This window comes from Haemaphysalis longicornis, unplaced genomic scaffold, assembly GCF_048455015.1.
Source record: "Haemaphysalis longicornis isolate Haplotype H1 unplaced genomic scaffold, Haemaphysalis longicornis Haplotype H1 scaffold_4, whole genome shotgun sequence".
In the NCBI taxonomy this organism is placed as follows: domain Eukaryota; kingdom Metazoa; phylum Arthropoda; class Arachnida; order Ixodida; family Ixodidae; genus Haemaphysalis; species Haemaphysalis longicornis.
This window is the reverse complement of record NW_027526361.1, coordinates 168080786-168141733: the sequence shown is the minus strand read 5'-3', so window position 1 is coordinate 168141733 and position 60948 is coordinate 168080786. Positions and strand designations below refer to the sequence as shown.

Below are 60948 nucleotides of genomic sequence, written 5' to 3'. Positions count from 1 at the left end.
TCTCGGCGCAAACTGATCTGCGCAGTCACTGCAGTCCGCATAAGTCAGTGGACCACTATATTTTTACCTGTGAACGATTCTCAAGCCCCAGACATCCGCTTTGAAGGTGCCTCTTGTTAGATGCCTTATCACTGCCGGCCCTTTCATCATGCGGGGCTTCAGAAACTGGGTTCTGCGGCCGGAAAGTTTGCTCTGCCCTCCTGTACTTCATTGAAAATTGAAATAGATTTGCCATGGAATTTGATTCATTTACTGTCGCAGCTCATAGAATTTCTTCCACCGTATACATTTCTGCAACGTTTTATTTTTTATTTTACCATTTTTATATTCCTTTTTTGCTTCCTCAACCAAGCCACAGAAAACCACTTTCAAATCTGTTTGAATTGTTTTCCTCGACCACGATTATTAGACAAGAATTTTTTCCCTCCAACCACTGATGTTTGGCCGATCCCCTGATTGGGCCGGCGGTTTTAGTAGAGGAACATCCACAAAAACTAGTAAGGTGTGTGCATAGTTCGTGGCTTTGTTGGGTGCTGTGATGGCCGAAATGATGTAAATCTATCGCTTCACAGTCAACCATTCTTACAATATTTTTTCTTCCGCCAAGCAGCAATTCAAACGGGTGTAAAATTGTAGTGGTGTAATTAGTAATTTGTCTCAATCGATGACAGTAATTGTACCGTTCAAGTTATTGACACAGAAAACTACGTAAGACTTGTAACAGGCCGTACAAACTAACAGTCAATTATATGCTACCTACCTTTTGGTTTGATGAGCGAGCAAAGGTTTCTTTTGCTGGATGTTTCCAGTATGTTTATGCAGATAGATACACACGTTAGTGACGCGTGCTGTATTTAGGCGTGGCAGAAATGATGTTGCAGAGGAATAACGCACAAATGCCACAGTTCGTTTTATTGACTAGCGAAGGTGTCACCGCTGGTGTCCGGGAAGCCTCCTGGTCAACATTTTTGCCAAGGCGGCCAGCTCCCTGTTCTGTATGCCTGCAAAAAATGTGCCCACATCAGTTCCCAAAATTCAGTCACGTCCAAAATTTACGTACCTCGTCTTTAGTTCACGAGTAGCCTTTCCTGTGGGCTCCTTCGGTGGTTTGTAAAAGCCTCTCCGTGTCTCCGAAGGGAATTGTTGCTCTGTCCATCATCGGCCCCAAATCTTCGGGAAGCCGAATCCATATCCGAAAGGATGGTGTCCGTAGTGACCCAACCCGTAACCACCCAGGCCGTAGCCTCCCAGTCCATACCTTCCGTAGCCGAGGCCATAGTATGGAAATGGGTAACCGTATCCGTGTCCGTAGCCGTATCCGCGATGATAGCTGCACGTTGCTGACGCCAAAAGGAGCACCAGGCAAAGTAACTGCAAAAACAGAACAATAAGGCGCCAAGTGACACATTCGGAAACCTTTCCAGCAAGTGCAATTTTAGAGAGCAGAACTTTAGGCGAAATGTATATTTCTTTTTTCGTTCCGTATAAAACCTATTTAACATGCAAGCTTGAACTAGGAGAAAGGAAACAATTTAAGCTCTCATTTATTGGGCCTATAACGGCCTATTTCTGATGTTTGTGCCCATGTCGGTTTTGTAGCGGTTGAAATGTCTTTTTTTGTGCGTTATACCTGTCTTTTTTATTGTTCGGGCCCATGTTCCGCCAAAGCTTGTCTGACTTAAGAAGCCCGAAACTTGGCCTTTGTCTCAATCGGCCAGAGTTAGGGGAAATCCCCAAGGTGGAGTAAGTTTCTGCGAAGGAAAGTGACATCCACCTGAATGCAGCCATACGGCTACAAAGGAAAGCTATACAGCTTCCTCAGAAACTTCGCACTTGAAGAAAAATTCGTCCTGGTCCTGGATTCGAATCCGGGACGACTGCGTAACCGGAGCAGTCGCTCTACCAACTGAGCTAACCAGGAGGCTAGTCATTTGTAACGCGAGAGCGAATTTATCAACAACTCCAAGTAAAGGACAGGTGTTACTCGACCAGATTTAGGGTAAATCCCCAAGGTGGAGTAAGTTTCTGCGAAGTAAAGTTTGACATCCACCTGAATGCATCCATACGGCTACAAAGGAAAGCTATACAGCTTTCTCAAAAACTTCGCAGTTGAAGAAAAATTCGTCATGGTCCAGGGTTCTAGCCCGGGACCACCGCTTCACAGGAGCAGTCGCTCTACCAACAGAGCTAATCAGGTCGCTAGTCGTTTGTAGCGCGAGAGCGAATTGATCAGCAACTCGAGAGCGAATTGATCAACAACGCCACTTGCGAGCAGATTCCGCGCGCCGAGACAGAGAAACCGTGTTCTAGCCGCCGCCGCCACGCCATCCGGACGTAACGTTATCACGAGCAACAAGGACGCCAGAGGCCCGAGCGCGGCGACACCGCAGCCAACATCACCACCTGGTGGGTTTGACGTCACCCGAGTCCGCACGACCTCTTTCATTCTGTTTTTCTGTCGCACTGTGCCCGCAGAATGCTGGCGAGAACTTTTGCCCGCACCCCCTATCTATTTCTAACGCAATAAAAAAACGAGCAAAAGCGTGAATGAACGCGACACATATGCGAACGTGCAACTCATGGTGCAAGGCACCTCCTCGGCGAAAAGCAGTTGGGCATCTATCTGACACGCAAAAGTTTCAAAATGGCGCCACCAACACGTACACAGCCAGCCGCCGATCACGTGGAGGACACCGCTGGCCGGAAAGCGGCAGCACGTGTATTACGGGAAAAGAACGAGAGATGGGAGGTTCTTTCAGCACTTTTGAAGTAGCCTATTCAAGCAGTATCACCTGCCCTACCGGATAACATTCAACGTCTACTCTTTGGCTATAAGGGTCAGTTGCCAAGAATCTTGCGTGCTGTGTAATGTTGTTAATTGGCACTACGTAGATCACAGTTAATGAATGGTGTTATTCCCAGCAGCAACGGTGGCCGTCCACTGATGCGGAACCGGATGACTCAGCTTGTTTATCTGGAATTATTGCAGTTTACTGAACTATCCACGGGGTTCGTCCGTGTTGTGGAGAGCTTATAAGGTCATTCTGTCATGTCACCGAATCGATAACTACAGTCAAGAAATAGTTCTTCGAAGTGCGTTCGCGTTGTCAGGGACCAATTGTGCATCTTTTATCGAAATTCGTTGTTAAACCCTTGGGAACTCGGCTAAGGGTGGAAAAGTTCAACAAAAACGTCGGTTGTATTGTAACAGCTTTGCAGTCGACAAGCGCGTCGCAGCCCAGACTATTCTATTCCACGGTACCCTTGAATGTGACATGGTACATTCATGTGCTTGTTTCGCCTCCTTACAGGAAGCATTCAGCCACTGGAAAAGTGGGCGCAGTTCTGACGCGCAATTGTTATCTCCTGTTGGAGTGGAATCGGCAATGGGGCTAGTTGGTGTTTGTGCTCGTTAAGTAGCGGTGGAAACGGGACGAAAGTTGAGTAGACACACGACGGCGCTAACTCGCAACTGGGTTTTATTGGGCATAAACACAAACTTATATTCAGAACAAACACGTGCCCAGAAAAACCCCTCGATAGTGCGGTTCGATAACCACGGGAATACGATATTCAGTCATATATCTAAGTTACAACCCACAACAACCGCAGTTAAGCATTTGATATGAAAAGAAATTCCTTTTCATAGAGCGAAACAGACACATGGCTGACACAATTGTCTTCTTTTTTTCTTTCATATCATATATTTCCATTACCCCTCTTGCCAACTGGTGATTGTGCAGCCACAAAATGCAGGTGTTATCAAACCGCGAAAAATGGCGCTTGGCTCTTATCGGTGTGGGTCGCGCAATGCTGAGTAATGCGCGCATATCGATTTCTCTGGAGAGACCTCCGGTGCTCCATGAGTCGTACATTGATGCACCCGCCCGACTGACCAATGTAAACGTCATTGCATGAAAATGGCCATGAGTAACCAGTGCCTGAGCTTCACGGGACGAACACAGAAGTATGTTTAACATTGCACCAGCTGCCAAACTGCTGTCCAGACAACTTGCTTTCCACAAATTTACAAAGCTTGCCAAGCTTATTCGGAGCTGAGAAAAGCACTGTAACAGCGTTTCGTGCGGCAAAATTCTTCAGGGCATGCGATAAACTGCATATATGGCATCACAGAAGTTTTAGTCCTCCCCACCAGAAAACTATCTTTCCCAGACTCCGCTATCGAAATACCCACTTTTATTGCCGTCTGGGCGCTCCTGCGCACTAGGTGTCTACAGAACCTGCCGCGTTAAGCCTGTTGATCTGCGCCTCGAAAGCGTCCGAAACTTCATGCAGACAGTACTTAAAAACAGCTGACCGCTACATCGAAAAGCAATTCCACTTTTTAACAGTTTGGAGTGCCCTGAACTGAACTTTAGAAGAAGTTTCGAAGACCTAGGACAATATGTGCAGCAGACATGTCCTGGTTCCAAAATCCAAGGCAAGTCCACCAATTGTAGCTGACCTTTCTTCGGAAGCTCACACGTGAAATTACGTTCAATGCCGTACTCTTTGGACAATTTCAACTGAGAAACCACTCGGCGTGATACATTACAGCAATCCACAAAGACAAGAAAATCGCCAAAGTATCTCACTATTTTGATCGCTAACCCACACAGGTTCTGCTGAATGTGCCTGTCGATTACCCTGAAAAGAATATTCCAAAGGATAGGAGCCACCTTAGAACCAATACATATCCCAGTTTTTTGTCAAATGTTGGAGCTCGTTCGGACCTCATTTTGGACGTCCAGGACAGTCTCCCGACGGACCGGTTGCTGACAGACCCACTCCCAAGCTTAATCCTGCCTTGGACGACAATTCCCAGATTTTCTGTGCTAAGAACTGCGAAAAGACCTGCGTGGCAAACATTCTGACATTCCAGATGAAATCAAATAATCGCGTGTTCCGACATCCAATCATGCTCCGCCAAGCTCAGTGGAAGCTGAGTGTTTTTTTTCCATACACAAATATCGATTGAAAGGAAAAGAGGCAAACACTACGGTGCAAGACATTGAGATTTGGCTGGTAAATTTCACGTAAATCCGTTAAAATACTGCTACTTGCTGGCCGCATTTTCCCCAAAAGAAAAGAAAATTACTTTGCCGCAGCGCAAAATTTGCCCGCTATTTTCAATTTACGCCAAAAATATCCCTAGAAACACCACCCTAAAGTAAATATAAACTGAGCCTCTAATTTCCCAAACGATTGAATTTCGTGTCTATATACAGGGTGGTGCGGCGATAATTGGAACATCTCAAAAATGTTTCCTCAACGAACCGCCGTTCTGTTCGCGCTGAAACTTCACACGAAGGTCGCATTTCGCGTTCTATTTTGTTTGACACCGGGAACCACGACGGTACGTACCATTTTATTTTGAAAATAAATAAAAACAATTTTCGCCTATGGGAAAATGGCGGCCGATTTACACGTGCGAGTCAGCGCAAGTTGATCTTGGAACAACGGCGCCACCTGGGGTATTGAGAGCGAAACGCACGTTTGGGAATCACAATAAGAACGAGCTAAATGGTGTAGCAGACAATCTGAAAATGCATCTAGGAAAGATCCAAACGAGCTAGCCGACGGTCACAAAACCCACACTCAGATTTTCTGGTAGTCTCCTACACCATCTAGCTCGTTCCTATCGTGAATCCCAGACGTGCGTTTCTTTCTGAATACCCCCGGTGGCGCCGTCGTTCCAAGATCAACTTGCGCAGGCTGCCACGTCCAAATAGGCCGCCATTTTCTCATAGGCGAAAACCGTTTTTATTTTTTTTTCAGAATAAACAGGTAATTACTGTCGTTGTTCCTGATGTCAAGCAAAATAGACAATAAAATGGGACCTTCGTGTGAAGTTTGAGCGCGAACACAGCGGCGGTTCATTCAGGAAAAAGTTTAAAATGTCCCAGTTATCACCGCACCACCCTGTATGCCTAAGTGATACTTTTTAGTGCCTTTCACAGGCTCCTAAAACATTCATTTTTCATGCCTTAAAGGCCAACTGCACTTAAATTTCACCTCGACAAAGTTCCTTTTTTTATTGTGCAGTAAGTACCACCAAATCAGCTGGGACACGAGTGGTAGCCCCGTGAAACGCCTCGTTAATCAGTCAGACGCGTTTCAAAAAGCTACCCGCCGCGGTGGCTCAGTGGCTAAGGCGTTGCGCTGCTGAGCACGAGGTCGCGGGTTCGATTCCCGGCCGCGGCGGCCGCTTTTCTGATGGAGGCGAAAAGCAAAAACGCCCGTGCGTACGAGATTTCGGCGCACGATAAAGATTTCCAGGCGGTCAAAATTAATCCGGAGCCCTCCACTACGGCGCGCCTCATCGCCTGTGTTGCGTCGGCGCGTTAAACCCCACAATCAATCAATCAGTTTCAAAAAGCTCCGCCTCAGAGCACGCTGCACCTGCAGGCACATAACGTAAACAGCCATGACGCGCCTGTGACGCTCCAAATGACGGGTCTTCTTCCTCTGGCCAGCCACGCAGCTGGAGAACTGGTCGAGCTCTGCTGCGCACGCTTCACCCATTTGCCGCCCCGTGCGCGCGTAGAGCTTGCGTGCAGGCTTGCTCCCGTGCTGCTGACCGTCCGGGCGAACGCTTGCCGGCTGCAACGTCATTTTAATGGGCCCGCCCTCCTTGATTTCGGTTTCAAAATCGCCAATTTTTGCTGACCACTTGCGGAGTCCACGCGCGTATTTCAGCTGTTGTATCTTGCATCTTGCTTTCTTTTTGAGCAGTCTTACGGTAATAGTGTTTTCAAGAGGTGAAAAGTTTCAGTGCTGTTGACCTTTCAGTTCCGTCTCTAGTAGTGTGTGTACTTTTTTCTGTAATAATTCTACTAAAAAGACAATGCACATGCATATGCAAATTAGTGGTCGATTCGTGTTGGAAGTACTGCACAGTTTTATTGTTGGAAACTGGGTTGTTCTCGTGCCTAGTGCCGTTAGGTGGGTCCCCCTCATGGTAATCCCAAAGCATTGGGCTGCACTACGAAGAAAATAAATACAAAATCATGGGTGCACACCGGAAACGCGACCTGAACAAAAATGAGTGCCGACGGAGCTGAGGAAGGGAGCCGGGGCTCCCTAGATTCTAGCGGAAAATACGCTTTTCCCCGCCGGTGCCCATTGAATCTTAATTTTATGAGAACAAGAAACATCCGAAGATACCCACCACAGAACACCGAAAAAGGCTTAGCAAGGCATATTACTCGGGAATCTTGTAGGCAGAAGAATAAAAAAAATTCGCAGCTTTTGCGAAAAAGGTTTGTACGTGAAGAGTTATCAAAGCTAATTTCACAGAATATAACGAAAAATCATCAATGAACACACGACTTCAGAGAAAGCACTACTCGAAAACTTAACCACGATGTTAACATCGTCCGAGCTTTCAATGTCCGCTGCTTTTTCTCTGCTTTGACGGAAAAATGTCTAGAGCTGCCACATTACTAGTAGATGGATTTCTCAACCACCCGGTAACCAGCTCCAGCTCCGGTAATCAGAAGTAATAGTTTACAGCTTTACAACAATGCAATAGCTTTGACAAATCATTCACAATGCTTTTTGCGGAAGATTCCAGCGTGCGCTAATATCCTCAAAGCAGAATTATTAAAATCTGATATTTGATATTTCGCTTACACATAACTTAATTAAATTGTGAATGAACGAACTGGTGTACAAGGCTCCTGTAGTTCTGATCTAAGTCAAGTTTTCATTACCAGCGAGTTTGACCAACGGCATGTCGCATTAGAGTCAGGACGCCGGTGTGTGCAAACACGTGTCCATGTGTACGAGATTTCGGCGCACGTTAAAGATCCTCAGGTGGTCAAAATTACACACTACAGAACGCCTCATCGCCTGAGTTGCGTCGGTGCGTTAAACCCTTCAATCAATCAATCAATCAATCAATCAATCAATCAATCAATCAATCAATCAATCAATCAATCAATCAATCAATCAACCAATCAACCAATCAATCAATCAATCAATCAATCAATCAATCAATCAATCAATCAAATAAATCAGAGTAAGGTATTTCCGATCACAAAGTTAGTATGTGTTACTATGCCCCTTCGGGGGTTAAGTCACTAAGATGACTGCACGTCGCAATGTTTTAAATACACCTCCAAAGTCAATGACACTCATTAAGGAGATGTGCTACTACTGCCTTGACAAGTTCACGCCTACAAAGCACAAAAAACGTAAGCGAACACCCTTGATAAATTGTAAAATTATGCTCCTTAGGAGCGAACTCAAATAATTAATAACAACAATAAGCCTCAAAGTCCATTTACTTGGGGGCTTGAAACTGAAGCTTCTGCGGAAGCTTGGACTGATCGTTGACGATTCAGCCTAAAGAACGGCACACCTACTTGGGGACAGGTAACGTATATAGCACTGCGCAGCGCTGCGCAGTGTTTTCCCGCCCGCGTTAGAGCGGGCAAGCAAGATCCTGATCTAGCTCTTTCGGATAATATGCATCCTGATATAGATCGTAAGAAACGTTGCATCGCGGCGCACATGAGGTCCGCTCGAAGCGAAGCGAAACGGTAACCTTCGCAACCCATGTTCGCAACGCATGGAGGAAGTCGCAACGGACCTGTCGAATGGTCCTTCCCTCTCCCGGCATAAGTACAAACCGGGCGCCGCGGTAGTCAGAGTTCTCTCCGACAGAGAGCAGCTTCTGTCTCGGCACGCAAGAAAAATGCTAGCGTGGCGAGAGAATGGGCGAGAGTGAACTAGAAGTTTTAGAGTGGCCCGAGCGGCGGCCTCTCCCATTGCTGCGCCGGGTCGACTTTCGCACACAAAATAAAACCTGTATAGCGGCGGCGCTGCTGTCGTCGACAACTGAACAGCCGGCGCTCCCCGGCACCAGCTCCAAGTTTGCGCGAGGCAAAATTTGCGTTGCTCGCGGCGGTGTTTTGCGCTTGAGAAGCTGATTTATTTTTGATTATGAAGTTTAACTTGCCGGCGCTACACAGGCGATGAGGCAAGCGGTACTGGGGGGCTTCGGATTAATTTTAACCACCTGGGGATCTTTAACGTGCGCCGAAATCTCGAAGACACGCGCGTTTTTCGCTTTTATACTCCATCACAAAAGCGGCCGCGCCGCCGCCGGGAATCGAACCTGCACCTTTGGTCAGCTGATTTAGAAAGTAGACGCAGAAACGTTATGATTCCGCTTGAACGATACTTTCTAATTTTTATGCGTTTTCTGAAAACGTTAATTGTTGATATACAGTAACCTCTCGTTAACTCAAAGTCGTAAAATTAGCTGTTAATTTTGAGATAAGCGCAGAGTTTCGAGTTAAGTCAAACGCAGAAAATTATTAGCCAGGTCCCTGAAATAACAGCTAGTGGTGCTGACAAAAGCACTTTTGCACAGGGGAGATTTAGTAATGAAGGCAAAATAATTAGCAGGAAAAAGAAACTTTTATTATTGCAGAAGAAAGAACTGTGTTGCGCTCGGCTGTTTCGCGTTCGCATCTGCACCCCAGAAAAGCGTACCCGAGCTTCTCAATGCATCGCATGCATTGGTGGTCGCCACCGCTACATTCTACCTTGTTACAAAGCAGACGCAGCATGTATGTTATTTCTGCCGTTGTACGCACGCACCTCTCGAGGCTCCCCCTCGTCCGCATGATCAGCTGCGTCGTCTACAGCAATGATGTACGCGCCAGACAGCATTCCGGTAACGGGGACGAGTTATCCGCGTAAACTTGCACTTCACGACCGCGTTCGGCGGGAGTAATCACTCGAACGGGGACCTAATCAGCTGCCAGCAGCGGACTTTGCCTTGTGTCCTCTCTGCCAGTATTTCGAGACATCCGTGGTCCTCCGAAAACACGTTTCGAGATAAAGCGGGCAAATGCTTAGCGCCTATGGGAGGTAAACACACTGAGAGAGAAAGTTTCGAGAAGATATTTTGAGATAGCAGAGTTCGAGTTAACGAGGGAATAATTGGACGGACAGGCACCAGGAATGTTTTTCCCTTCCCCTTCTTGACTCTGCGCATGAAGCAAAAGCGGCGGGCGCACATTCTATATAGGCTGCAAAAAGTTTATTGTTTTTTTACGTTCTCATTTGGAACAAAAATACCAAGAGCCTTCTTCTGGCCTACCCTTGCCGTTGATGCTTGTACGGTCGTTAGTGGGCTTTCTTAATTATTTTATTAACCTGCTATGTCGCATATTGCAGGCACTTGGTAAGGGAGTGTGTACTGAAAACGAAGTGCCAAGTCTGCATGACCAATCCTGCATGCCAGGGGAAGATGCCGCTGTGTTTAGTACCTCTTGTATTGGGGGGGGTCTGTTGAATCCTTTCGTGCATTTTCGAAAATTTATTAGCGATCTCTGGGACGTTTTTACCAGTTGCTTCAGCAACAAGGAGCTCCACCATGACAGCGTTATGGATGTGCCGCAGCCCATATTCACAGCAAACACCTTAACGGCGTTGGTTGCGACCAGCACGTGAGACCTCGACCACAAATTTGGTTGGGTTCTGTATACATTGTGACACGGATTCATTTCTGTATAAAAGGTTTAATTAAGTTCCGTGATTACATGCGAAGGTGGGAGCAACACCTTAAACTTAGCCGTCACTAATGATCGAGGGCGAGTTATGAAAATGCGTTGGCCAAAAATGTCAATTTAAACCTCTATGTTAGCGTTATTCCTAAACCTTTACCTGTGTAGACTTTGTGCATGATTTCCCGCGTTACATTTCATTTTCTGGGCTATCGAAAATGAAAACAAAATGTGTATTTTTGTTCCAGTTCCGTTTATTTGAACCTCCATGTTAGCGTTGTTGAACCTATAGAGGTTCAAGAACGCTGTTGTCATTGTTGTTGTCAAGAACGCTGTTGTCACGCGCCATCTGGGAGTTCATTGTTGTCGCGGTCAATAAATTTTCTTAATCTATGTTTTGCATTTGTTTTATGTGCGTGTAATTGCACCATCAGCGTACCTGGGAATTAAATTTGTGTTAATTTGATTCAACTCCTTTCTTGACCTAATCAGGCGAAACGTGGTGCGATTAAGAGAACGTTGCGGGAATAGTTCTATGAAAGACGCTCATGGGACAACTGAGCTAACCGCTGGGCTAACCCCTTTTACTTGAAAGGATACCTCGTTTGCGCGTGTCATTTTCTGATCGGCAACCACGGTGACCCGTAATTATCCCAAGCGGGTCACTGCCTAAATACTGCTATAATAACAACTCACGCAATAAAAAACAAACGCAACTTATGATATTAACCCACATAACGGCAGTCCGAGCATAAATTGCAAGACAATAAATAAAAACCAAAACATCCCCCACGTGAGGGGCACGATCAAATGCAGAGCATTTCCGCGGGGGGCGTGCCTGCAAGTCTTATGGATTACGTATTGGTTGTTGTTGTTGTAATTGTTGTCTTCCAGCGTAGACATTGTCGATGAAGTCGATGGTGAAACGTGCCGTGAACCCCCTGCCGCGGCTATTACGCAACGTGGAGAGGCTACGACGCAACGTGGCGCGGCTATGACGCAACACAATCCAACACAATCCACTTTAATCCAACCCAATCCAAATCCAAGCCAAGCCAAGCCAAGCCAAGCCAATCCAATCCAATCCAATCCAATCCAATGCCCTTCGCGAGAGAGTGTTATAGCGCCGAAATCGTGCCACCACATGAACGCGAACCGAACGCGGCGAGAGAGGGTGTTGCGAGCGGAGAGAAGGCGAGGAGGACGCGGGGGAGAGGGCGCACCTGTGGCCGACGGTTGAATGAGTCAAGGATAAAGGCGCGTGCGTAACCTTCCATTCTGTGTCGGCTCCGTGGAGCAGTCGGTAAAGTGCCGTGTACCTTGCGTTCCGCCCGCAGAGTCGTGGGATCGAAACCTGGCGCCGGTAGGTATTATTTCCTTATATAGTGTAGGGTGCGGACTACGTAGTGATGCGGACTAGGACGCCAACGCAGGTGACATCGTGAGTTACTAAAATGCTCTGCATTTAAAAAATAATCTGAGAAGCTATCATCCCAGTCTCCATATATTTTTTTATGTCCCTTGCGTCCACCAACTATGTCCATCAAGCAGCACAATAAGGACACAATCATAAAGCAATCATGAACTGGATCATACCAGGTAATTTCACGCAAAATACTTTTTAATGGGAAATTGAAAAAGCGAAAATGTCGCTGCAATTACTTTATTTACAATCCGCTACGAATGCTGGAAAGGAAAATCCGTAATTTTCCTTATTGTTGTCGAGCGGGAAAGGCAAAACTAACGCAAAATGAGCTGCAGCGTTTATTTTTCATTTCGTTACCCACAGTCCACTGTACCTGTAGTATATTTAACCAATTGGACTACCCGCAGAACAAATTTCAAGCGCTCCCCGCGTAAAGCAGCAGCGTTTCCTGGCCCGCGCGCGGCCATGCGCGCGGCCAGCCGCCGCTTTCGCTTTCAGTTGTCGTTTACTACAGCGCCGCCGCTATTTTCTGCGCGAAAGGAGCACTTCTCCTGGCGGCCGGTCGGGCCACTCTAAAACTCTAGCGTGGCGCTCGGCGTGGCCATATTCTCGGCTGCCATTCGCATTAGCTAGCGTGGAGGGATTCAGGTACGGGCAGTGTTGCCAACTGCAGGGTTTTCGCCCTACATGTCGGGTGTTTTTGGAATTTTTCTCTCGTCGTGGGGCCGTAGGGCCGTTCAGCCATTTTTCCGGCAGGCGTAGGGCGATTTTGTGTTTTCGAGTTGGTCTTTCAATTCCAGGCCAAATAAAGCTTGGCGAATTATGACCGCAAGGTTACTGTGTCATAAAACCACGACTTCTCCATCTCTCTCTCTCGCTCTCTCTGTGTGAATAAAGCCGCGAATATATAAATTACTCCTTCATGTCCTGTTAATGCCAAGTTTGGGTGCTGGATTGCGTTTCGCTGCTGGATCCGCGGACACAGAGTGATGAAGAAAAGCAGACTTGTCAGGGAACAACAGAGAGCGACGGCCATGCATGCAGAGGGCAAAGACGTTCATGTAGGAATGAACGCCCATTATCCGCGGCATCGAGGAAAGCTCTCCTCCATAGTGACTGACAATTGGCACAGAGTCCATACAACCTTATTGTAGGCTCCTTACATGTATGATAAAAGGACACTAAATTAACACTCGACCTCCTCGGTATAATATTATGAAGCGCTATTACTGTTTGTTGTATTCAGTGACCTTCCACACTGTGAAGAATGATAAGCAGCGAAGCTGGGCGCAGCCCGGCCAAAGTGTGGACGCAACAAAGCACGTTTGTTTGTCGGTTGCAATTGAGCGTATACCTCCAAGTCGTCTGGCTGGATGGAACTTGGAAGGACTCTAGTTTTATTGCAGCGGACAAACACGAATGGGTCGGTATTCCTCCCAGGGAAATTTCCCAATATTCAGAACTTCATTCTGAACTACGTAATCAATAAACTTAAAGTAAACTCAAAGTACTGTAACAGCAGGCTTGAATAATTTTTCGGTGCTAATTTTGTGCAACCAAAGAGAGAGAGAGAGAGAGAGAGAGAGAGAGAGAGAGAGAAATAATTTTAGCGAGCTTAAGGCTGCTTTAGGGAGGCACTGTGACTGCCGGTTTGTGGCCGGCTGCAACGTTTCCAACACGGGTGACCAGAAGTATCTGAACCTCTAAACTTTGCGATGCCCAGCCCTCCCAAGTTCCCACTGCTGTTTATTACTATGAAGGGAAAGGATTCTGGGCAGACCCATAGAATGTATCAGCGTGGCTAGGTCTCCACTGTGTGGACAAGAGTAACAGCTATTTTTTGTAACCATTCTGTCACAATGCTTCTGAATCACTGTTAGTGTGCTAAGCCTGACTGCACGTGCAAGCCTCTTCCCTCCACCAACCCCCCCCCCCCCCCCAACTCATGTGCGCATAAAGGGGCGACCGGTGATGTGCGCGTGCTTAGACGGCAAAGACACCGGCCAAAATGGCGCGCTCCTGAAGTCCTTCAAGCTACACGGGTCTGGATGGCAAAGAGAGAGAGAGAGAAAGCAAACCTTTTATTGAGTATTTATATGCGTGTGGATGGCTTCTTAGTCCAGAAGTCCAAGCGTTGTCTTTGCACGTTCCGCCCTCTCTGTCAGCATGACCTGGTCGGCAAAGTGTGCGCAGGACAGCGCTGTCTCCCACGGCTCGCTGATGGAGCTAGGGAAAGGGGTGGCAAGTCCGGGTTTTGGCTGCATTCCCAGACTACGTGGTATTGGGAGCCTGAATTTCCACAAAACTTGCATTAGGGTGGATGCTGATTGGGGAACTGCGTATGGAGCCGGACTGGCTGATGGAACGTGTTTGTTGGAAGTAAGCGAAGTGTCGAGTTTTGTTTTTTAATTAATTGCTGGTATAGGGGTGGATAGACTCTCCGTTCTAGCCGGTCATGCTGGGTAATGTTACGGTAAGTCACAACAGGGGTGGGGTCAGGTTCTCCTTCCAGGGCCTGGTGGGCGAGTGCGCAGACAGTCGCGCGGGCGAATTCGTTGCCCGTGAGGGAGGAGTGTGCTGGTGCCCAGACTATCGTGACGTGTCGTTTCGGGGGATTTGTACTCAGGAGGCGATATGCTGCGGGAGTCACCGATCCCAAAGTATATTTTCTGCAGGCCTTCTGCGAGTCAGAAACTATCGTCGTTGCCTTGGTCTGGGTTATGGCAAGCGCTATGGCAACTTCTGCTTCTTGAGGGGTAGTTTTCGGGATGGTTGCACTGGTGAGGCATTTGTCTCCCGAGGTTACTACTGCCAGCATTACTCCCTTATGGTAACTGCTTGCTGCGTCGGTGTAAACCGTAAACCGTCTTTGCCGTAAATTCTCTCTAGAGTTTCGGCACTGGCCTGTCTTATGCCCGCATGATGTTTCGGGTGCATATTGCGGGGGATTGGCTGAGGTGTATGCGCTGCCTCATATCTGGCGCAAGAATTCGGGGTTGTAGCTTCTCTGAGGCGTCCGATGAAGATTCGCCAAGTGCTTTCTGCCTGGAGGTGTGAATTGGAGTCCTAATGTTTTGCGGGAGAGGTGTCTTTCGATTAATTCTGATGCGGTGTTGTGAAAGCCTAATTTGAGTAGTCGAGCAGTCGAACCGCGTATGGGGATTCCCAGTGCTTTTTGTATAATGACGTTGAGCTCCTCCTCCTCAGTTTTGGTCAGAGTTGCGTACGGGGCCACGTAGATAATGCGCGACCGAATGAAGGCCTCGACCAAGCTGGTGGTGTCCTCCTCTTTCATTCCTCTTTGTCTGTCACCCGGCGTAACATCTGGGTGACCTGTTCGGTGGTAGTCTTTAGTTTCTAAATCAGTTCGTTGTTCTGTGTGTCCGCCTGGATATCAAGTCCAAGTATTCGTATCGCCTTTGTAGGCCTGATGGAATGGCCTTCCAAGTGTGGCTTGGATGTCGTCTTTGTCTTTGTGCTTCGTCTGCGTACAACCAGAAGTTCCGATGTTTGCGGAGCGCACGTTAGTCAGCCCTCTGGTATACTGATTGACGGTATCAGTTGCCTGTTGGAGTGTGTCTTGGAGGCTGCCAATCGAATCTGTGTCTGTCCAGATAGTAATATCGTCGGCGTAAACACGATGCTTTATGTTAGGTATCTTCTCCAGTCGTTTCGCAGCTCTATCAGCGCTATATTGAAAATCATGGGGGATAGAACAGACCCATGAGGTGTTCCCCTGTCCCCAAGAGTAATTGGATCGGAGGAGATATCCCCTATCTTTATGAGAGCTTGGCAGTTGTAGAGGAAATCGGCAATGTAGTTTTTAATTATTTATTTATAAATACTGCAGGCAGCATCGCTGCCCAAGCAGGAGAGGGTTACAAAAGGTGATTATACAATACATGTTCAAATGCATCAACACTTGCACATTCCATTATCGATAGGGGCAAACAGTTCCATTGGTCTATGGTGTTAGGAAAAAAAAGACTGTTGAAATATTCTGAAATATTTTGAAAGCCTGTTCTGGCCAGGTTATTGAGGATTGCCTTGTGCGCCACGTTATCAAATGCCCCCTTAAGGTCGAGGATCAGTATGGCCCGGGGGCGTATAGGCGTTTCCTAGTCAGCACAGCCATTCGACGCATGGCGCCATCTAGGGACATGTTTGAAGCTATGTCTACGTGCATGTGGCCCTCATATTAATCGCTCAGAACCGCTTGTTCTCGTAGTGTATTGGTTCCGTGCCTGCGAAGCAAAAATCCTAACCTGGATCCAAATCCCGTTGCCGCTTTTTCTTTTCTTTTTCAAGGGTTTGTCATATTTGAATATTAACACTGGTTATCGGGCATATATACTATTTATGTCAGCTTTATGCATTACAAATGGGATTTAGTACATTTTCGTTGCCTTTTGGTCAGTTTCAGCTACTGCTTCTTGTGCGTTCTTGCGGGTTTCCACCTTTTAGGTCGGCTTCGTCTATTTCTGTTGGATATTTTTCTACGCTGTGGTTTGCAACCATTGCAGGTTTGTTTTGGCTGCTATTTATTTCAGTTCGGGTGGCAGTATGCTTAAGGTACGTTTATGCTGTAATACAACCCCCATAAGCAGCTCAGGTGACGGCTGGCTGTACTGACTAGGAAACGCATATACGTGGCCCGGGGCGAGTGTCTCGTGGCAGGAAAGAGTATGTCCTCCTTGATTTGAATCAGGATGTCTTGGGTGCTCAGGTATTTTCTGAATCAAAACATCGAGCTGGGAATTTGCTGCGTTTCATCGAGGTATTGCTGAAGTCTTAGAAAAATTACCCTCTCCATGACTTTCCCTACGCAGGATGTTAACGAAATCGGCCGAAAATTATCTCTATGTGGTGATTTCCGTGGTTTCGGAATCAGTCGCACCTCTGCTGTCTCCCAGGAGATGGGAAGCTTGCCTGTGCGCCAGAAGACGTTGAAATGCTCTGTGAGGTCTTCTACAGCCCTGTCATCCAAGTTAGCCAACGCTTTGTTGGGGATTTGATCTTGTTCAGGTGAGCTCGAGCATTTGCAGGCTGCAATGGCGGCTCGGACCTCGCAGACTTCAATGTCTCTGTCTAGCACGAGATTGGTTGGACCTTCATAAGGGGGAGAAGCACCACCTTTTCGCGGACGTAGGTATTTGTTCTTCAAGTCTTGAACGAGGTCATCCGTGGTTCCCTGGTACAAGTGCATAATGCGTGCTCGGCTTCTACTGGCCTCTCCCTTGTTCTTGAGGGTGTCGATAAGGTGTCGCAGCAGGTGCCACGATTTGCGAGTAGACAGTGTTCCCTGGAGGCCATTGCACAACGTAAGCCAATTCTCCTTGCACAGGCGGACCGCGTACCCCGTCGCCTGCTTACTTAGTTGCGCTATACGTTTCTTCAGCCGGCGGTTATGCCTCTGCTTCTTCCGGCATCTGGTCAGGCTGTGTCTGGCTTCCTATATATGCAGGAGTTTGGAATCGACGTGCGGTGTTTGGTATGTTGTGGCTATTGTTTTCGTGTTGGCCTTTACATCTAGTATAACACTCTCCACCCACTGGTCGTAAGACTGTCCCTTCGAATGGTCACGATCTTTCCTTTCGTTTCTAAATTTGTCCCAATCAGTTAACTTGGCTGTACCGATGTATGGCCTGTAGCTCAAGCTTTTGAAGACGACTTGTATGATATCATGAGAGGATCTGAAATTCTACATGGTGTTGCTCCAAGTGATGTCGATCGAGCCTCGGAGAAGGGATGAGTCTGGGCTCGTGTCTCCAGAAACGCTGTTCCCTGTGCGAGTTGGGTTGTGCGGATCATTTAGGAGCGTGAGGTTGTGCGATTCTATAACGTTGAGTAGATCTTCCCCCTCTTACTGTTGTATGTGTATCCCCAAAGTTTGTGCGCTGCATTAAGGTTTTCCAAAACGGGGAGAAGAGAGCTACCAGTGAGTTGGAGGGCTTCGCGCACAGCATCTTCTATACCTGGTCGTTTTTTCGAGGGTCGGCCTTAGACGTTGAAAATCAAGATGCTCTCTTTGCATTTTGCTGTCCGAGGAATGAGTTCCAGTAGAGTGTGCTCACATTCCTTTTGTGGGGTAAGGTGCTGCATGGCGGCTATGTTACTCTTGACCAATGTTGCCGTAGATCATCTAGACGTATCCGTGTAAGTAACGTATCCTGGGAGCATGGTTGGACCATTCGTCTCTTGGACTGCAATGGCATCATGTGCGAGTGAGAGTGTGCAGACACGGTTCAAAACGTAACCTTAGTACCCCTTCAAGACTAGCTCTGCAAGCGTAAAATTTCCGTTCTACTACAATTTGTCGCGCACGCTAGATATGAAAACCTAAACATATATAGCTCTACTGTAAAGGTACTGAAAAACAACAAAATACAGTATTAAGAAAAATTTAAATTAAACAGAAATAAAAATTACAAATAAATTGACACATATGTTGCAAAATAGTCATTTTTCAGCGTAGGGCGAGGCGTCGGGCCACCAACAATATTATGTAGGGCGTTGTAAGGCTTTCCCATGCACGTTGTGGGGAGTTGCGGCGAAAAATTGGTTGGAAACACTGAGCACGGGTGGTAGGCCGTGGGTAAACGTTTAATTAAACTTTGGTTTTGCATTCGCTTCACCCGCCAGCTCCGCACGACGCGCGGCGTGCGTTTTATGTCATCCGCTACACTCGGCCTGTGAACTAGGGCCGCACGGCGCATACATAACTAGCGGTCGGCATCGAGCAGGTAGAGGAGGATAAACTTAAGAGCATCGCAATGTGGTGTGGGGCCCTCAGCCCAGGACGCCATTGGAGACCTTTGCCGCCACGGCCCTTTCCACCAGCCTAACCATGGAATGGAGACCGGAGCTGGACAGCTGCTTCTCTCACGGCTCACGGGAAGGGTGCGCGATTCTTTGAATTTTGGGTTTGCAGATGAAACAAATCCGGGCGCCAGCAGAAGCAAAGGTTTTCGTGCTTCGAAAGGCTTTTCGGCTGATACAGTTGTTGCGCTGCTGGGATATAAAGGGTAGGCGCCAAGATAACTCACGGAGAAAAGCTTAAGCAGAAGCCGAGAATCCTCTGGTCTGGGGTCTTAGCTTTTGTGCAGTATGCAACACGTCCACAATGCGAAAACTGCAAATAGCGGCAGCTTCACAAGGAGCCGAGAAGGACATTGGCGGTGAAATGTTTGAGTGGCGCCCTCTGGCTCTGACGTAAGCTTAGGGACTCGCACCGCTGTCGTCTGCTACTCCGCTTGTAAGGAGCAGCAGCGCCTGTGCCCGGGATCGCCTGCTTTGATGTTTGAAGTAATTAAAAAGTGTATTTCCAGTAATCCAATTATTTTTGCCAGCTTCTGGCAACTCTGAATAATTTCAAGCTGTATGGCGCACAAGGTTTGACACGAGAGGAGATAGAGAACAACTTTCTTCAGAGCATCGGTCAGACGATCGTCTGTAACGCGTCTTTTCTAGCTTACTTGCGAGGTTCACTGCTCAGAACTCCTCGACAAATATTCAAAATGCGTAGGCTTCGCTAAATTACTTTTGAGATGATCTTATGAAGACTCAGCGGTCTAATGCTACGCACTAAGCAGCGGCCCCCTACACGCCGATCGCAAGGCAGGAATCAAAGCGGCTGTTTCTTCATTCTTTAATTGTTGTTGGCTTGTATCAAATGAATTTTTTTTCAGTGCGCAGCGCTTAAGTTTTTCTACACCACCACAAACATCTTATTAGCAAGTTTGGGGAGGTTTTGATGGCTCACAAAATTTGTGTGAATATTTTCTTCAGTCTGTACGCATAGATACCGTTCTTCACAAATTGGGTTTCGTTACGGCTGCGTACAAGAAGGTGCATATCCGCAGCGTGCGTCGTTTAATCACATGCAAATACAATGAGAAAGTTTTTGCTACGCCACCCCGAAACAGCGCAGAGAGCGTTGTCTAGAGCACTCTAAGGCGGCTTGTGTGCCCAGAATTTCAATCCTAAGCATCGTTATTATATACGACCTGACTCTCAACTCAAACAGTTATGCCATGATTACGGTGTTGAAGGCGTCATCTACCCGCTCACAAACGCAATAAATAGTATACGTGCCGCTTTCCAGCTTAACAAGAATCGAAACCAATGAGTACGTCCCAGCAGCTCTTTATTGTTTTCCTACCCTTCCAGGCGCAAAGCACAAATCCTGCCCTACTGTGGATGGTGTGCTGTAATTGAAGAAAATTACTCTTACTCAAGCTTGTCCTGCAGTGAGGGCCCCGCCCAATAACGCGCTGGATTTTACTGTTAAAAACAGTTTTCTCCTCCTCCTCTTGAGTGCAGTTTTACTATACGAATATCTTAACATTAGAAAGATATAGCTGTGGGAAATGTACCGAAATATACCTCCAAGTCTGAACAAACATAGTGTTACTGTATTTTTACCGTAAACGTGAGTAGTTTTCCTCAATAAGCCTCCAGTCTGATTATAGAAGTCTGCTATAAAGCCAGCACGAGCCTATACACACATAGGTTATTTTAAACTCAACCTACCGTTTTCGCAGCCCATAATGCATGTCGGCATATTTCATGCATTGACAACATAAAGTGATATGATACAACACTTTCGAGCTTTCGGTAAGGTTAAGAAAACTGTTTTTACATACGACTAAATGACTTCTGCCAAAGCCGAGATCCCCGAAGGGATGGAATTTGTTTTGGTTTTGAATTTTAGCTGTTGTCGGTTATTAGTATCTGGCTGTTCTCTTTGTTCCAAAGATTGCGTAATAAAGAAGCAGACGCCTAGCTGTGACTCTTCGCGCTCCGCACAGGACCGGCTTCGCAAGGAATGGGGTGACGCCGGCAATGTTTCTTCCGCCGTGGTACCCAAAACTATACTTCAAATCACACCTTGAACTAGTGTATGTGATTTTAAGTCTATTAATATGATAAAAAGGTACGCACATGCTAATTGTGGTACGAACAAGCATCAGACGTCAACTGAGCGCAAAGAAACAGCAGGGAGAGCGAGCCCGAGTGAAGCATACGACAAATGCGAGAATGCGTAAGCCGACGTCACGGAGGCGCGCTTCGCAGCGCCGCCCGTGGTCGCGCTCACTGCCAATAGAGAGAAGGGGTTAGAGATAGTGGGAGAGGCCGTTGCCGCAGGAAACATCGAATCCATGGTCGAATCATCGCTTTTTCTACGGAATCGTTACTGAGAAAATCGAGGCTCGCTCAGAGCGTGGGGAAATTCTAGTTCTGATGCCGTGGGGCGGCAGCGTAAACTGCCGAGCTGTTCATCTTACAGGCCGCATTCGGGGCGCAGCTCCAGGGATTCTTTTTGCGGCGAAGCCTTTAGGGTCAAGAGCTGTTGGCGTCGCCTGTCCTCGCCGCCATAATTGTCGTCTCATGTAGTCACGGTACTAAAACACTGGGAAACTCGTTTACGCCACGTGCTAGAACGTAACCCGTACTAAAGAAAACAGCGGGAAAATCGCTTACGCGTCGCGCTAGAGCGCTTCGTAACGCGTACTAAAAATACACCGGGGCACTAGTTTACGTCTCGCGCTGGAGAGTTAGTTCGTTAGTTGAAGCTTTTATTTGAAGAGAAGGTCATAGCCAATGAGGGGGTGGTTGGTATTGGGATGGGAAGGGGGATAAATAGATTATGATCAGTTTCAGTTCTTAGCTCCCGCTTCACAGTTCACACCTAGTTCACACTCAGTCACATTTCACACTTAATTCACATTTCAAACATATTCACACTTCACAAGTTTTCAGTCAGGGTGACGGACTAGGCGTCGCCCTGCTCGACGACCAGCTCCAGACCACTCTTAAAGGCGCAGCTAGCAAGCTCTGAAAGAAGCTCACCGCGGTCTATGTTGTCTGGTATATCAGAGAAGATAAACGGGGTGTGACGTGATATATGCTGCGTTCGATGTTTCTGGAAGTATGCGCATGACCAAATAGGATGGTGTAAATCAAATTTGATGCCCATATTGCAATAAGGGCAATGTTCCTGTCCTTCTGGTCTGCGGGTCTATTTCTGAATTATATGTGGAGTATACGCAGCGTCAGCACAAAACTTATTTATGAATACTTCAGCCGCTCTTGGTTCGTTGCCAACTTTGAAGAGGTAACCTGTCGGGGAGGCCATCCGGTGTTCCTGTTGTCTTGCCTTCTTATGTCGGAGCAGGAGAACAGCCGGGAGCGTGGAACGAGGAGTTCGGTTGAGAGGAACGAGCGATGCTCTCCTGCGCTGCCTTGTGGGCAACCCGATTTCCTGTGTTCGTGTCCTCATGGCTTGGCGTCCAGTCAATACGGCCTTGTACATCCTGTCCTCTGAGGAGTTCCCTTTGCAGGAAAATAGAGTTCGCTATTGGGTTGGAAGAGAAAGGGTTCCGGAGTTTTTGTACAGCCTCAAACGAATCTGTGAAGATACCCACGTGTCCAGGAGGCCGGGTGGCGAGATCGTAACATAAATGACTAAGGGCATTATTTATAGCGTACGATTCACCTTCCAGACTGGTGGCATTATTATAGATAAATGCAGAGCTGCCATTTAAAGATGTTTGTTGCGGGTATATCCACGCAGTGCCAACAGTACTCGGTGTAATGCTTGCATCTGTGAAACTGTGCACTTCCCCTTTGAGTTTGGTGTTCTGTAGATGCGGAATTCGCCGTTTTCTTGCATGACACTTGTTTTGTGGTATCGCTCTGGAACTGCGTTCCAGGACATTTTCTGTGAACGTCCAAGGTGCCAACGCAGTCGGTAGAGGAACTTCCCGGGGAGGCTTGTGGGCGACTTATGCCTTAAGTTCAATGACTTGCCTTGTGAGGCTGCGTTTAGCCTGAGCCTGACATCGCGTACCTTGCATAATAATGTCTAGTGGAGGGATGGGGACCGCACGCTCGAGGGCGTCGATTTGGGTGTGTTCTGGAAGGTCGGTAATTGCTCTCAGAGTAGCTCTATGTAGAGCACCAAGAGTTTGAAGGTTTGTCTTATTAACTACGTAAATGGGAGCGCCATATTGTCATGAAGCCAAAGACGACGCAGTTGTCTTCAAGGAAAACAAGTTTATTGGAGCGAACTTGTCCTTTCCGACCAACTCAAAGAATACAGGCGGCGAAGCAGCAGTCAACAAAGTGACGTGCGAAGGCGAGCGCGACGATTCGAATGCCGCGGCATCTGCTCTGCGGGAATTTATCACTCGGCGCGAGGGTTTCTCGAATAATCGGAGTGTATCCGAACACTGTAGATCAACGTAAATTATTCTAGGCTGTTCACGTTAGTTCGGAACGCTCCCCTATCAGAAAAATAGCACATGCGGCTCAAAAAGAAAGAACGGAACACACGCCTCCCTTGGCACACAGACAACACCGATAACACAGACAGGCGCAGCCGGGCAGCAAAAGAAAAACACAAATAAACACACCCAATGCATGGTTCGGGGCAATATGATATTGTGCCAATTGCGACAGCTCGTGCCGTGGAGAGGGATGCACGTTGATTTGATACGCCGCACCTATTTGACAAACGAACAATAAGTGCGAGCATGTGCTTCCATTTTTGTCTTCTTCTCTTCTCTTCTCTCTTCTCTTCTGGCACACGGCGATCGAACACCCTTCCTGTGATCCCTTCTCTCTTGGCTGACCTTCAGTTCTCGTGAAACCTACATCGTAAATGCAGCAATTTAGTTCCAAAACGCTTCCTGGGAGTCGCAGCAACGCTATCGCGTCATACATTTTAAGACACAAACGTAGATGTCCTCTGCAACTTTTTTCCTGTTAATTTTGATAAACATGTATTGGGGTCACCCTTTTGATGAGTGAGCGATCTATACGTTATTAGGAGCCGGTAATCACAGAACGGAAACACAGGGAGAATGTGATATTTTAAAAAGCTGGCTGGTAGACGAAATATTTGCAATGCACTGAATAGCTGTCTTTTGAAACAAGTGCAATCTCCTTTGCGACAAGTGTAAGTTAGTTATTCCTCTAGTACCCCACACGAAGCTGCAGTATTGAAGAATGGAGGACAGCAATGCTTTGTAGAGCAGTATTGTTAACTTCTCAGGAAGATTATGCCGAATTCCATTTATAACTCCAACCACTGAAGACATTTTAGATAGGAGATAATCAACATGGTAACGTCATAAACGTCATCATAAATAATCGCAAGTGTCTTCACATTGTCTACAATTTGTATTATTTCCTTGTCTAAATAAACAGTAGTGACTCTTAGTGTTCCCATTGGTCGGTATGAACCACTTTTGTTTTATTGCTGTTTACTCTTAAGAGATTTGCATCTGTCCAGGTCTTTAGTTCAACGAGTGCATTATTTACCTTTTCCTCTATCTCTGTCTCAGATATGCCAGTAATAAAAAGTTGTGTCATCAGCATGAGAAGCCATTTCTGCATTTTTTACACCTCGTGCTTCATCATTAATATACTTCAAGAAGAAAAGCGGTCCCAGTATTCGGCCTTGGCGGGCGCCTACACTGATCGGTTGAGAAGCCGACGTACGTCACCAACATTGACAAATTGCTTCCCCTGTGACAAGTACGATTCAAACAAAGCATGCGGGCTTCCTCTAATGCCATATTCATAATGAAAAGTAGAATATTATGATTAATGATACCGAAGGCCTTAGAGAAATCAATATAGATGCCTGCAATAATTGTTTTGTTTTCGAATGATTCAATAATATTTCTTTGGGCATTAGTAAGGCCGTCTCTGTTGATCGGTGTTTCTGAAGCCGTACTGAGAGCTGTAGAGTCACTTATGTTTATTAAGCTACGGTTACCGCCTACTATGAAGTGTTTTTTTCTATTACTTTCGAAAGGTAGGTAATATAGTTATTGGCCTGTTATTATTTAGAGCATTTGTGTACCCATTGTTGAAAATGGGTGTTACACGGCCAATTTGCAGGTCCTTAGGTAACACACCAGAATGGAGGATTATATATTAGATGTAGGTAACGGGAGGGGATAAAATGTCGATCGCATATTTAACAGGTCCTCTCCGGAAGCCATTTACATCTCTAGATTAGCTGTTCTTAATGCTGTTGCTCCGTTAAAAAATCTATGCGGAATCAGTATGTCTAAGAAACGGGGACTGTTCAGCGCAACTTGTATGCATCCATTGAAAATCCTAATCAGTGACAGTAGTTCTTCCATCATCACAGCCTACCTGACTCTGCTGGATAAAGTATTGCCGAAGCATGTAGGCAGTGAGCTACCATGCAATTCCCGTTCCTCGCAAATGAAGTTATTAGGAATGGTTACGGATGGATTAGGGTGGAACAGTAAATTTAACGTTTTCCAAACAGCATCAGAGCGTTGCATATTCGTGTCAGAAAAGATGTTGATGAAATAGCAGTTGTTGACAGCTTTTAATTTAGATGTAAGGTTGTTTCGGTACACTTTAAATTGTCTAAGAATCTCAGGATCCCTTGTTTTTTTAAAATTTGCATACAACTTGTTTTTGTGTTATAACGTTTTTAATAGTTCGGAGGTAAGCCATGACTTCCGAGCTTTTATAGGTTTTTTCGTTTCTCTTAATTGAAAATTAGCCTCATAACTGTCTTTGAATGTGTCAATAAAGCTGCTATAAGCGGCATCACTATTTTCCTGTTCATAAGGTTATTTCAGATTTCGTAGCTCATAGCGGGACAAGACAAAAGTTATGGATTTTTGATTGATTAGAGTGGTAGGCATAACTTGTGAAACGTTCCGGGAATGGTGATTGGGTTTTAAGGCCCACCTGAACATTTCAAGTTGGTCGCTAATGTCCTTGTAAATAAATTTCCGCCAGTAATCAATCAATCAATCAATCAATCAATCAAACAATCAATATTGGGCACGTGTTACGCACTGTAGGTTTCACGACAGCTGTCCAGGGTACCCCTGCAGCACGTAGGAGGGAAACAGACGAGGTTGAATCACTCTCCCCGTTTGATGGGAACCTTGTGCTTCCGAGGAGCCCTTGACCGAGCCGCAAGGCCCTGGAATACAACGATGTTCGTTCTGCCGGATTCCGTGGCCGCCGGTGGGAAAGCTCCTGCATCCTTTAGTTGACGTGACCAGAGTACACAAACGCAGATTTTCTCGTTTCGCGGAAAATTGGCAGTGGGACTGGTTCGTGCACCCTTCCGTTTCCCCCGTTTCTAGGGGAAAACGGAACAGCGTCATGAATATGTCGCCGTTCAATATCTGCGTTTCGATATCGCGGGTTTTTCGCCCGCTAGACGAATGTTCCGCTGGCGAAGGACACCCGTAGGCGAAGCAATCGCTTCGCAAGCTTTTGTGTTTTTTTTTTTTTTTTTGGTCGGCGTTCCGAACATGTGTACGATATGAATAAAGTCGCGTGACATCCGCGGAACAAGAATAGTGGCTAGTCATGGGAGAACCGAAAACAAGACAATTTGTCTCCGTCAATGCACGTCGCGCGCACGAAAAAGGCACGGGCCACAAGTGGCGAGAAACCAGCAACGTATCCTTCGTTGCAACCTTATAACGATCTAACGTTATAACGTTAGGTCGTTATAACGTTATTAACGATTAGTAACCTTATCAACGATTTCGTAAATCAAACTTTTGTGGGGCACGCTACCGCTGCGAGCATGGCCTTCAAATTGTCATTCTTCGTGCCGGCCCTCCTGTCATGGTCAGCCACCTTGCCCTTCAACCTCGTCCGGTTGAAGCATGCCCGGTTCGCCTCATCGCGCAGCCGACAAGGCCCTTTTTCCTGCCCGTAAACGCGGAAAGCCGCGACAACTTCTTGCCCTGCCCGCCTATTCTGGACTCACCCCGCTATCTTGTCTGGCAACCACACGCCACAATCAGCGCGGCGCATTCATCTGCTCCACTACAAAAGCCCTCCTCTTTCCGTAGCCTGTTGGGGCACGCTACTGCGGCGAGCGTGGCCTTCAAATTGTCATTCTTCGTGCAGGTTGGTTACGTACCCCGTGCCTTCTGCAGTCGTTCTAGTGATTCTTTTTTGTTAGCGGTGTCGTGCCCCACTGAATTGCTTGACTACTGTCGCAAAACTGTGTATGAATCCCTTTTTCAATACTGTGCAACCAGCCACCTTATCAGTCTACTTTTAATTTTGTCGGGTGATGTTGAAATTAACCCTGAACCCCCCGAAAATTTGGAAAGCATTACACAAAAGGTATCCTTTCACTTTCACAATCTACCATTCGGGACGAACATGCGTCTATCCGCTTGACTCATGCTAATATTGGAAATCTTGTCGGCAACCTCTCATCGCTTCTAGATGTGCTTGAAAAAAAAATTCGACCCAAAACAGTGCAAAAGCCCACCTCTAGAATCCCCCTACCTCCGAAATAGCTTCTCTTTCTTCCGAGATAAAGCAACTCGTTGACAAATGCGACGATGCTGAAAACCGCTTGCGCCGATCAAACCTATTAATCTTCGTAATTAAGGATAAAAATATTGAAACTTGGGCCCGATCTGAGGCAAAAATAATTTCTTTTTGCGCCACGAACCTCGGAATGAGTATTACTGACGCAGGCATAGCACGTGCGCACCGACTCGGTCCCTACTGCGCCGACAAAATGCACCCAATCATCGTGAAGTTCGCGTATTACAAAGGTAAATCCAAAATCCTCCAGACTTCGCTGAAACTCAAGAAAACGCCCTTCTTCATACGGGATGACTATTAAGCTCACGTGCGCCTCGCCAGGCAAAATTTATGCTCTTTTTGGGAGCATACTAATGCAATCTTCAAAATCGTGTCAATTGATAATTGCCAATTGATAAAAACAATACACCAACGATGCAATGACCGATTCCGTGGTTGAACTAGCCACATAGCAGTTGCCACGTGCCCACAAGTCCGCTCTCTCCCATGCTAACGTTACAAGCAAACCGTTCAAAGCCATTTCAGCTTTACATAATGCAACTGCAATTCTTACTAACGTCCGGAGCTACGTCCGCCCCCCCCCCCCCCAAAAAAAAAAACCGTTGAAGCTCTACTGAAAGATAAAAGCACTGATCTCGCGATATTTACTGAATGGTGGCTTAATCTAGACATTCAGGATAACGAACTATTTTCCGCGAAATATTCGTACTGTATTCACAGGCAAGATAGGCTGGGGCGCCGGGGAGGCGGGGTTGTGGTGCTTGTAAAGCCTAGTTTGCCTTCCTCTAGAATTGATGTAGAATGCCGTCATAAAATCTAACTTTTCCAAATAATCAATCTACCCGTGTTGATGTGGTTTCCGGGGTACCGCAAGGTTCCGTTCTTAGTCCTCTTTTATTTATAATCTTATTAATATTATCCCAGACGAAATTTCATCTATCCTCCGCCTTTTTGCAGACGATTGCATGCTTTACCGTCGCATTTCATGTTGCACTAACCAAATTACACTTCAGAAGGATTTGTCTACCATACATAAATGGTGTTCGCGATGGCTAATGTAGCTTGATACAACCAAATGTAAATTCATGAACGTCTGGCGCAAGAGCACCAACATTTCTTTCCAGTATTCTGTGAACTTCCAACTCTTAACCGAGGTGGACCCGTATCGTTATTTTGGCGTAATAATATCAAGTAAACTAACATGGTCCGATCCCATACAACAACTCGTCGCCGCTTCAACAAAATCGCTTGGCTACAACAAAGGATGCCCTACGTCCTACCCGCCGCAAATCCGAAAATTAGCTTGCGAAACCTTGACGCGTACTAAACTTGAATATGCGTCTGCTATTTGGAAACCTCATCAAAATTACCTAATAACCGCATTAGAAGCAATTTAAAATCGCGCTACCAGATTTATCACCTCGCAATCCAGTTGTCGCTTAAGTATTCGCACTATTAAACTATCACTCAGCCTGCCCCCTCCCCCCCCCCCCCCCACTAGAAATTTGCCGCAAGGCACTCGGCTCTGCCTTCTGCACAAACTATACTACAATTTCCCGTCACAACGCAATAACGCAATACCGTTCTTCTCCCTCCCGGCCGTTCATCGCGTTGCCCCTTTAACTCTCTAAGTGCATGCGCTTACATGGTTAAACTAACCCTTTCAACGAATCCTTTTTACCTACAGCCATTGAAGATTGGAATAACCTGCCTGAATCCATAGTGCACGAACAAAACCCCTTAAAATTTAAACAGCTAATCAGCAATCATTTGATTTGTCAGTAAATTTACAATTGTAGCCGTTTTCTTTCATGCATATTTATTTTCTTCTGTTGACAGTGTTTTTATCATGTAGTTCACACACGATAATGCTTTGTACCACTGACAATCATGCATCTGTTGAATTGTGCCTTTGCCTCCCCCTTTTGGAATATCCCGCAACGGGCATCTAAGGGTTCAATAAATGATGATGATGATGCGGATTACAGGCTCGAATCGCAAGCAGTTTATTTCCGTTATGCTCTCCCTCGTACCGTTAGGAGCAGTGGACAACGTCTTTCCGACACATAACTTTCAAGACACTCTGGGCTCTGTTCCGCTTGCAGGTACGGAAGACACGGCCGAATCGTTTTGTGTGCAGGCCTGCGTGTCCGTCGTTATGTGCGGGCTTAATTTATGAATCTCTTTGAGAACCTGCAAGGGGGGGACAGGGCATTCAACAGCCCTGGGCATTTTTGGTTTTGCAAGTTTGGGGGACCCTTAACAGATCGGAAAAGGACGTCTGTGGCACGCTACAAGCAGAGGCGTCCTTCTGCAAGCTTTATTATCTAATCCGACCGCTCAGGGTAAGCCTTGTGACAAGACACTGTCCTTCTAGGGAATGAGGCACAGCAGCAGGATCACGCAGCCCACGGGAGCCACGGCGAAAGAAAGATGCTTCTTCAGGCGAACCGCGCAGCCGCATGGTGGTGATTGACTTCCGGCACGCGCCTCGGACGCCCCGGACGTGATGTCTTACTATGTGGTTTTGACGTAAGTCAAGCTGATATCAAACTTGGGGAGGTCGGTGCTAGATGCTCGTAGCAAGTGTTACAATAAGTTCATTCTGTTTCGAGCAGGACAGATCGCGTAACTAATTGGAGCGTATCCATGAATGCATACACAGGGCGGAGACCGCCGAAACATGTTTACCTTGCTGTAGCCCTCCTTCGAGAACCTTTATTAGGAAATTGAAGCGCACATATTCCTTATTAATAAGTACTGTGGGGTGTGTTCAGCACAGCCGAACTTGGAGCTAAATTCGACGCTCTCGTCCTGTTGGAGAAATGTCAGTGAGCCTGAGTTACTGTCATCGCATAATGGCGCCAGAGAGCATAAACGGGAAACTGCTTACCGCTACATTTTTTTTGTGCGTAGTGGATCGGCCAAGTATTTGACAGAAAGGTGTGCCGGTGCAAATTTAGCCAACGTGAGTGAGCGTGCATTCAATCGTTGACAAAGCGTGGCAGTCCGCCGCACTTACTCCAAGCTGCTTCATGTTGTCGTTCCAGCGCGCTCAATTGAGATCCGTACGTGCCGATCGTGCGAAAGCGAAAAACCGTCGCAGCAGTAACACTCTTGTTTTATGCGCGCCGGCAAGAGCAAAACAAAGAAACCCAAATTAGAGCAGCTCTGTAACTGCGGAAGGCTTCGTTTCCGCTGTGCCGAGGACATGCGGCGAGTGAGGATACGGAGCCCAGCCGCGGCCCCGCGCTCTCCGCCGCCACGAGCGAGTGATCTACAAACACGGTTGCTTTTCCGCGCGCCTAGCAGGCTCTTCCGATGTCCCGGCAGCGCTCCGCTTGGTAGCACGCGGCTGTGCGCAGGATGAATCGATGAGGCGGCCGCAATACCCGGAAGTGCGCTGTCAACCGCCGTCTGGTTGACGCTGATGTATGCACGCGCTGCCCTGCACCGTCCGACGGGGCTTCGCTCGGCCGTGTACCTCGACGACAGGGCGCCGCAGGGACCGGTGTCTTTGCTGACGAGCTTTCTGGAGGACACAACGACGATCATAAGGAAGGAGCACAAAGAGGATAGGTTTCGAAGCTGGCGCCATCGTATTATCCGCCAAAGGTGCGGGCACAGCGGGCAGCTTCATTTGCATTTCACCCAGCTGGTTGCGTCAACGCCAATTTCGCTTCGCGAATTGCGGTAGTCTTGTAACGCCGAGTGGAAAGGGGTTTTTATTTGAGAGAAAGAAAAAAAAAAGGCTGCGTCTTTGCTTCCGCTGCCGTCGCATTACGGGGGGCCAGTGTACAGTTTGCATGTTCATTTTCAAGTGAGGTCGTTGCCCTTTTCATTTCAATAACGGGCTTCGCTAGAAGGGAAAGCGTAGAACAAAACCGTTTTATATGGGAAGCTTATCTGGGAACTACGGCAGGGTCTTGTCACTGATGTTTTTACTTCCATTTTTTTTAATCCAGTGTCGACTGGCGAAGCTTCCTGTAGAACAAAATACCGGCGCAGAATTGGAACTTCATGTGGCAGCTTTTTACCGTGGAAGTATACTAGAGCCTCCTCGGTAGTTTCACGGCAGCCATTGCGAACCCGAAGAACCTACATACCCGCCCACGGCAAGCGGGCAGGCCGTGTGGAGGCAGACCTTTAAACCGACACGCTCTAGCGACCTGGCCCGGGAATGCGCGCGAAGAGCGCATTGTTACGCGGAAACGTTCGTGGGGGCCCGCTGGGAGCACAGTAACCTGTCGTACTTAGGCCTGTCGCCGTAAAAACCTCATTCACGACAGGTGATAGAAACAAGTGTGCGAATGCCGATATCGGCATTTGCACATACCACGCGGTTACCGATGATAGTAGTGGAGAAATATTCTTGCACTACTATTACCGGTAACCGAGTTCATACGGACTACTATTTTTAACGCAAATGAACACTTGGCCGCCAAGCATTGAGCTCATTTTTCTGCTTGACCTGCCGCGCCCGCACACATGCATCGGTAATACATATCACTTTCTGCGCTCACGAAATCATCCTGTGTGGAGACTGAGAAGGGAATGCAAGTATTGGCGCACAAGGTGAGCTCGGTACAATCTTCGATTGGCCGGAACAAATTCTCGGAAGTGTTTATTTTCCGAAGGATCAACTAGCCACCCGCAAAATATCATTGCATATCTCATACAATGTTTGGTCTTATTAACCTTGCCTCTCTAACCAACAGATCAGCAAGCAAAGCTGATCCCACTTTTAAACAAACTAAACCACGCAATTAAAAACAAAATTTAACCAAACTAAAACCTTCTGAGATAACATATCAGAAAAGCTAGTATTTACAGCAGATCATAGCCTCCGCTCAAAGTTGGTCTCAGGGCGGCGTGGAAGATGTGAAAGAATCAGCGCATCCCTTAAAAAACAAGGTTGCGAATGAAATGTTTGACAAAAAGCTTAACGCGAAGCGCAGCTATGTTGGTTCTATGCGTGCAGTGGGTGGACCATCGTCTCGCATTTCAGTACCTACATGACTACAACGAAAAGCAACAAGACTCAACGCCAAGCTGCTTGAAAGCACCGCAGCTTTAACTAAACAATGGCCACTCGCATGCGCACTGTGTAGGAGGAAAGTGTTGTGCCACAGTGCTACGATTGATGAAGAAAACGAAAAAGGCTGACGTTTGTGCATGACACGCTCGGAATCGGCAATGACTAGTTTTTGAGAGGTGATAGCAGCAATTAGGTTCCAAAAGTTGAACTATTACCTCACTATATATGCACAAGCACCCTAGTTCGTGGTCAGTGCATCACCAAACCTCTACCTGTAAAGTGCGTTTTCTGAATCTCAACGCACGACACGTTCTAAACAAAGCCTAAAGAGACTGAAAAGGACGACGAAGAACGAGTGACCATACGACAGGTGCTCATGGTGTCGTCGTTGCATTTTGCCCTCGTCATTGGTACCACGCTTTTAGTCTCATTATGCAAAACCAGAAGGCCCAACTGCCTGACCTTAAGCAATCACGCGCACGTTGTAAACATACGTGAAACCGGTGCGGCCATGACTGCGCCGCTCACGATCTTCTTGCTTTTCGTGCAGTTGCTTATTGGACACTTTTTGTGTCAATGCCCTATGGAGGCCCAACCTGTCAGCACAAAGAAATCTGTGTCACCAAGCATCGATGCATGGAATCATTCGTGTTTCCGTGAGGGAATCGACGAGGGCGGCGAAGAAGACATCGGCCAAGATTTCTGCACCGTCTCCTCTTCTTCTGGCCGTTGCCCACTACCAGTTAGGCAACCATGGGTCATCATTGAGGACGACTACTGCCTACAAAAGCAGCTGATCTTCAGTTCGCACCTGGGGCGTGAAACCGGCACGGCCATGACTGCGCCGCTCACGAACTTCTTGCTTTTCGTGCAGGTGCTTATCGGACACTTTTTGTGTCAATGCCCTATCGAGGCGCAACTTGTCAGCACAAAGAAATCTGGGTTACGAAGCATTGATGCATGGAATCACTCGTGATGCCGTGAGGGAATCGACGATGGCGGCGAAGAAGACAGCGGCCAGGATTTCTGCACCGTCTCCTCCTTTTCTGGCCATTGGCCAGTACCGGTTAGGCCACCACGGGTCTTCATGGAGGGCGACTACTGCCTACAAAAGCAGCTGATCTTCAGTTCGCACCTGGGGCGTGAAACCGCCGCGACCATGACTGCGCCGCTCACGAACTTCTTGCTTTTTTTGCAGGTTAGTTGCGATGATGTATGTTGCACCCATATCATTCTTGCCTTGCCGGGTTCAGCCTCAGAGCTTTTTTGCAAGTGTTAGTTCAAACTTGAATGTGCGCGAAAAACCTTGCCGAAGGCGACACCGTTTCTTTCTGTTTCGGCGCTGCGGATTCTATCTCCTGTTGCTTCTACTGTGCGGTGATTTCGAGCGAAACCCGGGCCCAGGGGATGATATACTAAAGCAGCCCTTGAATGGACAGAAAGAGATTAAGCTTAAGTTAAACGCTATTGAGCAATATCAAGCTGATAATAAAAAGGCAATGAGCGACCTAAACGCGCGCATGGCTAAACTTGAATCGCAAATAATTAAGCTTGTCGAACTGCAGAACATTGTGAGGGAGGGCAAAGAAGTCAGAGTATTGCAAGACGCTACGCTAGAATCTGTGGTTAGTAAAGTAGATGGCCTCGAAAACCGTAGCAGAAGGAGCAACTTGCTCTTTTATGGCGCGGAAGATAACGACGAGCATGAAAGTATTTTAGTGTCTGAAATACACGTTTTTGAAATCTGTCGGTCAAACTTGGAATTGGATGCTGTAGAAATTGAAAGAGCCCACCGTCTGGGCAGATTCCAGTCGGGAAGAAACCGGCCGATCATTGTGACAAGCAAGAGGTACTGGCAAATGCAAAAAAGTTAAAGGAAACTAATTTCAGCATATCCGAAGATTTTTCAGAAAATGTGCGAAACAAAAGGAAGCAGCTGTGGGAGTACGCGAAGGTTCATCGAAGTGAAGGTGATAAAGTAACCCTTAAGTATGACACACTATATTTAAACAAAAAGAAGTATATGTATGATGAGTCACTTCAGAGGGTTGTACTATCCGCCTGACAGTTACGCCGACAACCCTCCCCCTTCACTGTACTTGTAGGAAACTGCAGAAGTATTCTGAATAAGACAGGCGAGTTTTCCAGCGTCGGTTACGCTAAGTGCAGTTATTGGAACTGAGTCTTGGCTGGACGGCGACATAGGAGATAATGAAGTATTTCCCGTGAGTTACGTTTGTTGTAGGAAAGATCGCAGTAGTCGTGGAGGAGGCGGTTTTATTTTAATTCACGAAACAGTTGACTTCCAGAGGCTGGAAGTTCAGGTCGGCCAAAGCGAGTCTGTTTGGGCTCAATTAGACTGAAGAATGGAAAATCTTTATCGTTATGTTCGTTTCATCGACCCCCTGAAAGCCCTGTGAAAGTGCTTAGTGACCTGTATGATTCTATCGAGACCATGGACACCGATGATTTAGTCGTGGGTGGGGATTTCAATTTGCCTGAAATCGATTGGTCGCAGTTACACAATACTGAAAACTCGGGAAATGCATCACGTAAAGAAATGATAAAGATATGCCACTCCTTTGCACTGACTCAGCTGGTGTTACAACCCACACGCGGAAACAATAAATTAGATCCCTTTTCAAAAACTTTCCCATGGCCGCACAGTCTACGGTGGTTGTGCCAGGAATAGGGGATCATGATGCTGTAGTTTGTACCATGAACCTCCCATACGCTAAAATTGAAGATAGCGGCCAACGCCGCGTATAGGCCCGTATACATGATATATCCCGAGCATTACAGCGTATTTTATCGTTTTTGAAACCTTATCGGAAACATGTGACGTACACGCGTTGTGGCGCAAATTTAAAAGTAAAATTTATGAGCTTCGCGAACGTTATGTGCCATCATGGGTGGTGACTTCACGTCGCTGCAAAAATAAACCGTGGCATACAAAGGAAATGGGCAAAATCGCCAAACGAAGGCAGTATGCTTATGCAAAATGCAAAACCGGCTGGTCAACTGCAAGAACGCGTAAATTGCGGCAGCTTACAAAAGAAATGACAACTGCTGTGAAACAAGCTAAGAATGAATTTTTCGGTTCTTTTCACTCGCGTATTAAAAGCCAGCCTGAGTTGTTCTAGAAGCTCATCAAAATTAACAGAAAAGAAGACGTACCGACTCCCCCAATAGACGACTCCGGCAGCATTCTTCACGACAATCTTTCCAAAGCAAAACTGCTTTAATTCGTTCTTTGCTTCGGTGTTTTCGGCGCGTGGAAAAGCCAATACTGTAAACATGGCTTACGGCAAAATGGGCGGCCAACCCATGGAAGGCATTGAAATAGATCACAGAGGAATTGAAATGTTACTGAAGCGATTGGATGTAGGGAAGGCTTGTGGACCTGATGGTTTACCGGCTGCATTACTGTCCCCGTGCGCTGAGTCAATTTAGAAATATGTTTACATTATTTTAAACAAGTCCTTACAAGAAAGTGCCTTACCTGGAGATTGGAAAGCTGCAAATGTTGTTCCTGTGTACAAGTCTGGACCCCGTAACAGAGTTTGCAATTACCGGCTGATTTCCTTGACAAGTATTGTGTGCTAAGTGTTTGAGCATATACTTTTTACTAACCTTATTAATCACTTAAACAGATTGTCCTTGCTAAGCCCTTGTCAACGCGGATTTCATACCCGTTTTTCCTGCGTTACTCAGCTAACAGAGCTAACTCATGATGTAGCAAGTGCATTAGATAAAGGCTGCTCGGTTGATTTGGTTTTCCTGGATTTCAAAAAAAGCTTCTGACGTTGTTCCGCATGATTTGTTGGTACAAAAGTTATCTTGATATAATTTGAATAAATTAGTTATTTCTTGCATTCAGGAATATTTAACCTCAAGGCCCCAGAAACTGGTACTAAACACTCAACACTCGCACGTGATAGAAGTAACATCAGGTGTACCCCAGGGATCTGTTTTGGGCCCTCTGTTGTAAGTTAATTTACATAAATGATCTAAGTGTTCACATCTCATTTCATGTCAGATTTTTTTGCTGATTATTGCGTGTTATATAGAGTTATTCATATTACGAGTGACTGTTTTGCCTTGCAAGATGACCAAATAGGGTAGCAGAGTGGTGCAAAAAGTTGGGTATGCGTATAAATTTGCAGAAAACTGTACATTTGAGTTTTCAAAGAAAACGTACTCCGCATCAAGTTAAATACACAATTAAATCTGAGCAGCTTTCATATGTACCTGAGTTCAAGTATCTTGGTGTTTTCTTTACCTCCACTCTGTCGTGGCACCGCCATATCGAGTATATTTCCGTCAAGGTATGTCCAGTATTAGGATTCTTGCGACGGAATACAAAACATTATTCATTCCAGACTAAGCAGCTACTGTATATTATGAATATTCGCTCTATTGTTGATTATGTTTGCAGTGTATGGGACCCTTGGGTAAAGAATGACGTCCAAAAGTTAGAAAGAGTGCAAAATTTAGCGGCCCGTTTCGTGTTCCGAAATTGCACTAGGAATTTCAGTGTATCGCGTGCGAAAGAGATGGTTGGATGGGAACCATTAAAAGAAAGTAGAAGGTCCCCTAGGCGGAAGTTATTTCATAATATCTTTCGCTCCCGGACTGGCATAGAGCGAGAAAAATACTTTTTTTGGGCCTGGTTATGTCTCTTTACATTTGAATCATGTGAATGAGGTAAGACAAATGAAGTGTAAAAAAGATGTCCTAAGAAAGTCTTTTTTCCCCCGGAACCATATCGAATTGGAATCGGCTACCTCACGATACTGTGACAGTCATGTCTAACGATGAATTTTTTTTCATGTTATGACCCAAATTGTTGCAACATTGAAGTTGTGTATTCAAGTTTTGTATGTTGTTTAGTTTTACTCTGCATTTATTGTTAAATCACTTGCATTGATTAGTTTATAGTCCCCCCCCCACTGTAATACCACAGGCGCTGTGGGTACTGAATAAATAAATAAATAAATAAATAAATAAATAAATAAATAAATAAATAAATAAATAAATAAATAAATAAATAAATAAATAAATAAATAAATAAATAAATAAATACTTTCCCCACACCAGTGCATGACTAAAGATTAGATGTGCGGTGCATTATTGATAACAAGTCCTACATCAAGTTCTAAACTATACGGTAGAGACAAGTTAAAACGTGGAGGAGGCGTGACAGTTATGAGCATTCACGTAACTGCCAGCATTTTCGATCAAGCTGACGGCCTTCTAAGTGAAAGGCAAAGTCAAACTGTATTTTGGTGACAACAGGTAGAAAAATATGAGAATAGAAACCACGGCCCCGGAGTTCGCAGTTTGTAACGGCACCCTGAATTGGAAAACCAAATGTGTGTTTAATGTTAAGAGCAGCAAATAAAAAAACACATATACCGACCTACATAATACCAAGAAACATAAAGGCACAGGTTTGGAATAAACAAACGCTAGTTTACCATAAATTAAACGCGAATGCATAGTATTGCCAGTATAAGTGACATAACTCAATGTAACGGGCCTCACAGTAAAGATAGAGGTATTCAGGAAACAATAATAACTACGCAACAGGACGAGTGCAATAAAGAACAAAAAAATAATAACACATTTTTAAACCTTGATAGAGACGGGAATGGCTTTAGAGTGAGAGGGAGTCTATCCTAAAAAGTAATTGCAGTGAAGCGAGAAGTGCCCTTGTTTTATTTAGAGCGGGCAGTCAGTAGCATCATAGACTGTAGCATCAGCTACAATGCGGGCAAACCTTTTACGCCAGAAATTATTGTAATTGAGGCAACGGTAGGGAAGGTGAAATCGAAGTAACTTCAAAACAAAAAGAATCTAAGCAGTTCGCACCCGGGGAACGTTTGAGACTGCGGTGGAGTGTGAACTTGAAGTCCAGATCGACCATTCGAGTTCCTACCCGCATGGAGCTTCGTGGGTCACTGCTTGTTGTTTACTTCAACGAGGAGTTCCCCCTGTATTTTTTCCCGCTTCGCATTACGACCGATAATGCTTTTAATAAATTTCCAGGACTGAAAGGTATTGACGTTAAATTTATCAAAGGATTCCATGATTACATTTCCAGAGTAGTCATCGCTCTTTGGGGAGGTGATGACAGGCAGTGATGCAAAGAAAACTTCGGTGTGACCCTTTCTCAGAGAGTGAATATTTGAAAGGGGGGTTGAATTTCCCATTCCACTTAAAAAGAGCGCAGGGAATGGTTCGTGTACTTGGGTGGTTACCCTGGTACCCAGTAAGGCCAACAAATTTCCGGCGCTTTAAGGATCACTGCACTGAAATTTTCTTCAACATAAAATTAATGTTATTAAATAGTACACAAAAAAGAAACAGTGCGAACGGCAAAATACTGCGTTTCTACAAGGAACGGCTCGTGAAGATTGGCGTCTTCGGAAACAAAAATGAAAAACATGGCGGACATTACTGGCGGACGGACGTGACGTGGGTGATAGAACGGAAGTAGGTGCGTTAGTAAGGGCGGCTGCTCACAGGAACCTCCAAATGCGCGTGGTTGCGTCGCATTTCGCCTTGACATTAGCTTGTTTTAGAACAGCTTTTGCTGCTTTTACGCACGTGCAAGGCTAAATTTTCGCGAGCCCGCTACGTTGGCTTCACGACAACAGTTTTTTTAGTAGAACGTTTTGTCGGTTTTGCGTCGTCATCCGACAACGCTGACTGCGCCACCTGTTGAATGCATTGCGAAGGGACTCACCTTTCGGCCCATCTACCAGGCGCGTGCCTAGAGTTTTGACGACTACATAAACCAATGCTAACAAACGCCTTGGTGTTGGTATACGAAATGCAAAACATGATATAAATGTCTATTTTTCCAATGATGTGTCTAATGGAAGCGCTTAAGTTCCGTGGAACCTATTTTGCGCTATGCACAGAATTCCTTGAACCAAAATAGCCGATTAGGCGCATACAATTTATTCAACTTCAAGACAATCAAGAAATACATTTCAAACATACACATCGCCACGGCAAGCGCTTTGAAGCTGAATCGCAAAATTCCAACCCTCATGGAGCTTCGTGGATCACTGCTTGTTATTTACTTCAACGAGGAGTTCCCCCTTTTATTTTTTTCCCGCTTCACATCACGACCGATAATGCTTTTGATAAATTGTTACTTGCCCGTCGTAAGAGCAGCGCTCGTGTATTGCGATTTGCGGGGCCAAACAAGTCACTTCAGACTGTTTGGCGGAAGAGGATGAGGATGCAGTGGAGGAGGAGGAAGCTACGGAGCCTCCCTCGCAGCCACCCCGCTCGCAGCCTACATATCGAGACGCTGTTCGTGGGTTGCGCCGTCACCGGAAAGCTGTTTCTGAAACGCCCTTATCTCCTGCAAAGGATGAGCTTGTGGCCCTAGACCAACAGCTGGCCTTGCTGCGTGTTGAAATTAAGAAACTCAACACGCGAAGGTCTTAATTAACACGCTGCGGCTGAACTTGCATCAATCCACTGAAGACCCACCTCGTCCACCTCGTTCTTTCTCCGCCCCGCTGCCGTCAGCACGCCGCGAACACCCCCCTTACGACTGACCTTCCCTCACAGTCTGCCTCCTCTACTATAACACACAAGGAGCTCCTCCAGTTCGTGGTGCACCAGCTACACGCTGGTTTCCGTAATCACCGCACAACTTCGCTAACCAGTCCGTTACCATGCCTGAACCACAACAATATATTGTTCAGTGGAACTGTGGGTGTCTCTCTAGAAATATTTTAGAGATCCCTGAAAGGCTACGTCTGGAGAAGCGTCATGCCTCGGCTTTCTTTCTTCAGGAGACGAACTCTCTCCCCCGCTTGCCTCAATTTACGGCATACGCTGAGCCGTCCATTCCTAATCGGAAGTGCAGCTCGAGTTCTACTACTCCGGGCAAGGCGGCCATTTACGTTTTATCTCGTTTTCCTCAAATCTCTATCCCTCTAAACTCGTGGTGTACAGACTGGCAGGAAGTGGTGGCGGTAAAAGTGCAGCTGCCGCGTTGCGCGGTAATACTGGTGTCGTGCTACGTGCGCCCTTATAGTGGTCGTGCTCCCGGCCAGCGGCTGGGTTGGCTTACCCAATTACTGCGAGCTAATCCTGGGTTCCCCATTTTTGTGACGGGGGACTTCAGTGCTCCGCACTGTGACTGGGGATATTCGTCATCAAGCGAGCGGGGTCGAGTGGTCTTAGAGAACTTCACCGATGCCAGCTTTACACTTTTGAATGAAATTACATTCCCAACACGGCGGTGTACCCACGTATGGATGCTCCCCTATTCACTTGATTTGTCGTGGTGGCTGGATACGCAAATGGTCTCTTGGCAACGCGAAGCGGACTGTTGAGGCAGTGATCACCACTGAATTCGCATCGGTCTCATTCCGGAGTCAAGAGGTAGCCTTCGTCGCCGGTGGGACACTAGCGACAAAGGCGAACTGGGACACCTGCCAATCTACCCACAACGCTTCTATCTCAGCGATCGCCGCAGACCCCACCGATCTGCTTCGCCGTGTTCTTGCGTATGCCTCCCAGCATACGTGGGTGGAGGGGACTCGCCCAAACCCCGATATCCGGCTCCTGCAGCTCTGGGCCAAACGTAAGCAAGCTGAAGTAATTGCCACCTGGGACCCTTCTTTGTTAACCGCCAAGCTGTAGTATCAATGTCTCACCGCTGCTGCTAGACGGCACGAGAAAAGACTCTCCAGGCAGCGCTGGATTGACTGGTTCGCTTCTCTTGGTCTGTCTAGCGCACCTTTCGTGTCATGGAATCCGGCAGTCGCCCTCCGGAAGCAGCAACCAGTGCTTGCCTTGCATGAAACAAGGATCCCACACCATTCGCCCCCGACGTTTCCCGGGCCTTGTTTCCAGCCTTTGATGCAGTGCCAGTGGCAATGCCGGTTCCATTCCCCTTCCGAGCAGTGTGGGCTTACCGCCAACTCATGATGCCATTTCTGCAATTCAATTACCGTTCACAATGGCTGAATTCTTGGCGGCGATCGATCGAGCTAAACTGCGGACGGCTCCGGTTCCCGATGGCATTATTTACGAGGTATACAAATATATTGACGACCCAGCTCTCGCGATGCTTCTCGACTCCGTAAATCAGGTGTGGCTATCTGGTCAAGTCCCTGTTTCCTGACTTCGTGCGGATATTGTTCCGATCCCAAAGTCGGGGAAACCACCGCATGAACTTCGCAACTTGCGGCCAACCACTTTGACAGCTACGCTGTGCAAGCTGTTAGAGCGGATGGTTGCCACACGTCTTCAGTGGTAGCTGGATACTTTTTAATGGTATCATCCGGCGCAAATCGGATTCAGGCCTCATCTTGCACGGAAGATGGCTTGGAATTCCTGTCATCTATGGCTTTGGTGGGAGGCCGTTCTCGCCGTGTGAGGACTGTACTAGCTATGGACATATGGAAGGCGTGTGACAACGTTAGTCACGCTGCAATATTACAAATACTATGTTGTCTTCACCTCCCAGACAAAGTTTGTGACTTTATCCGACACTTTCTTCAACACCGGTCTTTTTCTATACGCATCAGTCGTGGAAGCTTCGGATTGTTTACAAAAGTACGCGGCGTACCACAAGGATCTGTTCTATCTCCGCTAATTTTAACATTGTCTTGTTGCCGCTAGCATGGAACCGTTCCACTATCCAAGAATTGTATTTTCTCATGTACGCGGAAGACACTACCGTATAGTCAGTTCATCCAGACCTGCCCCGACAAGCAGAGTGCCTCCAGAAAGACTTAAAAGACTGCCAGAAATGTTGTGAGTATGCGGGCCTGACCCTCTCTCAAGAGAAGACTGCTGTGCTTCCCGTCGCGGACGCTTGGGGCCGTCGCTCCCTTCCCTTATCTCCGTTCGCACTGCAGCTGAATGGGTCCGTCATTCCCTTTGTTGGACACTTTCGGGTTCTGGGATTGGATATATAGGCTTCAGGTTCAGCGGCTCAGTTGCTCTGATCTGCTCGACAGAAAGCCGGACAAATGCTCCACCTTGTTCGCTGCATCTCCCAGAAGTCTGGCGGGGCCTGCCGTCTCCTAGTGTACTCCGTCCTGCAACCAAGGCTCGTGTACCAGGCACAGTTCCAGCACATTAGTAAATAGACAGCTTTGTGCATGGTAATGGAATACTTTATTATGTTCGTTTCTGCATGCGGGAATTAGTAAATAGACAGCTTTGTGCATGGTAATGGCATACTTTATTATGTTCGTTTCTGCATGCGGGGATGGCAGGAGTAGGGGGGTTGGGGTCGTGCGTATTGCGAACTCGTAAAAAAAAACTCGTTATTGGCGGGTGCAGGTATTTCGAACTATAGGATATATCGAACTAATCGTGGCGCATATTGCAGTTTGCAAAACCGGGTTTGTCTAAGTATAGTCATAAGCGTTCGAAACTCGTGAAACGCTGCCGCTTGTCAAACATCTTCCCGTTGTTTAGCGCAAAGAAATGTATAGGTGTATTTGAGGAAAAATATACGGAATTAACCGGCAGCGCCTGCGTTCCTTTAGTTAAGGACGCCCGTTGGGTTGATTTTACGACAGTAAACGCAAAATGTGTCATTGCAACGCCGGCACGTGGGGGGAGAAAAGCACAAAGAGAACAGAACTCCCGCTGGTGCACCCGAGGCGCCCGAGCACTGCGAAGGCGGGAAATTTGAATTGCATGGGGTGGTAGTAGTAAGCGGATAACGGCAGTACAGCCCATTATGGCGAATCACTGCTCTCCCCTTCCGACAGCTTTCAAATTGAGTGGAACGGCTTTATTTTTTTTAGCGACGTCACTTCCGTTGACGGTTATGACCTCAGTGAGATCTTTGTGTACCAGGGCATCAAACACTTTCGGGTTAAGATATCGACTGAAATATTCAGCATCTGCAAGGTCATCATAAACAAGGTGGTCGGTTACCTTAGGAGAGGACATATACACGTTACCTTTTCTGTTTCGTTTTTCATGGTTTCAAAATTTCTTTGGGTTATCCTATAACCGGGTGTGGGCAGTGTTGAATAAGGCGTGTTTCGCTGAACGCAATGCAGATTTAAATTCATGCGCTGCTTTCAATGACACTGCTGAATGACCCTGTCGGTCGACCACTGCTACAGTCATAACGTTGTGGTCACGGTACTCGGCCGTGTTCATGTAAGCCACGTCATTCGAATGTTTTAATGGCCTTATAAGGAGTTTTCTCTTCTCTTTCTGCGTTGTGGGTGATGTACCGGGGGCATATCCCTGGGCAGAGGGGTATGTATATACGTGCCCTCTGTTCGTAAGGGATATCCGTCGTCTTTTGGATGTCATTTCGGATTGGATGAGGTTTTCTAGCAGATTTTAGCTGACCTATCTAAAATCTGCTAAAAAACCTCATCCAATCCGAAATTCTTCCTCTTTTGAACTTAAATACATCCACATATGGCTACCTATTTCTCAACTGACCAACTCAATTGCTTGCTCTCGCCTGTCTCCTCCTCTGCCATTCACATAAATGCAAGAAGCATCCGTAAACATTTTGACGACATCCAGAATCTTCTTTCCTCTTTTGAAAATCCTTTTTCTCTTATCAGTATCTCCGAAACCTGGCTTTCCGACGACGACAAAAATCTGTTCTCTTTCCCTTCTTACAAATCTGAATACTCGAATCGTGCACATAGCAACCATGGAGGTGTAGCCGTGTACATATACTCTGCCACTAAGTATAAACGTCGACATGACTTAGAGTTAAATGTAACGGACTGTGAAAGTGTCTGGGTGCAACTAAACCATAATTTTCTCAACCTTGACAATAAGAATTTCATCTTTGGGTGTGTCTATCGATCTCCATCCTCGTCAGTCATTAATTTCTGTGAAGCCCTTCATGAAGTTTTCCATACATTATCTCTTGAAGACACAAATGTAGTGATTATGGGCGATTTCAATATAAACCTACTTGATCTTTCTTCTCCTAGCTCTTTAAATTACTCCAGCGCTTTTCAGAGCTTTGGATATGAATGTTTAATTTCCCTTTCCACTCGCTGCATTAGTGGTATAAGCACACTAACTGATCATGCTCTTTCTAATCTGTCACCTGCACCCGACGCCGGCGTTCTTAATGTCGACATTACTGATCATTATCCGATTTTTCTGCGCTTCACTAGAAACGCCATTCCAACCAGCAAATCCTTCATCCGAGATGTTTTCGACAGGGAATCGTTCATCGAGGCTGTAGAGCGCACTGATTGGCTCTCAGTGATACCTTTAGACGATCCCCATATTGCATTTTCAGAGTTTTCTTGTATTTTGTTGTCTCATATTCAAGGCCATACACAGAAACATAAATGTAAAAAAAATATACGCCAGTCCTCAGAGCCCTTGGATAAGTGAAAAATTATTGAAAGAACTAAGAGCCAAAGAGAACCTTTATAAAAAACAAAACGTAAGCCTTTTAATTTGAAGTTACTTGACGGATACAGAAGATTCTGTAATGCTCTTAGAATACGGCTGAAAAATGCAAAAAGGCTGTATTATGAACGTAAAATTGAAGATGCTGGATCTAATGTAAAAAAGGAATGGGCGATAGTCAACTCTTTCTTGAATGGGAACGGAAGGCACTCTGAAATAACTACTGTTCAGTATAATAACGACACGTATGACAGCCCACTACAAATTGCTGAGGCCTTCAACGAATATTTTTTTCATACTGATAACATGCATAGTGCTGATTACAATCTATCCCTACCTCGGCTGCCCCAATCTTTCTTTTTATTTCCGACCACATCTCACGAAGTCCATCATGTTATCCGTAGCCTGAAAAAAACAAGTCCTGGACTCGATGGTATTCACCCCACCCACATAAAAATGATTGCGCGCGGTATTTCAGATATTTTGGCAACCATTATCAACCTTACTATCAAAACTGGAATCTTTCCTGTTGAACTGAAAAGGGATAAAATCGTTCCCGTCTTTAAAAAAGGGGACTGTGCAATAATATCTAACTATCGCCCGATATGCATACTACCATTTCTTAGTAAAGTGTTTGAAAAATTACTTGACATTCGCATCGCGAATTACATCAATAAATTTAACATTTTAACACCTTCTCAATTTGGTTTTCGCGCGGCATATTCCACTGACCTCGCTTTGTTATCTCTAACCGATAAGCTGAAGAAAGCAATTGATGGAGGGTACTACGCAGGCTCTGTATTTGTAGACTTCACCAAAGCGTTCGACACTATCAACCACCACATTCTTTTTATGAAGCTTGAAGCAATAGGAGTAACTGGTCCCGCACTATTATTAATAAAAAATTACTTACTCAACAGAAGTCAGGTTGTTATTGTGTCAGGAATTAACTCTAGGCCCAAAATAACAAATATAGGCGTACCTCCAGGTTCTATTCTCGGCCCTCTTCTTTTCATAATTTACATAAATGATCTACCGAACTGTCTTAATAATTCAGATTGCTTACTTTATGCAGATGACACAACAATTGTTAACACTAATAAATGCCTACAATCCCTTACAGAAAAACTAAACAATGACCTGGAAATGTTGGCAGCTTGGTGCTCTCATAATAAACTACAGATTAATCCTACTAAAACTCGGTTCCTTGTTTTTCACTCTCACCAGCGTGTAATAAATTATGTCCCACGAGTATTTCTGAATCAATTTGCAATTGAAGCAGAAGAAGAGGCTGTTTTTTTAGGGGTTCAGTTGGACCGTCACTTGAAATTTAACTCCCACGTTTGTTATTTGAGAAAGAAGATAGCGTACGGCATACTTGTTTTGATTAAGGCCCGGGTAGTATTCTCTCAGCCTACATTACTATCGTTATACTACGCTTTTGTTCATTCCCATATTAATTACTGTATTTCATCTTGGGCCAATACCTACAGCACCCACCTTTCCTCCCTGCAAACTATGCAAAACCAATGTATTAGAATACTTACACGCAGTCCTTAGCGCAGTGACGCCAAAACACTCCTTCTAGAGAACAACATTCTAAATATTGAAAACAGTTTCAAATACAAGCTAGGTATCTTATTGTTTAAACAAATCTACAATCAGCTTCCTGTGTTCATAATCCCCGAATGCAACCTATTAAATACTAACTTCACAAGGTTTTCACGTAATCACAATTTCATTTTACCTCTAGTTCATTCCAACTACGGCAAACAAACAGCTCTTTTCACCGGTATCCAGCTATGGAACACCATACCACCGGAAATAAAAATTTCCCAATCAATTGAAAAACTCAAAAAAGATCTTAAAACGTTCCTCACGTCCATGCCACAATCACCATAATTTTAAAAAGTTTTTACTTTACTTCGTGTTCTTTACCTTTCTACATTCTGTCCGTCTCTTTTTCATGGCAACCCTTCCACAACCTTCTGCCGATGAATCACCTCTTTGGTGGTTGTTGTGTATCGCTGCGAATAAATGTGATTTCTTTTTGCGCTATCATTTTTGCACTTTTTGAACTTCTGTCGCTATCACCATTGGAATGTTGAAGGACTCTTGTTTTTTTTCCTGAGTAATTTTTGCTTTCTTTCTTTTCTTTTTTTGCTGTTCTGTTATGTGTATCGATCTCACAATTTGGAATATTGAATTACCCTTGTTTTTGTTCCTGTATAATTCTTACTTTTTTCTTTTTTTGCTGTTCTGTTGTGGAATATCTTGTGTTGCCTGCGATGCATTTTATTTGTTTTTCGCTACTACTGTTTGCTGCTTCAAATATATTTCTTATGTTCACTATTATAGGAGGTCTCGTTTCAGTCCCTGACTATGGGACCTCCTTCTGTAAACAAAAATTTTTGTAATGTATCGATTGCCTAATAAAATCCTTTTCTGATTCTGATTCTGATATATGATGTGAAGAGCTGGTAGGGTGTCTGGAAATCTGTCTATTGCTGCAAGGGGGGATGCAAGAGGTGATAACGGAAAACGATAGGCAGGCGCAGTTTGCCGTCACTACCCCGTACTCTCTCGACGCATCTCGAGGCGAATTGTGTTGTAAAATGTGAGGTTGTTTATAGGGTTAAGTAGACTTTTTGGTAGTGCCACACCAGCAGATGATAGAAGTGGCGTCTAGCGAGAAAAATGAACGTTATCAAGAAGCCGGAAGGCTTCTACACGAATAGACGATAACCTTGGAGGGGCTGGCGTAGTCCGCAAGTGTTTCGTTAGAAAATAATGACCGTAATTGTAATTTTTTGCATGTTATTGTTCTTGCGAGAGAAGTGCGTGGAGTAGTCCAGGATTGTCAATATGGCCTGAGCTACACTGGAACAAAAAGGGTGCGAAAGCAAGCAGTCTGGCGAAGATTAAGGATATAGCAGATCGGAAATTTCTGGAGTTTGTTGCTCGCCGGGACTCAGGCTGCCACTTGGCTTCTGGGTGCGGTCGTCAGATGGCGGATGCAGGTGCGGATACAGCAGGCACACGCGTACTCATAGGCTGCTGAGGGCCTTCTTTGGTGGGAAACGGGTGCCTATATGCATACAAGGAGATTTCTTGGTTGTTCTGGCTTGCGTGCTTTGGGATTTCTTTTTACGAGTATGTGTCTTAGCAAAAACATACGTGTTGTGACGCTGTTCTTCCTCGGCAGGCTTCGCTGATTGGTAGGCAGTGTTACCTAGGCTTTAAGCTTCTACATGGCTTTTTCGTTTTGAAGAAGTTTGCAATGTACGTACCATTTGTTAGGAGTACAATGAATTGGACGAATGTGTATTGATCCACAATGTAACTGAACGGTGACCTATAATTGATCCACGATATAACTTGGCAGCACGCGGTGTCTGGCTAACTACAGAAGCACTTAGAGTCATCGACAGTCATCGACCCGTTCGTGGTTCCGAAACTCTATGGAAGTTGTTCGGTGGCTAAAGGAATTCAGCACTGAGGGAGATAAGGCGTTCAGCGTTGATTTCGAGGACCTTGATTATTCCATGCCGCAGGAGCACGTAATGCGTTGCGTCCGAGACTGAATAAGCGAAGACAACGACGAACAAGCCTTAATTAACCGGCGCAGAATTTCCGTGGAAGGGTTCTTGGAAGTCCTGGAATGCTATCTGAAAGCGACAGTGGTCAACTGGAACAGGAGGGCGTTTGTCCAACGTTCCGGGTTGTGCATTGGCTCCAGGGCCGCTCCGGTGCTGAGCACCATCTTCCTCGGAAAGGTGGACGCCGGAATACAACGCGACATGGATGGACTGAAGAAAGTCTTCAGATACGTGGACGGTGATCTGGTTGTGGTGGACAGAATTGAGTTCAGCAAAACTTTGAACAGAGAGCTGCAAGTGTTCAAGGCGCAGGGCTTCGGTCTGAAGTTCACCTTTGAGGCCCCGGAGGGTAACCAGATCCAATTCCTGGATCTGAAGCTGGAATTTCAGGGCGGACATGTTTGCTCGAAGTACAACACAAGGAGCAGAAAATCACTTCTCGACTACCAATCGGTACACTTCAAGGTAGTTAAGAATGGCATCACCAATTCCTGCATTGCGGCGGCGCCGAACAAGAGCTTCGTGCACAACATAGCGGAAAGTGTTTCGGAGTAGGTGGAAAGACTTAATGAATCCGGGTACCCTATGTCCATTGTGCGGGCGGAAGCACAGAAAATCTTCAAGTGCTATAAACAAGAAAAGGTACAGGCACAAATAACGCGCGAGGACGAACCACTAAGAAAGATTGGCGTCATGCCGTACATTCATGGCCTTTCGCACTGACTGAAGATGGCTGGAACCCGGTACGGAACCAAGGTGGTTTTCTCGGTAAGGAACAGGCTCAGCGGCATTTGTCCAGCTGTTCAAAAGCGCTTACAAGCAGGAAACAAACACATGCGGTCATAGTGCATGGAGGAAACATGGGGAGATGTTCGTTAATTGCTAATGCGGTGTCGTGTACAATATTCCACTCGCATGCGGACTGATGCACGTCAGACAGACCAGGAGGGGTTTAAACGGAAGGCTGAGCGACCGCCAGTATAATCTGAAAGGAGTCGCCGTCAACTCGCACTTAGCAGCACACTGCAAGGATTGCTGGGGCTGCGCGTGTAGCCCGCAACTCGGCCAGACAACCGTGCTGTTTAGAAACAAATACTCTTCTCAAGAGAAATCATGGAGCTATTTTACATGCACAAGAACCACGGCAACTGTCTAAGCCGTCCGTCCATCGCCCTTCACGAATAGGAGATCGCATTTCTTGATTTTAGCGAAGGCGGTGATTATGGTGGAGGGAGACAAAAGAAGGGGTTGCTCACGTGTCCAAGTACGGCAGCTGTGCTGAGCATGAAATTTTGAATTTTACTTTCGATTTGAGTGTACGACGCAGTGAGCGTGCGCAAGAGCGAAGATTTGGCTGTTCCTATAAATTACATGTTTGCTGAATAAAAAATCAGTTGTTAGTCTGCGCCGCGTCCGGTATTATATGTGCCTTTTTCGGTGTCCTCGTGTTACCGTGCAGTTACAATATGGTACAATTTGTACTCGCGCTTTTCCCCGTAGTCGGGATAGCGGACATCTTTGTGGTATTGATGATGACCATCACACCGAGGTCTCTGCTGTAAAAGCTTGCATTTACTAGCTACATGTCTATAGCGATGCTACGTGGCATTGCCCTGCTTCATCGACGTACAAAAAGATGCGACACCTTACGCAGACCAAAATGAGATGTTTGGGGGTGGTTTACGTAGTCTAAACAAATCCCACATTATCAGCTTCTTCCCCTGACTGACGGGCAGGCTTAGTTGGGTTCCTGTGTAGTAATAACGCTGATACGAAAGAAGTGACACAAATATGATACAGATTTTCATGGGAGCAGACCTTGTCAAGATAGGTTGGGAGCCATCTGCAACCACGCTAGGGCCGTTGGCGAGCTATTATTTCTACCCTTATTTCTGTTTTATTCAACCCTTATTTCTGTGTTATTTCTACGAGCCTCTCATTTCCTATTCTGATTCACTACATGCATAGCGAGGGCCTCTGTTCTGGCAGTCTTGGTGCCATAGGAGGCTTAAGAGGGTTCAACGCTGGTTGACCACTCTCGACATGTCGTAGACCCTCGAGTCACGGCGCGGGGATTTAAAAGAAGGTCCCCTTCACTCCGAGAAGTCAGAGTGGCGCTGGCTACCACCCCCAATCATAGGAAAAAAATTACATTGACATAAATACCCCAGAGTCACACATAGTCACAGTGGCCGAGGAGTTCTATAGGGATCTGTACAGTAGCCGGGAGATACAGGATAATGCCGAACGAGACAGTAGTTCAGAGGAGATAGACATCCCACCAGTAACGACCGAAGAAGTAAGGAAGGCTTTTAAAGAAATGAAAGGGGCCAAAGCACCTGGTGAGGATCAGATAACAGCAGACCTCTTGAAGGATGGCGGAGAAATTGTACTTGAAAAACTGGCAAACCTGTGTACGCAATGCCTAATGACCGCAATGGCACCGGAATCTTGGAAGAACGCGAACATCATCCTAATCCATAAGAAAGGCGACATGAAGGACTTGAAAAGTTAGAGGCCGATCAGCTTACTGTCAGTCGTCTACAAGGTAATTACCAAGGTAATCGCTAACCGAATCTCTGCAACCTTAGATTTCAGTCAACCTAAAGAACAAGCAGGGTTCCGTAAAGGTTATTCAACAATGGACAATATTCACACGATCAATCAGGTGATAAAAAAGTGCGATGAGTATACTGAACCCCTATATATAGCCTTCATAGATTATGAGAAAGCATTTGACTCGGTCGAAACCATAGCAGTCATTCAGGCATTACGGAACGAGGGGGTAGATGAGCATTATGTAAGAATACTAGAGGATATCTACAATGGGTCTACAGCTACCATCATCCTCCATAGGGAGAGCAGCAAAATACCTATAAGGAAGGGTGTCAGACAAGGAGACACAATCTCTCCAATGTTATTCACAGCATCCTTACAAGAAGTATTCAGAACGTTGGATTGGGAACAGGTGGGAGTAAGGGTTAATGGAGAATACCTCAGTAACCTCAGATTTGCTGATGACGTTGCCTTGCTAAGTAACTCGGGGGACGAATTGCAAAGCATGCTTTCCGCACTGGGCGAACAGAGTAGAACCGTGGGGCTGAAAATTAATAAGCAGAAAACTAAAGTAATGATCAATAACCTCGGGACAGCACAGCAGTTTGAGATAGGTGGCGAGGCAGTGGAAGTGGTAAGCGAATATATCTACTTAGGCCAAGTTATGACCCCAGATCCCAACCATGAGGCAGAGATAATTAGAAGGATCAGAATGGGGTGGGGTGCATATGGCAGACATTCTCAGATAATGAATAGCAGCCTACCATTGTCGCTGAAGAAGAAAGTGTATGACAGCTGCATCTTACCGGCACTCACCTACGGGGCAGAAACTTGGAGGCTCACTAAGAGGGTTCAACTTAAATTGAGAACTACTCAGCGGGCAATGGTGCGGAAAATGATAGGTGTAACATTAAGGGACAAGAAGAGAGCGGAGTGGCTCAGGGAGCAAACTGGTGTTAAAGACATATTAGTAGAAATTAAGAAGAATAAATGGACGTGGGCAGGGCATGTAATGCGAAGGCAAGGTAACCGCTGGTCATTAAGGGTAACAGAGTGGATACCTAGAGAAGGCAAGCGTTGCAGGGGGCGGCAGAAAGTTAGATGGGCAGATGAGATCAAGAAGTTTGCGGGGATAAATTGGTCACAGTTGGCCCAGGACCGATATAATTGGAGAATAATGGGAGAGGCCTTTGCCCTGCAGTGGGCGTAGATAGGCTGGTGATGATGATGATGATGATGATGAAATACCCCAGAAAGCGGAGAGGAAAATTGCCCCGCCGGTAGCGTAGTGGTTATCGCACCAGACCGGTATTCTGGAGTTCGTGGGTTCGGATCCCACCTGGCGGGCATTTTTTCTCCGCTTTCTTTCTTTCTTTCCAAATTCTTTATTGCTTTCCGAGGTTTTCTTGACCGCCAACCCTTATTTCTGTATATATATATATATATATATATATATATATATATATATATATATATATACATATCAAGGTTGCAGTCGTCATTGCCAGTGCTATTCGGCTTTTTTCGAAATATATAATAGGGCCGAATGACGTGTGCTTGTCACGTTTCTTTGATTCATTGATAAATAAGCGAAAATATAAGTCGAGAAAAAATCCGCCGTTTTCCGGGAGCGGGACTCGAACCCACATCTCCGCATAACCGGTGCGGTGCGTTAACCAATTACGCTATCCCCACAGCGGCTTCTCTCTCGACTTTAAGGCGGGGGTTTATATTTACAAGAGCTCTGAGGCCGGTCAACTAGCGCCGCCCCTCGACTACCGCGGGAGACGTAGAACGTCTTCTTTCCCAGCGGCCGCCACGTAGAACGTGGTCGGAGGTCGGGGTTAGCAATTGGCATATCCGAACTGCTGGAGCCAGTGCCTCGTAATGCATGTAGCAGAACAGAGAGATACGGGACGAGGGACTCGGTAAAGATACATATCAAGGTTGCAGTCGTCATTGCCAGTGCTATTCGGCTTTTTTCGAAATATATAATAGGGCCGAATGACGTGTGCTTGTCACGTTTCTTTGATTCATTGATAAATAAGCGAAAATATAAGTCGAGAAAAAATCCGCCGTTTTCCGGGAGCGGGACTCGAACCCACATCTCCGCATAACCGGTGCGGTGCGTTAACCAATTACGCTATCCCCACAGCGGCTTCTCTCTCGACTTTAAGGCGGGGGTTTATATTTACAAGAGCTCTGAGGCCGGTCAACTAGCGCCGCCCCTCGACTACCGCGGGAGACGTAGAACGTCTTCTTTCCCAGCGGCCGCCACGTAGAACGTGGTCGGAGGTCGGGGTTAGCAATTGGCATATCCGAACTGCTGGAGCCAGTGCCTCGTAATGCATGTAGCAGAACAGAGAGATACGGGACGAGGGACTCGGTAAAGATACATATCAAGGTTGCAGTCGTCATTGCCAGTGCTATTCGGCTTTTTTCGAAATATATAATAGGGCCGAATGACGTGTGCTTGTCACGTTTCTTTGATTCATTGATAAATAAGCGAAAATATAAGTCGAGAAAAAATCCGCCGTTTTCCGGGAGCGGGACTCGAACCCACATCTCCGCATAACCGGTGCGGTGCGTTAACCAATTACGCTATCCCCACAGCGGCTTCTCTCTCGACTTTAAGGCGGGGGTTTATATTTACAAGAGCTCTGAGGCCGGTCAACTAGCGCCGCCCCTCGACTACCGCGGGAGACGTAGAACGTCTTCTTTCCCAGCGGCCGCCACGTAGAACGTGGTCGGAGGTCGGGGTTAGCAATTGGCATATCCGAACTGCTGGAGCCAGTGCCTCGTAATGCATGTAGCAGAACAGAGAGATACGGGACGAGGGACTCGGTAAAGATACATATCAAGGTTGCAGTCGTCATTGCCAGTGCTATTCGGCTTTTTTCGAAATATATAATAGGGCCGAATGACGTGTGCTTGTCACGTTTCTTTGATTCATTGATAAATAAGCGAAAATATAAGTCGAGAAAAAATCCGCCGTTTTCCGGGAGCGGGACTCGAACCCACATCTCCGCATAACCGGTGCGGTGCGTTAACCAATTACGCTATCCCCACAGCGGCTTCTCTCTCGACTTTAAGGCGGGGGTTTATATTTACAAGAGCTCTGAGGCCGGTCAACTAGCGCCGCCCCTCGACTACCGCGGGAGACGTAGAACGTCTTCTTTCCCAGCGGCCGCCACGTAGAACGTGGTCGGAGGTCGGGGTTAGCAATTGGCATATCCGAACTGCTGGAGCCAGTGCCTCGTAATGCATGTAGCAGAACAGAGAGATACGGGACGAGGGACTCGGTAAAGATACATATCAAGGTTGCAGTCGTCATTGCCAGTGCTATTCGGCTTTTTTCGAAATATATAATAGGGCCGAATGACGTGTGCTTGTCACGTTTCTTTGATTCATTGATAAATAAGCGAAAATATAAGTCGAGAAAAAATCCGCCGTTTTCCGGGAGCGGGACTCGAACCCACATCTCCGCATAACCGGTGCGGTGCGTTAACCGCACCGGTTATGCGGAGATGTGGGTTCGAGTCCCGCTCCCGGAAAACGGCGGATTTTTTCTCGACTTATATTTTCGCTTATTTATCAATGAATCAAAGAAACGTGACAAGCACACGTCATTCGGCCCTATTATATATTTCGAAAAAAGCCGAATAGCACTGGCAGTGACGACTGCAACCTTGATATGTATCTTTACCGAGTCCCTCGTCCCGTATCTCTCTGTTCTGCTACATGCATTACGAGGCACTGGCTCCAGCAGTTCGGATATGCCAATTGCTAACCCCGACCTCCGACCACGTTCTACGTGGCGGCCGCTGGGAAAGAAGACGTTCTACGTCTCCCGCGGTAGTCGAGGGGCGGCGCTAGTTGACCGGCCTCAGAGCTCTTGTAAATATAAACCCCCGCCTTAAAGTCGAGAGAGAAGCCGCTGTGGGGATAGCGTAATTGGTTAACGCACCGCACCGGTTATGCGGAGATGTGGGTTCGAGTCCCGCTCCCGGAAAACGGCGGATTTTTTCTCGACTTATATTTTCGCTTATTTATCAATGAATCAAAGAAACGTGACAAGCACACGTCATTCGGCCCTATTATATATTTCGAAAAAAGCCGAATAGCACTGGCAATGACGACTGCAACCTTGATATGTATCTTTACCGAGTCCCTCGTCCCGTATCTCTCTGTTCTGCTACATGCATTACGAGGCACTGGCTCCAGCAGTTCGGATATGCCAATTGCTAACCCCGACCTCCGACCACGTTCTACGTGGCGGCCGCTGGGAAAGAAGACGTTCTACGTCTCCCGCGGTAGTCGAGGGGCGGCGCTAGTTGACCGGCCTCAGAGCTCTTGTAAATATAAACCCCCGCCTTAAAGTCGAGAGAGAAGCCGCTGTGGGGATAGCGTAATTGGTTAACGCACCGCACCGGTTATGCGGAGATGTGGGTTCGAGTCCCGCTCCCGGAAAACGGCGGATTTTTTCTCGACTTATATTTTCGCTTATTTATCAATGAATCAAAGAAACGTGACAAGCACACGTCATTCGGCCCTATTATATATTTCGAAAAAAGCCGAATAGCACTGGCAATGACGACTGCAACCTTGATATGTATCTTTACCGAGTCCCTCGTCCCGTATCTCTCTGTTCTGCTACATGCATTACGAGGCACTGGCTCCAGCAGTTCGGATATGCCAATTGCTAAACCCCGACCTCCGACCACGTTCTACGTGGCGGCCGCTGGGAAAGAAGACGTTCTACGTCTCCCGCGGTAGTCGAGGGGCGGCGCTAGTTGACCGGCCTCAGAGCTCTTGTAAATATAAACCCCCGCCTTAAAGTCGAGAGAGAAGCCGCTGTGGGGATAGCGTAATTGGTTAACGCACCGCACCGGTTATGCGGAGATGTGGGTTCGAGTCCCGCTCCCGGAAAACGGCGGATTTTTTCTCGACTTATATTTTCGCTTATTTATCAATGAATCAAAGAAACGTGACAAGCACACGTCATTCGGCCCTATTATATATTTCGAAAAAAGCCGAATAGCACTGGCAATGACGACTGCAACCTTGATATGTATCTTTACCGAGTCCCTCGTCCCGTATCTCTCTGTTCTGCTACATGCATTACGAGGCACTGGCTCCAGCAGTTCGGATATGCCAATTGCTAACCCCGACCTCCGACCACGTTCTACGTGGCGGCCGCTGGGAAAGAAGACGTTCTACGTCTCCCGCGGTAGTCGAGGGGCGGCGCTAGTTGACCGGCCTCAGAGCTCTTGTAAATATAAACCCCCGCCTTAAAGTCGAGAGAGAAGCCGCTGTGGGGATAGCGTAATTGGTTAACGCACCGCACCGGTTATGCGGAGATGTGGGTTCGAGTCCCGCTCCCGGAAAACGGCGGATTTTTTCTCGACTTATATTTTCGCTTATTTATCAATGAATCAAAGAAACGTGACAAGCACACGTCATTCGGCCCTATTATATATTTCGAAAAAAGCCGAATAGCACTGGCAATGACGACTGCAACCTTGATATGTATCTTTACCGAGTCCCTCGTCCCGTATCTCTCTGTTCTGCTACATGCATTACGAGGCACTGGCTCCAGCAGTTCGGATATGCCAATTGCTAACCCCGACCTCCGACCACGTTCTACGTGGCGGCCGCTGGGAAAGAAGACGTTCTACGTCTCCCGCGGTAGTCGAGGGGCGGCGCTAGTTGACCGGCCTCAGAGCTCTTGTAAATATAAACCCCCGCCTTAAAGTCGAGAGAGAAGCCGCTGTGGGGATAGCGTAATTGGTTAACGCACCGCACCGGTTATGCGGAGATGTGGGTTCGAGTCCCGCTCCCGGAAAACGGCGGATTTTTTCTCGACTTATATTTTCGCTTATTTATCAATGAATCAAAGAAACGTGACAAGCACACGTCATTCGGCCCTATTATATATTTCGAAAAAAGCCGAATAGCACTGGCAATGACGACTGCAACCTTGATATGTATCTTTACCGAGTCCCTCGTCCCGTATCTCTCTGTTCTGCTACATGCATTACGAGGCACTGGCTCCAGCAGTTCGGATATGCCAATTGCTAACCCCGACCTCCGACCACGTTCTACGTGGCGGCCGCTGGGAAAGAAGACGTTCTACGTCTCCCGCGGTAGTCGAGGGGCGGCGCTAGTTGACCGGCCTCAGAGCTCTTGTAAATATAAACCCCCGCCTTAAAGTCGAGAGAGAAGCCGCTGTGGGGATAGCGTAATTGGTTAACGCACCGCACCGGTTATGCGGAGATGTGGGTTCGAATCCCGCTCCCGGAAAACGGCGGATTTTTTCTCGACTTATATTTTCGCTTATTTATCAATGAATCAAAGAAACGTGACAAGCACACGTCATTCGGCCCTATTATATATTTCGAAAAAAGCCGAATAGCACTGGCAATGACGACTGCAACCTTGATATGTATCTTTACCGAGTCCCTCGTCCCGTATCTCTCTGTTCTGCTACATGCATTACGAGGCACTGGCTCCAGCAGTTCGGATATGCCAATTGCTAACCCCGACCTCCGACCACGTTCTACGTGGCGGCCGCTGGGAAAGAAGACGTTCTACGTCTCCCGCGGTAGTCGAGGGGCGGCGCTAGTTGACCGGCCTCAGAGCTCTTGTAAATATAAACCCCCGCCTTAAAGTCGAGAGAGAAGCCGCTGTGGGGATAGCGTAATTGGTTAACGCACCGCACCGGTTATGCGGAGATGTGGGTTCGAGTCCCGCTCCCGGAAAACGGCGGATTTTTTCTCGACTTATATTTTCGCTTATTTATCAATGAATCAAAGAAACGTGACAAGCACACGTCATTCGGCCCTATTATATATTTCGAAAAAAGCCGAATAGCACTGGCAATGACGACTGCAACCTTGATATGTATCTTTACCGAGTCCCTCGTCCCGTATCTCTCTGTTCTGCTACATGCATTACGAGGCACTGGCTCCAGCAGTTCGGATATGCCAATTGCTAACCCCGACCTCCGACCACGTTCTACGTGGCGGCCGCTGGGAAAGAAGACGTTCTACGTCTCCCGCGGTAGTCGAGGGGCGGCGCTAGTTGACCGGCCTCAGAGCTCTTGTAAATATAAACCCCCGCCTTAAAGTCTAGAGAGAAGCCGCTGTGGGGATAGCGTAATTGGTTAACGCACCGCACCGGTTATGCGGAGATGTGGGTTCGAGTCCCGCTCCCGGAAAACGGCGGATTTTTTCTCGACTTATATTTTCGCTTATTTATCAATGAATCAAAGAAACGTGACAAGCACACGTCATTCGGCCCTATTATATATTTCGAAAAAAGCCGAATAGCACTGGCAATGACGACTGCAACCTTGATATGTATCTTTACCGAGTCCCTCGTCCCGTATCTCTCTGTTCTGCTACATGCATTACGAGGCACTGGCTCCAGCAGTTCGGATATGCCAATTGCTAACCCCGACCTCCGACCACGTTCTACGTGGCGGCCGCTGGGAAAGAAGACGTTCTACGTCTCCCGCGGTAGTCGAGGGGCGGCGCTAGTTGACCGGCCTCAGAGCTCTTGTAAATATAAACCCCCGCCTTAAAGTCGAGAGAGAAGCCGCTGTGGGGATAGCGTAATTGGTTAACGCACCGCACCGGTTATGCGGAGATGTGGGTTCGAGTCCCGCTCCCGGAAAACGGCGGATTTTTTCTCGACTTATATTTTCGCTTATTTATCAATGAATCAAAGAAACGTGACAAGCACACGTCATTCGGCCCTATTATATATTTCGAAAAAAGCCGAATAGCACTGGCAATGACGACTGCAACCTTGATATGTATCTTTACCGAGTCCCTCGTCCCGTATCTCTCTGTTCTGCTACATGCATTACGAGGCACTGGCTCCAGCAGTTCGGATATGCCAATTGCTAACCCCGACCTCCGACCACGTTCTACGTGGCGGCCGCTGGGAAAGAAGACGTTCTACGTCTCCCGCGGTAGTCGAGGGGCGGCGCTAGTTGACCGGCCTCAGAGCTCTTGTAAATATAAACCCCCGCCTTAAAGTCGAGAGAGAAGCCGCTGTGGGGATAGCGTAATTGGTTAACGCACCGCACCGGTTATGCGGAGATGTGGGTTCGAGTCCCGCTCCCGGAAAACGGCGGATTTTTTCTCGACTTATATTTTCGCTTATTTATCAATGAATCAAAGAAACGTGACAAGCACACGTCATTCGGCCCTATTATATATTTCGAAAAAAGCCGAATAGCACTGGCAATGACGACTGCAACCTTGATATGTATCTTTACCGAGTCCCTCGTCCCGTATCTCTCTCTCTATATATATATATATATATATATATATATATATATATTTACATATATATATATATAGATATATATATATTTATATTTATATATATATATATATATATATATACTCTACGGGCCGAAGAATTACAGAGATGAGCGGGTGTACAAGGTTTGGGGAAACTAAGAAGCAGCATATACGATATACAGACATGCAATGGCAGTCTGAAAGGTAAATGAACTATAACAAAACGGTAAAATAAGCAAGATACAGGGCAGTTACAACGGCAGATTCACAAAAAAATTTACTACTCAGCGTGGTTGCGTCAATGAATCACAGGCACAAAATAACCGAACAAAAACAGCAATGACCGTGTAGGTATATTGGTGAACTTGCATGGAATGGTTAGCAAGCGCATTTTTAAACAATGTGACGCCAGTGATAGCGGCAACAGAGGGTAGAAGGTGGTTCCACTCACTGGCAGTCGTCGGAATAATTGATTCGAAATACAGATTGGTGCGGGCGCTGAGAACGCCTACATTGAACTGATGATACTTGCTAGGGGATATGTAGATGGGCGCTGAAAGAGAACGTTGCTGAGTTAGGGAATACAATGAAATATCTTATGGGAAAGGCAAAGCCGAGAGATTTTACGGCGCAGTGAAAGAGCGGGTAAGTGAAGATTCGCTTGCATTGTGGGAACACTTGTCGTACGAAAAACGTTCGACAAGATAAAACGAACGGAACGTTTCTGTATCGCCTCGATGCTGTGAATGAGGCAGTTAGTATGAGGATCCCAGATCGATGCGGCATATTCAAACTTAGGTCTTACCTATGTTTGATAAAATAAAAGCTTGAGGTTAGTCGTGGCTAAAGAAAAGTTTCTGCGTAAGTAACCTGAAGGGCGACTTGCGTTATTTGGAATGTATTCGGCATGTGTATGCCAAGAAAGATTGCTAGAAATATACACGGCAAGGTACTTGTAGGAAGAGACGTGATGGAGGTACCTCTGTTTAGGTGTGTAGTCACATGGTACATCATGAGAACTGCAACGTGAATTCCACATTGCTTTACCCTTAGCCTCATTAACGTTTAACCTCATTAGCCACGTGTCGCAGCATGATGAAATGAGATCCAGGTGAGTCTGAATGGCATGGGGATCTGGGTTAGTCCTGATTGCACGGTAAATCACACAATCGTCGGCAAATAGTTTAATGGCCGATATAATCGCATTAGGTAAGTCGTTAATATAAATAAGAAATAGTAAGGGACCAAGAACTGAACTATGTGGAACGCCGGATGTTAGAGGGCTAGCCGGGGAACTGTAGTCGTTAGCTGTTACAAACTGGGTGCGGTTTTACAGAAAACATTCAATCCACTTTAAGGCATTCGCATCAATGTTTAGTATGTTTAGTTTCCGGAGAAGTAACTTGTGGCAGGCGGTATCAAATGCTTTTTCGAAATCTATGAATATACAATCGACACTGGACGAGTGATCAGCGACTGAAAATAAATCGTTAGTGAAGGCAAGAAGCTGTGTCTCGCATGAATATATTTCCTAAATCCGTGCTGGTGAAGTCCAAAAAAACCCGTTACCTTCAAGGACGCTTACGACGTGAGTATAAATGGCATTTTCAAGAAGTTTGCATGGGACACTCGTTAATGAAATGGGGCGATAATTTTGGGGATTATGAACGTTACCTGATTTAAAAAAAGGGAACCACCTTCCCCACCTTCCAGTCGACCG

General features: G+C 46.5%; 1 long non-coding RNA gene across 1 annotated transcript; it reads right to left on the bottom strand.

Moving 5' to 3' along the window:
- Positions 1–890: 890 nt before the first annotated feature.
- LOC144180663 (uncharacterized) lies at positions 891–30554 on the bottom strand. The gene is made up of 3 exons (XR_013324495.1): positions 30341–30554; positions 1061–1371; positions 891–1001 (listed from the first exon to the last, which is right to left on the bottom strand). It is a non-coding gene; the product is annotated as an uncharacterized LOC144180663 (long non-coding RNA).
- Positions 30555–60948: the final 30394 nt, after the last annotated feature.